At 41.6% G+C, this 69,870-nt stretch overlaps 5 protein-coding genes across 8 annotated transcripts; 1 reads left to right on the top strand and 4 right to left on the bottom strand.

The window, feature by feature from the left end:
* Nucleotides 1-3,588: 3,588 nt before the first annotated feature.
* LOC121199657 (solute carrier family 23 member 1-like) lies at nucleotides 3,589-8,842 on the bottom strand. The gene is made up of 12 exons (XM_041064529.1): nucleotides 8,795-8,842; nucleotides 8,013-8,159; nucleotides 7,547-7,704; nucleotides 6,299-6,458; nucleotides 5,941-6,122; nucleotides 5,492-5,612; nucleotides 5,186-5,342; nucleotides 4,850-5,103; nucleotides 4,516-4,680; nucleotides 4,330-4,438; nucleotides 4,046-4,141; nucleotides 3,589-3,827 (listed from the first exon to the last, which is right to left on the bottom strand). Exons 1-12 carry the CDS (start codon nucleotides 8,840-8,842, stop codon nucleotides 3,589-3,591), a joined length of 1,836 nt encoding a protein of 611 aa, XP_040920463.1.
* Nucleotides 8,843-19,837: 10,995 nt separating this feature from the next.
* On the top strand, nucleotides 19,838-24,269 carry chgb (chromogranin B). 3 transcript variants are annotated; one of them, XM_041064480.1, is made up of 8 exons: nucleotides 19,838-19,987; nucleotides 20,150-20,196; nucleotides 20,299-20,389; nucleotides 20,842-21,931; nucleotides 22,064-22,339; nucleotides 22,561-22,660; nucleotides 22,776-22,886; nucleotides 23,846-24,269. In XM_041064480.1, exons 1-8 carry the CDS (start codon nucleotides 19,942-19,944, stop codon nucleotides 23,924-23,926), a joined length of 1,842 nt encoding a protein of 613 aa, XP_040920414.1. In that variant the 5' UTR covers nucleotides 19,838-19,941; the 3' UTR covers nucleotides 23,927-24,269. The 3 variants fall into 3 exon arrangements, with proteins under 3 accessions (XP_040920414.1, XP_040920413.1, XP_040920412.1); XM_041064478.1 differs by having other exon boundaries at nucleotides 19,839-19,987; nucleotides 20,842-22,339; XM_041064479.1 differs by lacking the exon at nucleotides 22,776-22,886 and having other exon boundaries at nucleotides 20,842-22,339.
* Nucleotides 24,270-24,317: 48 nt separating this feature from the next.
* trmt6 (tRNA methyltransferase 6) lies at nucleotides 24,318-30,284 on the bottom strand. The gene is made up of 12 exons (XM_041064481.1): nucleotides 29,992-30,284; nucleotides 29,633-29,763; nucleotides 29,325-29,434; nucleotides 28,603-28,694; nucleotides 28,422-28,505; nucleotides 28,201-28,325; nucleotides 27,886-28,056; nucleotides 27,442-27,599; nucleotides 27,206-27,291; nucleotides 26,418-26,520; nucleotides 25,965-26,051; nucleotides 24,318-25,006 (listed from the first exon to the last, which is right to left on the bottom strand). The coding sequence occupies exons 1-12, from the start codon at nucleotides 30,096-30,098 to the stop codon at nucleotides 24,845-24,847; spliced, it is 1,416 nt and encodes a 471-aa protein (XP_040920415.1). The 5' UTR covers nucleotides 30,099-30,284; the 3' UTR covers nucleotides 24,318-24,844.
* Nucleotides 30,285-31,222: 938 nt separating this feature from the next.
* On the bottom strand, nucleotides 31,223-40,974 carry fermt1 (FERM domain containing kindlin 1). Of its 2 annotated transcripts, none has more exons than XM_041065007.1 (16): nucleotides 40,811-40,974; nucleotides 38,969-39,128; nucleotides 38,037-38,134; nucleotides 37,315-37,450; nucleotides 37,033-37,170; nucleotides 35,362-35,545; nucleotides 35,145-35,247; nucleotides 34,868-34,975; nucleotides 33,994-34,125; nucleotides 33,748-33,797; nucleotides 33,320-33,444; nucleotides 32,787-32,893; nucleotides 32,404-32,628; nucleotides 32,167-32,291; nucleotides 31,929-32,070; nucleotides 31,223-31,798 (listed from the first exon to the last, which is right to left on the bottom strand). In XM_041065007.1, the coding sequence occupies exons 2-16, from the start codon at nucleotides 39,117-39,119 to the stop codon at nucleotides 31,625-31,627; spliced, it is 1,998 nt and encodes a 665-aa protein (XP_040920941.1). In that variant the 5' UTR covers nucleotides 39,120-39,128; nucleotides 40,811-40,974; the 3' UTR covers nucleotides 31,223-31,624. The 2 variants fall into 2 exon arrangements, with proteins under 2 accessions (XP_040920941.1, XP_040920943.1); XM_041065009.1 differs by lacking the exon at nucleotides 40,811-40,974 and adding an exon at nucleotides 39,240-39,569.
* A 21,630-nt stretch (nucleotides 40,975-62,604) lies between these two features.
* bmp2b (bone morphogenetic protein 2b) lies at nucleotides 62,605-68,890 on the bottom strand. Its single transcript, XM_041065113.1, has 3 exons — nucleotides 68,459-68,890; nucleotides 67,043-67,410; nucleotides 62,605-63,879 (listed from the first exon to the last, which is right to left on the bottom strand). Exons 2-3 carry the CDS (start codon nucleotides 67,395-67,397, stop codon nucleotides 62,966-62,968), a joined length of 1,269 nt encoding a protein of 422 aa, XP_040921047.1. The 5' UTR covers nucleotides 67,398-67,410; nucleotides 68,459-68,890; the 3' UTR covers nucleotides 62,605-62,965.
* Nucleotides 68,891-69,870: the final 980 nt, after the last annotated feature.

Genomic DNA, 69,870 nt, shown 5'->3' with positions numbered 1-69,870 from the left:
AAAAATGCAGAAACAGCTGAGTCTCACAGGAAGCATTTTTTGCTTTGTTTCTGTTGTTTATTCTTAGTTTCATTATCAGTTCCTCTTTAAACTTGCTCTATAAACAGAGGTCTGTAAACAAAGTAAAAACAAATGTTCAAAATGTAGGTTTTATAAGGTGACTTCTCACCATGTTTGTGAATGATGCCATGAGAGAATGAACTACTCTTTGAATCCTATCATTACATGTTCCAGATCCAAGACCTGGGTTTAGCCTGTAGCCCCATCCAGTGTTGAAATGAAAGTAATACACTATGCCACAGGGAGACAAGGAGGGAAAAACATTGCAGTAAAAATATGAGCACTTTCCCAGAAAATAAACCATCAGGACAAAAGCTTCCTTGTAAATGCAAAGTCTCATTGCTGAGATGCAGTCAACCTACAATCAGGGATTACAGAATCCCTCTTGTTTTGGATGAAGGCAGACAGTGGAGAAAACTAATGAGTAAAACAAGAATGATGAGAGTTTTCATTTTGGGAAGAGCTCTTCTTTAGAGTAGACGTGCCTTCATTTCTTGTCTGGCTTTGTTAATGAACACCAATGGGACCTCACTGTGATGAGGCAGGGGCAGGTCTCTGGATGGGGGAGATTTATCTATCAGGCCTGGGAAAATAAAAATCTCTGCACTGGATGTGTTAGGAATGGAAAAAAAAGTTTGGAAAGCTAAAGTTTGGAGAGATACCTTGCTGCCAGAGCGAGTGTATAGGCCCTGATTTCTCTGGTGTCTGAAACAATAGATCAGTGCTGAAAAGTGGGATGAGACAGTGAGATGGAGAGGCAGAGAGAGAGAGAGTGAGAGAGAGAGAGAGAGAGAGAGAGAGAGAGAGAGAGAGAGAGGTACAGTATGTGTGGACTTGATGTCGGAGTACAGGAAACAGAGAGAAATCGAGATGAATGAAGAGAGAGAGAGACTGCAGCATTATTAATATTTCAGGCTATTTCTCAGTGCCCAGTGGAACGCTTATTACAGACTACTTTTATCAGTTACAGACTGCTAAGCTCATTCAATTATGTGTGTGTTGCTCTGTATAAATGTTTCTGTAATTGTAGTAGATTAATTATGGAGAAAAATGTCTTGGAGCCAAATTACCAGAATTACAGTTGACTCTACAGCGGGTGGCCAAACAAAACAAAAGATTACGCCACTGGAATAAATCATGGTTGCACTAAATTATTCTCAGTGTTACTGATGTAATGATTATTATCATCACTGAGCTTTTTTTTTTTTTTTGCTTTTGCATATTTTATAAATCACACAGATCTGACTCATTCAACTGCCAATGGAGTAGTTCTGTAACAAGATGTACTCTAGCTAACTGGAAATCTGTTGCGCTTTCTCATCATCATTTTCTCATGTTACTCAGCAACACCCAAACAATTAATCATACTTTACATTATAGTTGAATAGTTGATGTATTTCAAAGGTGCTTTTAAATTAGGATCAACATGGATTTACAGTATTACTATAATGAAAACCGAGGATAATGAAACACTGGACATGGAGACATAACAGTTCAAGGTAAAGCAGAAGACAGAATGATGAAATGAATTAAAATTCTCTTCAAACTGAATCCTGAGTGCCAGTTTCTATTTCTGAGCACTGAAGTGTCGCATGTATCTGCCACTGAGCTCAGGAAATGAACAAGCCTGGTTCTTACGGCCCACAGAAGGAGCCCCGAGACTTAACCTGACTTATACTGTAATAATCCAGTATTGTTATTGTCATAAGTTGTTGCTGTGTGAGGGCATGACACAGTTTTCAGCTATTACCAGAATCCATATATCAATATTCTCAGAACGTGCTTTTAATATTCAGCACAGAATTAAAATCTACAACACATTTTTCTCTTGTGAGGCTTAAATAAATTGCCAAGAACAGAAAAACAGCCGATAATATTAGAATTCAACCCCTCAAGGCAGGAAATTAATGTGAAGGCACTGAAGTACATGTCTATGCAGATTGCAGTTAGAAGTAAAAATCAGTCACATGAATGAATGTGGCTACAGTAAATTATATCAGTTTGAATATATTTACTTTTCTATGTGTGCATTCACTGGATATGTTTTTTCTTTAGCCTGTTTGGGTATGAATGAATGAATCAGCAGGAGTGTGTCGAGCGGATTTGCCTGCATTATGGTCCCATCTGCTGGTCATGAATACACAATACCTTTCTCTTTCTCTCTGTCATTTTTTCCATCAGTCCCTCGCCCTGTTGTCCCAACTATATATGCAACAATATTTATGTCAGAAAGACAAACTTGGCATTTGAAAGCTTTCAGGAGTTTATGATAGATCTCACAAAGTGCCTGAAAGCTGGGGGGACAGATGATATAATGTAGAGTTCAAAAAGAAAATAAAAGCAATTCCTCAAGGCGAGAGTCTCAGACAGGAAAAAGAAAAAAATGTGGTGCGGGTAAATTTGAAGAAATCCCTGATGAGCAGCAAATTGCTGAGTTATCATGATCATTTTCCATTGAAATGCAGATTGCTTGCACAGCGTTACATAAAACCCCAGCGTGAATCCCTTTCCAGAACACCCCCTCCCAAAATTTAATATTCCGTAATGTGTTCTCAGTGAGTTACAAACAAAAAAAGACATCCACAGAAGTGGTGAAATTATTATTATTTTTTTAGAGTACGACATACGCTCAGTACGCCACACTATTGTACCATCCTGAAATAACATTAGCGTGTGCAGCCAACCATTGACCAATGGTCAGAAAAGGCTGCGGGGGAAACTGATGGCTCCACAGATCAAAGCATTACACCATATCCCACCTGCCTGTCAAAGGTGGTTAGACAGAGGAAATGAATACAGAGAGAAAGAGATGGAAGGCAAGGAGAAAGAGTGAGGAGATGTGTTATCTCTGTTTGCTTTTGCAAAAGAAAACACAATAGCAGCTAGAGGGTTTGCCGCTGTGGGTTTTTAAGCAGCTGCCTGGATGCGTGTGGAGATAGGGCTGCATGATAATAAATTTACCCACAGGCTAAATTTAATTTCCTTTGAAAGAGGAGACTGACAAGCACATCATTCTAGTTTTCTGCCTCTTGTGTGTGATCGTCTGTGCGTTATTGGAAGAATTTCTGAGTAATGGTGGGACATGGTAGCTCTTCGATCGTTTAGCATTGCTCTTTTAATTGGTGTTGACAGAATGTGAGAGCTACAGTTCACACTCAGATATGTTTATTTCTCTTTCAGCATGGACAGTTTCACATGCTGAAAATGTGTTTTCCACATTAACATTTAACACATCGCTGACAGATTTCCTACATATACTGTAGGACAAAAAATATAGATCAACTTACTGTAATTTTATAAAGGGAGAGTGAAAAGAATTCAGTTTTGGTTTTAAGTTTTTGCTGTTTGTATTCATAAAAAGTGCCACTATAGAATATTCATTAATTAGAAAAAAAAACAACCAGTGATAGTTTAAAGATGAGATCCATGAAAATCTTGACAATATTTCTGTGGCCCCAGAATGATAAGAATCAGCAATGTAACCTATTAATTGTAACCTATTATTTTATTATTTATCGAGTTTAGAGCTTACAAACCAAATTCATCAATGACCCCTGTGCCGTGCTCGTTCCCCTGGCTCTCAGACTTGTACTGTGATTTGTGGCTCTTCTGTGAGCAGAAAGGCATGTAACGAATCCAAGACTGTGATGAGAGGCAAGAGGTTATGCCAAAGGGGAGGTCATACACCTCCTCAGTTCTCAAGTTGTTGCTAGAGTCTTCAAGATGCATTTTGTCCCAGGCTGTGAGACCACGCTCACGTTTAGTCCCTGAATGGTATCAGAAAGACCGTCAGAAGAAATATAATGAGACATATATAGTGTACATTCACAGACTAGAAAATCTGTGATTTACATAATGATTAAATATTGGTAGATAATCAATGCAAACAGATTGTATGCCCAGAAGCTACATGGAACTGCCATAGGTCTGCCACGTGCATTGAAATGCGATTTTATTTCAGTAACAACCTTTCACTTCAGCTTACCAGGAACTGTGTTATCCAGGAAGAAGCCAAGGAATCCTCCCACAAACATATGGGTGGTCAGCAATATGTGCAACACTTGGTCCACCTCCTTCACACCTGACTCACGCACCGAGGATGACAGAGAAAAAGAGCAGTGTGATACAGTCAAAACATCTTGAGACTGATATGCATCACTATTCTTCTCTAATCCAAATAAAGATAAATAACATAAATGCTACAAGTCAGCTAACAGTAGATGAGGTGAAAGCAATTAAAAAGTAATTAAATTTTCTTATCGATCATACCTGTCTGTAAGAAATCAGGATTCTTTATGATCCAGTTTGGAATGACGAGTGCAGAAAACATGGAAAAACCAAAAACAAAGATATTCCTGGAGGAATACATGTCTGTGGACTGTAAAATGAAATGTGTCACCAAAACACCACTATTTGCAAATCAGCATTTGGAAGCAATGAAAAAAAAAAGTTTACCTGTAGGTTAGAAATTCCAGCAGCAGTTATGACTCCAAACATGATCAGGAACATTCCTCCAATCACAGGGGTGGGGATGGTTATGAATATGGCTCCAATTTTACCCAGCATCCCCATCAGAATCATAAAAACGCCACTTAGGAGAATCACAGTTCGACTACCCACCTGTTGTCACACAATAGCCACACTACTGACTGTACATCTCATTTGAAATGTGAGTAAAAGTAAATAACTGTATGACGTAGTTAATTTAAAAATGTTTTTTAGTATATTTGCCCGTTCTGAATGGTAAGTTGTACAGTGTTTGCAGTCAATATTTTTTTATGTACCTTACCTTGGTAATACCGAGGGCTGCCACATTCTCACTAAATGAGGTGGTGCCATTTCCTGTGCCAAAAGCGCCTGCCAGCAAAGAGCCGAGCCCTTCAACACCAATGCCCCGGTTGATGGCGTGCCTGGGTGGAGGAGGTGCCCCTGACAGCCTGGCACAAGCATGGTAGTCGCCCACAGACTCTGCCATGGAGCATATTATTCCAGCCATAATGCCAAACACACCTGCCATGCTCACAGTTGGCATCCCCCACTGACCTGAAAGGGGTGTCAAATTGGTGATTATTGAACAGTCTATAAAAACATCTTTCAGCAGTGCTGTGTTTTCTTGGGAACTTACCAGGATAAGGAAATGTGAACCAGGAAGCGTCATTCACCACATTTCCCTTCACGTCAGTGCGGGCCAGGTGGCCATACTGAGCTGGATCAGATGGCAGGACGTCATAGATTGTGAGGAGGTAGCAGACCAACCATGAGACCAAAATCCCCAGGAGAATCTAATAAATATCTAATATTAGTATCAGTGTCAGTATTTCCTGGTAACCATAAGAAAGAACAAAAATGCTTTAAAAATGGTTTACATAATTCATGTATATTGCCATCAATAACTTAAATTATTGTAATGATGATTTTCCAAAGGACTTACAGGCATTATCTGGAAGATAAAGAACTTTGAGGTGTGCAGTTTCTTGGTTTTACTGTATGCAGGAACAGGGATTGGTATGAGACGGAGGTACTGGGAAAACAGGATGATCAGCACAGCGGTCCTGCATGTATGAGAAGAACTGTCATTAGCATGATGATGATGATATGCAAATTAGAGGCTGATTTCATACTTGAAACAAGCCAGTGATGATACAGTCTACACTGCAGTAAAATCTGGCCTGTCACACTTAAATTTCAAAAGAGCTTCAGCTACAGGCTGCAGCATAACCAGGCAGAATTTAGTTTGTAATGTAATTTTAGGCTGTGGCCTCCTAAGAAGGAATGTCAGTGCTAAGTCTGCAGCCCAGTGCTGCTGGTTCACACAGTAAAAACATTTCTTTTCCAACTGAGGAAAGAGGCATTCACTGTGACGAGCAAGTGGTTACATACATGGCAGAGATGCCCCAGTGGCTGCCTATCTTGGCCCCAGCAGAGTCGTACAGTGACAGTCCTATGAGAGACACAGTGGGGGCAATGGTTAACGGGCCAATGAAGCGCATGAGGAAGCCAATGAGGCCAGAGAAACCGACCAGGATCTGGAGGAGGGAGGCCACCATGATAGAGCCCTGCAGCTGTGGACAGGAACATGATAATGGAGATCATTAGCATTAACATTAACAGTCTTTCTTTAGCTGAATGATGGACAACAAACATGATTGGCTGCTTCCCTGAGTGGAAACCACAAGTCCACCACATCATTATGGGCTCTACAGAAGTCTTTGCTGGTGCAGTGTTTGTGTAAGCTCACTGTTCTCATGCGTGTCTGCCACACTTCTATGAAGACAGGTGAAGAGGTGTTGACCAGACTGGCATTCTGAGTCCAAGCTGGGCACTTCCATTCTGGCATGGACAACATGGCCATGGCAGGCGTCACCAAAGCAAATGTACCTCCCTGTAGGATGGGCAGCCTACAGAGTGTGACATAAACAGAATTCAATTAATGGGAAATAAGGACAAATGTGAGCTAACCAGTCACATACTGTGGAACATTTGATTTAAGTTTTTTTGTTTTTGTCTTCTATCTATTTTTGTAATTAGCCAAAATTGGACATTCAACTATGTGTATCCAGCAATAATGGGTGCATGTCAAAGAAAATTGTGTTAACGAGGCAACTTATATAAGGTAACAAGACTAAGAGTATACGTCCACACTAACCTCTATTAGAAGTGCTAACCTGCTCATAATGACAATGCTAACATGCTGATATTTAGTGGATGTAATGAATACATATTCACTGTTTTAGTTTAGCATTCTAACATTTAAATTTCCCCTTTACCCAAAGTACAGCTGGTTTTACAAGTATTTTATAAAATAATAACAGTAGAATTATTTAAACAGTATCAAAAGAAATATTAGTTTCACTTATTCTACTAATCATACTGTAAAAGGATTTCTCAGTTCACCAACCTGTATTACTTAATTCTAAGGTCAGAGGAATTCAAAAACAAGCTAACAGACACTCAGTCCCAGCATATCACCTTATGGAGTGGCTAAAATGTTAGCCAACGCATGTTTAATTTTATATGCAGCAAGGTCAATATTAATTTGGATTAATTTGTTTTTGTCTGTCAGGTGAATGTAAGCTCATGCATTCACTCTCCTTTCAGGTCTGTTTTGGTCTTTGCCAACTCCTGAGAAAAAACATATGGGTCTTCAGCTGCTAATTTGAATTTCTTCAACAGCTAGACACTATGTCGTCTGGCTGTCATTTGGTGCCAAGAGGGTTTTTTGCCAAAAACGGCTGCATGCTGCTGCTTCTGCTGGAAAACAGGCTGATAAGACTGGTGAGGCTGAACCAAAGACTTAAACCAGAGTTGGATGATAATTTTCTGCAGGTCTTTCACCATGAGCAAACCTGTTCTCATTCAGTTAGGTAAGACGGTGTCCTAACTTGGGTCAAAATTTATATATGTAAATAGAACTCATCTCAATAATCTTGCCAATATTTCCTTGCAGGTGGTGAATGGCGACACGAACAAGTCACATCATTCTGACCTGATACCGAAGGTGACCTGAAGCAGGGTGCACAGGCCACAGACGAAGAAAATGGTGTTAATGAGGCGACTCTGGGTCAGGCTGTCATGCTGTAGACACAGCCCCTCCGACAGAATGAGAGGGATGGAGATGATCGCACCAAATGCTGTCAGGTAATGCTGCAGAGGACAGGATCAGTAATGTAAACTGATGGTATTGCTGACACCACTACAATTACCACACACATTAAGAACACAACGCAAAGAGGGACTGCATTTAGAATCACTGGCAGCTGCTGTGTTACACTAATTGTGTTTACATGCTGAAAGGAACAGATGTTTTAACATGTCATTTTATTTTGTTCCAATTTCAGTGTGGATTAAACAGTGACAACAACCAGGAAATCAACAAGACATTCAAAGAGATCATGCCACATGTTGAAAATAAATCAGAATGTTAAAATCAACACTGGTAGGGTTACACCCACCTGAATGGCCAGGAAAATACAAAGGTACCAGGGAGGAACATCAGTCACACAATAGGTTGGTTTATTTCTGTCGTCCTCTGCTACACAGCCGCTCCCACATGTCTTACCCGCCTTTTCTGTAGGTTGATCATTGACTTGTTCACCCATCTGCCATGCCATAAAAAAACAAATGTAGATCCAAAAACGGATATAAACATATAGATAACAAAAGCACACCCAGAGGCACACTGACATAATAACTTGTTGTTTTTATGACTAGTACACATGAACAGTTCATAAATATTTTATACTGAATTATTAAAAACATTTTGCATTGTGAAACAGATGGAAATTTCAGGTGGATAAACACCACAGACGACAGATGGACATCTCTGTCAATGTGTTTGTCTAATGGTTGTAAATGTGGAACACTCTAAAGCAAAAAAACAAAGAATAAAATATAGAGCTTTACAAATCTATTCAAAACATATGATAGCATATTTTGTGATGTGTGTGCTCTGTGTGTGGGTTGTGTGAGCTTGGATAGATTTTCTGCACAATCCTAAGAAACTTTAAATTACTCCCACTTGTTCAAAGCTTTGTCCACTGTGAACCAGGATTAATCAGAATTTAGTGTAGTACAATCCTTAGTAGTTAACACAATATGAAAGTATAAGTTTTTTTTTTGTTTTTTTCTGAAAACTTACAGGTGGCTGGGGATGCTGACAGAATTTAGAAAGAATACTTAAAGATGCATTTGGTATATTTTCCATGAATGAGTCATTTTACTTCAATTTACTTACATCAAATGCGAGATTGTCGAGTCCATCGCTCTCCTTCCCTGTAGCCATTGAAACTACAGTGCAAAATAAAAGCTCGGTGCAGGTTTCTCAAGGCTGACCTCTTCTAACGAGAAGTGAATTGAAAACTAAAGACAGCCACGGGCAGAAAAATCAGGCAGACTAAATGCTGAGGAGTCAAAGGAGAAAGGAGTCATCTTCGGTTCAATGGGAAATTTCTCAGTTGTTACCATCTGAGTTGTAAAGATGTTTTACTGGAAAGTGATGACATGTTTACTTGATATTTCAGTCTTTGTTATCACATTTACAACTGGGACTATATGTTTGTTTTAGGACAAAGTTTAGCTCAGTAATCAGTTAAACAACTTTGTTAATGATTAGTTAGAATAGTTACCAATGTGGAATTCCTCCGGAGGAAGTCACATTTTACCTGAGGCACAATCTCGTTATATTTAGTTGTATTACTTAATGACCACTGATCAGTTGTCATAGGGAAGTGATTGATTTAACACACCTTAAGTGCAGTAAAGATTTTAGATTTCAATGGAACATAGTCAAGTGAAGTTACAAGGATGGATGAATGAATGAATGGACTGATAAGTAAGTGAATGGCTGGATGGATATTTTTTTAATGGGTCTATAATTTTAATGTAATGTGCAAGAAAAAGCTTAGGAAACTTAGGAAAAAAAAGAAAACCTAACAAAGTGCTTGGAAAGAACAGCTGACAGTTTCAGCTCGATGGCTTGTTTCATCATGGCGTGTATTTAGCGCTCACCTCAAATTGTCACAATCAGCTGACAGGACAAAATTGGGAAGATTGTTAGATAAAGAGATTTAGGCCTTCAAAGAGAAGATGCTTCCTTCGTTCAGAGGGGGAGGAGAATCTGAAGGGTTGATATGATCTCTCCGTGCAATGCTGATAAATGTGTCAAAGCAGGTGCTGCAGAGCATTTTGGGAAATTAGCATGTAAAAAAAAAAAAAAACACTTCAGTTTCATAAACCAAATCCTAACAACGATGGGACAGCAGCGCGGGACGTTCTTGTGCTTCCCCCCATCACTTATCTTTGGGTTACTGAGTGGAGTTTGATGTCAGGTCATGGTAACCCAGAGTCACTTGCTCCCCAAAGTTCATGTCTGTAAAATCCATCAAGAGGATGTGAACGATATCTCCTCAGTCTTTTTTTTTTGTTTGTTTGTTTTTAAAATAATGTTCATATGTACCAGTTTACTTGCAAAATGCAGTTGAGCCCCGCATTTAGGGAGTAATTTATTTTCTTTGGCTGAGATCTAGCATATCATTGACTGCCTGTGACATTTTAATAGATGATAGCTCTTTATCATTTTGTGACTTATTACCAAACAGGTTAATTATTCATGTTTGGAGTTTAGAGAAGCGATTCAGCCAATTTGTGGGAAGATAGTGTAAAAAGTGATATTCTGATTAGAGTTTTTACTCAGATCTCAGCTCATTAAAACACAGAAGTGTACTCCTTAATTAGTTATTCTGTGTGTGTATTTAGGGCGAGTATCATCCATTGGGTAATTGGACCTGCTCATGCAAACTGTACATGAAAAAAAAAATACTGCCACAAGTGACACAGTGCTTTCAAAACATACTGTGTTCCCGTTTCTTCTCAATGATTCTCCCCCAGGAAATGTCACACATCAACAGCAGCGCTGCACCAACTATCAACCTGCACTGTGTGATATTTCATTATTTAAAATATGGCAGCTGTGGTGATGCAGCCACTTAAATTTGCACTTCATTTAACGGTAGTATGACTAAGATAAGATTTGTGTTGCAACTATGCAAGTGAATTTCACACAATGGCGCAGACCGATTCTGACACATCCTGACAGGAAATGGTAGGATGCAGAGATGTAATCACAGGGGTTTAAAAGCAGTAAAGAACATTCAGTCAGCAGATGTCACAGCACATAAAGTATTTGTTCACGCGGCAAAAAGTCATTGTCTCTCGTGTCTCTCGTCACTAGTGCCTGAGGGAACAAGTAGTAAAACACTCCAAATCTTCGTGGAAGCTCTTTGTGGCAACACATGGCACGATGGCAGCACTATGTACTGTAGCCTCTGTATCTTTCCATCCCTGTGTGAAATATTTAGTACGCCATGTTTCATAACTTGCTGAAAGCAGATTAGGATAATATGAACTACTTCCAGTAAAGATTTAGCTCAAGTATTAAAATGCACATCAGCAAACTTTTTAAAATGCTGGCCTTGCATGGGTGACATAGCTCTCAAATGCAGGTTTTTAAAAGGGCGTAGCCAGGTTTGGCTACTGTTATTTTACCAGAGACATCATGTTATTTTTATGCCATGCTATCACTTCTCATGTGTCTCTGTAGGAGTGATATTCATGTCCTTCCTTCAGTCAGACCAGTTGAGATTGACTCCGCCTGAGGAGGATCTGCAGGTTTCACATCAACTATGCATGTGTTTCTTGCCCCAACCCCTCCAGCTGAGTAAAATCACATTAAAGGCTGAGTGACCAAACTTTGTGTTCAACAGAGAGCCCAGACCTTTTCAAAGCAAACAAGTGCCACTGCCAATCCACTCAAACGTGAGTCAGGGTGAGGGGAAAAAAAAAAAACCACGGACAACTTAGTTCCCAAACTGCCATTGGTCTTGACAGCAGTGTGAGTATCCTTGCAGAGGCAGGCCCATTGCTATTGATTTAAACAAGAAGCTTCCTCTTTAGATTGTCATTACAAAAAGCAACATGCTCCTCGAACTGAAAATTAGAATCTAAAATGTTTTTCAGTCTATTTTTTATGCTAATACTTGTCCTGATTTTAGCTACTCATTTAAATGTTATTGATTTCCTTTCTCGTATGTTTTTGTATCTCTCCTTTTGTGTCCAAGTAAAGTGCTACATAAATTAAATTTTAATCCACTTTATAAAAACTTAAAAAAATGTGATAATTAGCATGTCTGAAACAACAACCTCTGATTTCTTTCTTTCTTTTTTTTTTAACAGTTTGGTGTCTGTTTTGCAAGGGAACACAAATGGAAATTCAGCAACAGCTGAACAGGATCACAAACTGAGACAGCAGCACTCATGTGCCTTGAATATTGAGCAATCAATTTACACCACAGACACAACATGCGTGTTTCCTCCCTTGTTAATAAAGCACAACAAGCGTGACACATGTCCACTTGGATACGATCCAGTTTTAGTGGTGAGACTCAGCAAATAACATCCACAAAAAGTGATGTTAGTAATTTCTTGTATGATTGTATGGTTTGCTATTTAAATCCAGGACAAAAGTTCTTTTTCAAACCAAAACGCTTCATTCAGTGTCACCAGAAAGTGATCTTTAAAGCTTGATCTGAGGTCAGTATATTAAAAAAAAAAAAAACACTTAGTGACAACCTTTAAACCTTTGACCCTGAGGGTGAATTTAGACAAAATAATCAAATTGTCTCCTGCTGCTGTCTCAGTCCTGACTCTACACTACTTGATGTTATCACCCCTGTGAAGAATACTTAACATCAGTGTCAATTTAACCAAAGAGTGGAAGGTCACGACAGGCAGCTTCAATCATCCTTAAAATCACATCAGTATGACAGACTTAGATTATTAATATTTTACATCCCTCTATGTGTTGTATCTGAGGGAGCAGTGACAAAGCTATAAACCATTCTTCCTTTGCAACAAAAGTATTTTACATTTTGCATTTCTTATTCAAAAACAAACAAACACACTTTCCTGAATTGAAAGAAAGGCATTGTTTGTAGTGTTTGTAGAACAGTAAAATGTTTTACAGTCTCACTCATCAGTCTAAGTAGGCAAAGTTGTTCCTGCAGGTATTTTGTAAGTGGTTTTCAAGCACTGATCCACAATTGCAGTCCTAATTATGCAACACACGATATTCCCCAGTGTGGAAATGGAGGGCCAAACAAATCAAGACCACTGAGATGATTACCTGTAAATTGCAGTTCTCCAACAGGCTGTGTCTCGGGTGCTTTCCCTCAACCGCAGTTAGTGAGGGGGGAAGAAAATCAATGACACGGAAAGCCTGCGGTGATTTGCAATTTAAGGGAGCTCTTTAAAAAGAATGTCTCAAATTAAAATAGACACTGGAAATGTGCATTTTGATTTATCGGAAAGTTAACTGGGTTTTCAATAAAGTTAGATTAAAAAAAAAAAAAGTAATTTCTGCTTTTGTTTACTGTGAGTGACAAAAGAAATCTAAGAAACTGAAGAAGTCTTTTCTCTGGTGAGTTCTTTTATGTGACATATTGAAGTCAGATTATCATTGCACTGCTAAGACAGGTGGAGTAAGTCAGCAACAAAAGGCTAACTGAAACAGCAAAGAAAGCAAGAGCAGGATGACAGACAGACTTGACTGATCCTTTAAATGTTCCTTCAAAGTGTTCTGTCAGATGAACCTTAGCTTTGTGGGTTGTGAAGATTTATCTAGGTGCAAATAAGTCTACATGAAACCTGCAATCAATATGCAAAACAACAAGATGACACAGATCATACAGCACAGTTCGACAGAAAATTATTTAGGTTTCAGAGTTCACTTCTCAGCTTGGCCTCACACATTAATAAACTGTTTGATGGCCCCTGTGGATAGTTTGTATTGATTTTTTTTTTTCACAATTGTGCATCTGCCCAGCTGACTGAGTTGTGTTATAGGGCTCAGTTTGCATTAACACATCAAAATCAATACCCATGATGAAAACCCAGGAGAGGAAAGAATATGCAGCAGCACTGGCCCATTAAATTTTCATTTACTGCAGAGGTTCAGCACAAAAGGTTTGTAAACATCCTCAGATGTGTGGCGCCCATTGTTTTGTTATGTTTAGGGCAATGAAATATGAATGACGAGCAGCAACGATAGCAATGTTTTGAGTTAAGAGAAGCTTTGTGTCCAAAATATTTATCCAGAAAATGAGATTAATATTACACCATATTATATACTATATATATAATGTGCTTAAGCTAATAACACACAAACAGTCCTAATCTTTTGTGTCTTCGAAGTGTTGGTGGGAAAAGGAAGTGAACCCTTGGATTAAATAAGTGGTTAAACCCTCTTTGGCAGCAATAACCTCAAACAAGTGTTTCCGGTAGCTGCTGGTCAGACCTGCACAATGTTCGGGGGAATTTTGGACCATACTTCCTGACAGAACTGTTTCAGATCAGCCATATACTTAGGATGTCTGGCCTGAGCAGCTTGCTTGAGCTCATTCCAACCCATCTCTGTTGAATTAAGGTCTGGGCTCTGACTTGTCACTCACTTTCTTTTTTTTTTTTTTTTTGTAAGTAATTCTGTTGTAGATTTACTTTGGTGCTCTGTCACCCAACTTCAACTGACCATCAGCTGGCAGACAGCCACCCTCAGAACCCTTTTTGCACCATATGTAGTGCTGCATGTTCCTCCTACACAACTCAACCTTAGTAACCTTAGTAACCTCAGTACACAACATTCACATTTTCCTGGTGGCGTTGTGGAGTGTCAGGCTGCTCTCTGGCAAACAGACACCACACACACATACACGATTTGTGTATTGCAGACTTTCAATCATGTGGTAGATGCACACATCCCATATAACATAAAGCAGGCGCTGGACCAATGAGACAATGTGAAAAAGGAAAATGCACACAGTCTGCACACTGTAGCTCCCTCAGATGCAGTTTAATGAGACATCCACTCCACAAGTCTAATTAAAGGATGTCTCATTAAACTGCATCTGAGGAAGCTACAGTGTGCAGACCCTCGTTTTCCTTTTTTCACACTGTATGGTAGACTTTACCAAATTGAACGTTCTGCGTTGTGCCTTTGGATCATCTTAACTGGATGCCCAGAGCACCAAATCATCTCCATTCAGAGACAGTTTGTCTAACTGTGGACTAATGAATATCTAAGCTCTCTGAGATGACTTTGTAACCTTCTATATTGTCAAGTAACATTAAGACACTGAATTGGTTTAGCAGTGGTTTGAGACAACGGTAATCCTAAACTGATGTCAGCTGTAAACAGATGATAGGAGTGGGATGAGACAGGAGATAATCCACACAAAACCTCACATTCTTACTTACACAAAGTACCTTTAAGGTTTAATTTATTCATCAGTAGGACCTTAAAATGGCAAAAGATCAAACAAATCAAAACATAGAGCTACAACTACACTGCACAGAGGTGAAAAAGGGTGATAAATTCCACCTGAATATTTACATTTCCTTCAGTATGTGCTATAATTAACTAATCTACCCTCTGTAATAAACTCTTCCTTAGGCTGCTTGAGATATATTTGTTCACTGTGCTGAACAGTGTTGACATTGCATTATCCATAACCCGGTGACTTTCATTAGCACATTTCAGTAAACAGCTAACCGCATTAAAAATCAGCTGGTCCTGCAGTTCTGGAAGTGCTGCTGGTGTTACAAGCCTTCAGCAGACAAGCCCCGGGCCTTCTGGCTGGATGTATTGGTTTTGACATCCTCCATGACTCAGACACGGGCTGTCAAAATATCAGCCAGCGTGATGATATCATCTGGAATTGATTTTATTCAGGATGTGAAACCCTCACAGGAGCAGGGGAAATTGAGTGTGTAGATATGATCTTGTAATCACTGTCATGATCCTTGACTGTTTAAATAAAACAAATTAGTTTGCTCAATTCACACCAAAACAAGCATGTTCTCGTTTTATCCTCTGTACTTTTACTGTAAACATGTAACACACGCAGTTCCCTCAGCAGCTACTGTAACTGGATTAATGGGCATTATTCTTCTGAGAACAATGTGCTGCCACAGTATTCATAAAGACTGGCCTGCTCTGCCCCATTCATAATTTATTCACATTTATCCCTTCCCAGTTGCACTCATCATCCTTTTCTCTCTAAAGACCTCATTAGGAACTTCACCTTTCCTCATGTTACTGAATGAAGCAATTTTACTAAAACACATTTGAATTAACCCTCCCCCAACAAAAAAGAAAAAAAGACTCATGAGTGATGTGCACTTCCTAAAATGTGCAATTCAACACTTTTTGAAAGATTCAAGTGGACTCAGTTTTATTTTTCATTTCCTGTGGTTCTGTTCAGGATATCCAATTGTGGTGTTGAATCCTATTTGAATTCAAAACAGGAAGAAGTGATAGGAGCTAAAGGATTTGGAGGGGAACTCTAATAATTAAGCATTACATATTATAATTAACCTTCACCTGTGTGTCTGGTAATTAGGATAATTCGAATCCTGTATTACACAATAAATCAAAGCTGAATCCTCTTTATGGGCTATTTCAATCTTGCTCAGGCCTTTTGGGTCCTATTGAGTGTTGCATTGAGGAAGCACCCTGCTGCTACAATGGTGATGCTAATAGCACTACAGTTCAGGATACAGACTCTGGGAACACAGAGACATTGTGTAAAAAATACAAATACAAGCCCTCTATCACCTTGTTTGATGAATGCATAAACAACCAAGCAGCATTGTAATGACACCTGCATAATACATCTGGAGCCACACTTCATATTTTTTGCAGCCTATCATCCTTTAATTTCCAGCACTACTACTTCACCTGATAACCTGCTGGGTTACTCATAAGTCTCCTTCAGTGTTTACTGAGTATCCAGCAGCTATGAATGGGAAGAACTGGATAACCAGTCAGGCAAAGAGGGTAAAACTGCACCAGGGCCCAAGAACTCCATGCTTGTAATGTGTCAACTGCATTTTGCTAATTTAATAGAAAATTTCTTTGGGAATATGCTGCACTAAAGCATGGAATCAACCGACATGACAGTGGAGAAATAGGAAAAGTCAGGGGATCACCAAAGACAGAGGGATTCATCCTCTGGGAACCACGAACATCTGTATGAAATTTCAAGGCAATGGCTGTTGAAATATTTCAGTCTGGACCAAAGTGGTGGACCAATCAGTGGACTGACACTGCCATCCCTAGAGCCAGGCCACTAGTGCTGCTATAAAGACTGTTATCCTGGCACCCCCCACCAGGTCAATCCAGCTATGTTGATGGAGTTATAATTGATATATCTTTATTAATAGCTCTCAATGCAAAAATTTTAATGTTTATAGTAGTTTTTAGTTTAGTTTTTATTACACAGAAGAAAAAAACAAACACATGGGGCTCTAATATGCTACTTGTGGACTGGACAAAGCTGCATAGTACACATTTTTCCTGAATGTTTACCTTTAAATTTCTTTTTAAATTTCTTCATTTTAGTTTTAAAGTCATTAAAGTCTGAGTTAATGATTTTTGGTAAATGTGCTGTCAGTATTCTTAGATAGCTATTTCAGCAATTACCAAGATAACATCATATTTCAAGTTAGAGATGAATAGATGTTTGCTAATTAGTGGCAACTTTGATTTAGATCTTGCATCAGTTTGTGTTGAAAGACCGATGATGATAATAATAAGTGGCTCTTCCAAAGAAAAACTTAACAAAATGTCAGTAATGAAACATTAACCAGACATTTACAAAAGTAAGTGTGTTTGACCACTGCTGACCATGGAAACACTCCCCATTGTTCTTGGAATATCATCAAAGTCTCTCAGTAGTTTTGAGTCAAACATAAAGCTTGTCCCCACCAAAGATCAAAGCCCAGCGAAGGCTTTCATGCTGCGCATCGCATTGTGCTCATCGTGAGCCACTCGCCTTTTGTTCGTGCATGTAAATGGTCGTGATGAAAGGGGTGGCGTTGTTGCAGACAGGGACTGATCTGAGTCGTGCTCTCAGAGTCTGTCTGAACACATTGAGCTTTCCCCTCTCAAACCCCCCCCAACCACCTCCTTTTTCTGCTTGTAAGCTCCTATATCTTCATGCCTCACTAAAATATTAATCAGGCCCGGAGCAATAACAGTAAAGGCCACAAAAACACACACATAGCCTCACGTGTGAGTGCACACACATTCAAGGACACACACACACATTGGCCAGAGCAAGGGGACTTGTATAATTCTGTGATTTAGTTGCTTTGATATCCAGTGGCTGGATCGCTCATAGTGGGGTACTGAGTCTCAGTCACAGAAATGATTTCCTCCCCTGGGAATGTAGAGGAAAGTGCAGAGGAAGAGCACCGTTACCCTGCTACTGCTACTGCTGCTGGTGCTGCTGCTGCTGCTCACTTTACACAATGCATGTGAGATCGAAGGATGTCTTGCCATCATTCACACAAAAGACTAGCGAGTATTGCTTGAATTCATTGTCTGACATTATTGTTTTATGCTCTGACCAATAATTATTTCAGTTACCACAATGGAGGCTGTCTGCAGTAAGAAAGATAGATGTCAGCGACCGGTCATGCGGGCACAGGAAGCACAGAAGAGAGAGCACATTTACGAGGCGGGGTATTCGCATTTTGCTTGCAGCTGTTGCAGTTTCTGGGTTTATAGTTTCCAAGACATGATTGAATTTGAATACACTTTGCCATATATTGAGGTCAGTGTTTGTTGTTGTGTAAACACGCCATGTAAAATGCATTTGTTTTGCATCTACAGAGGCACATACATATAGATAAGATTTATTTCACATTTATGACATCCCCATCTCATAAATCTCAAACAGGTCACCTTTTGACTTTTTTTTTTCTTGTGTCTGAATGAAAGAGTGTATGCACTGCAGAAGAACAAATTGCTGGACAAGAAAGCAGGAAAAGAAAAAAAAATCATGCAAAGTGCCAAAAAGAAGATGCCAGTAGTTGTCAGTTTGAATGTTCTGAGCCATGCTGAGCTGAGCCTACTACGCTGGAGCTCTGTCGCTGCACGTCAGCTCATCCCAGCCCAGAGTTTGTTATGAAGACAGCAGCAGCCACTGTTTAAGATACTGTTCATGCAATACCCGGTTGCACGGAAAGCTGGGAATTAAAAGAAGAAATCTGAGGTGAAGATCAGATTACTGTCCTTCCACATAAGACAAACAGGTGCATTTTCTCTGCAGCTGCTGCAGCACATAATACTCCTGATCAGAGCAACACTGTATCTGCAACTAATAATATAAATATCACAGGTACGATGACTGAAATTGGACAATAACAGCAAAAAGATACCCTTACAATATGTCTGTGTCACTTCTGTGTTAACCACAATAGCTATTGATCCAAGCCTCCGTTTGCTGGAGCTCACCAGTTCCCATGGGGAAATGGAGGCGATGTGCTGAAGGCTGAATGAATTATTGCAGAGTCAGTTGGGTTAAATTGTGACTCAGGGTTAATCAGACTCATTGGCGGCACATGTCTGCTTTTTCTTTGTTTAATATATGGCACATTAGCCCACATTTAACCATTTCATCCAACATAAAATGTAGGGCATGGTTGCAGTTGAAAACAAGTATTACATAACTTCAACAGGAGACTGTGGTAAGCCTGTTCTGAAACACAAACTAAAACAAAACAAAAAAAGACATCTTGTTTTGAGTGAATTAACCACAGGGCACAGTATCATGAATATATTTGCAATCTAATGCAATCCAACCGCAACACAGCAGACCTGCAATGAAGAGGGCTGAGCAGATTTCACATGAATAACTTAACAAATAAAAATGCATTTTGAGTGAGAAGGATAAGAACTGCAGCAGCAACACGAACACAGGCTGAGCTGAATCAGCTTCTCTCTGACATAAAAAATAAATAATAATAATCAGTCATCATAAAGTAGTGTTGCAGGGCTATAGAATCTGATTTACATAAGAGTGTAAGAATCGTCGTGATGCTGTGTCCACCCCTGTGTCTGTCTATCTGTCCTCGGGCATCTAGTAGCATTAAACACACACACACACACACACACACACACACACCACATGAACTCTAAATCCAAACCTGTTTACACTATCACCTGGATGAAGTGTGGCACTAACTGGATTATTGGGGATTCGCCTTTTCAGCGAGGGGAGGAAAATGCCGATATTGTGCGCGTCAACATCAAGTTTCACTCAAGTCACTCGATCGGGGTTTTGCAGGTCTAATGAGTCATGACATTAACGGAGCCTAAAGCGTTCCTCCCACGCTCCACCAGCCCACTCCTCTCTTTATTTGAGGCGCTCCTCTGCTCCAGCCTTCAGAGCAGCAGAGCAGCAGGCGCCCAGTCAGCGCAGCTCTCTCCTGCCTCCACGGAGGGATCTCGTTGGATTTTTTTTTTACCCTCATCTCGGCCCCAAGATGAGATTGGCTTGTGTTGTCGCTGCGGTTGCGGCTCTGCTCACAGGTAGGTGAAAGTAGGGAGTGCTGAGGTTTTTCTTCTTCTTCTTCTTGCAGAGTGATGCAAGTTAGTGAAATCTGATCAGGACCACGGACAGAGGCGCCTCTACTTTAAACCGCATCTGTTTGCAATTTCACATCTAAGAAATACTTTTTTTTTCTAATGCAGGAAATCTAGCGCTTCCAGTGGGAAAAGAAGGGCAGAGAGAAGATGTGGTATGCTTTTTTTTCTAACACAATTTGATAATTTCATTGTATCTAAGAATTAAGTTTGAATAAGAGCCAGTGGAGCTAAGCATTTAGTTTGAATTTTTGCAGGTAACGCGATGCTTGGTTGAAGTCCTGTCCAAAGCTCTCTCCAAACCGGACTCTCAGCTGGATCAGGAATGCAAAGATATTCTCCAAGCAGGTCTGTAGAACACGGGTTAGCCTGCTGTTGTTTTTCCTGTTTCATTCAGCTGTAATCATTCAATCATTGTAGTGTGCAGACTGGAAACATGGTATAGTTAAGGAGATTGCTGTTTGTTTGATGTGGCACTCTGAAGCTGTGAGGCTGCTGAGACACTGAGGAGCTGACAGATTCAGGCAGATAAAAATACAGCTAAGCTGAATATCTAACATAAATAGAGTAATTAAGATTAGCATGTTTGCAGTTTTCATGCCATTTATACATTCAAGAAAATATACTCAGGATTCTCCTTCTCATCCGTGGCTTTTAATTTAACACGAATACACAACAAGCAATTCACCAAATCATAATCAATTTGATCTAGGCTTAGTTCAAATGACAAATCCATCTTAATTTGACTCTAAGAGCTGTTCTAGATGGATCTTTACACCTCTCCTTTTGCTCTGTCATAGGGGTTAAACATGCTCCACTGGACAAGAAGAGGAGTGAGGGGACAGTAACTCAAGAAGAGGTGGTCAAAGGTCATCCTGATAATACTGAGGCAAAAGCAACAGACGTCAAAGACATTGAGGCACTTCTGAAATCCGTGGAGGAGAAGAGAGACAACCCAGAGGACGAGCGCAGCCAAGAATCCTGGAGTCTGGGTGACGAGAAGGAGAAGAGACACGAGAACGAAGAGGAAGAAGAGCGGGAGAAGAGGAGCAGCTGGAGGCCTGGAAGATACCACCAGAGAAAACACAAACGGGGTGAAGAGGACAACGAGCGCAGTCAGGAGAGTTGGGGGGTCGACGAAAAGCGATCAGAGGAGGAGGAAGAAGAATTTGAAGGTAGAGAGAAGAGGAACTGGAGGCCTGGAAGATACCACCAAAGAAAACACAAACGAGATGAGGAACCTTTGGGAGAGAAGAGGGAAGAGCCAGAGGAAGAACGCAGCCAAGAGTCCTGGGATGTAGACAAAAGGCACGGAAATGCTGATGAGGAGGAGAGATACAAGCGCATCTGGAAGCCCACACATCGCTACCACCACAAGAAAAAGCTCCACAAACGCGGGGATGAGCCATCTGAGGAAGAGAAGGATGAGGATCGCAGCCAGGAATCTTGGGGTCTTGACAATGAGAGAGACAAGAGGGACTGGAGACCAGGAAGGTACCACCAGAGGAGACACAAGCGTGATGAAGAGCTCTCAGAAGAAGCCAGAGAAGAACCAGATGAAGAGCGTAGCCAGGAATACTGGGACTTTGACACCGGAAGAGAAAAGAGAGATTGGAGGCCCGGCAGGTACCACCAGAGGAGACACAAACGTGATGAGGAGCTCTCTGAAGAAGCCAGGGAAGAGCCAGATGAAGAACGCAGCCAGGAATACTGGGACTTTGACACCGGAAAAGAAAAGAGAGACTGGAGGCCCGGCAGGTACCACCAGAGGAGACACAAACGTGATGAGGAGCTCTCCGAAGAAGCCAGGGAAGAACCAGATGAAGAACGCAGCCAGGAATACTGGGACTTTGACACTGGAAGAGAAAAGAGAGACTGGAGGCCCGGCAGGTACCACCAGAGGAGACATAAGCGTGATGAAGAGCTCTCTGAAGAAGCCAGGGAAGAGCCAGATGAAGAACGCAGCCAGGAATACTGGGACTTTGACACTGGAAGAGAAAAGAGAGACTGGAGGCCCGGCAGGTACCACCAGAGGAAACACAAACGTGATGAGGAGCTCTCTGAGGAAAAGCAAGAAGAGGCGGATGGAGAGCGCAGTCAGGAGGACTGGGGGTTTGACAAAAGGCATGGAAAAGAAGAAGGAGAAATCGAGAAGCGCATATGGAAACCAACACACCGATACCACCACAAGAAGAAATTTCACAAGCGTGGCGGAGGCTCGTCAGAAGAAGAGGAAGAACAGAGGGATGTTTCAGAGGACTATGAGGAGGCCGCAAAGGACAGGGACGAAGCTCTGAGGTACCTCTGTCTCTCTTCATATTTACCAACCTCTACTTTTAAATTTTGCATGTTCGGATTTTGCATTGTAGAGCACAAAACACAGCAGAGTTCGGTAATAACTGTAAAATCAGTGCGGATCAAAACAAAATTTTGCGCAACAAAATGAACAAATCCCTTAAGCAGGGACCATGTGACGCCGTTCAAAAGTACTGGTAGAGCTAATGGCGGCTGTTTTTCAGGTATCTGGCAGAGAAGCGCAATCCCTGGATTTTCAGAGGCTACTACCATCCTGCCTGGTTTAAGAGGGATTCAGATGAACCAGCTGCAACCTCAAACAAGGTGGGCATGATAAAATAAATTCATTTTTCACCATGTATATATATATGAAACAAAAATTATACAGGTGCCAATGCTTTTGCATCCTGACAATGTACATACTTAATAATATGTTCAGATGGATGAACTGGCCAAGCTGCTGAGCTATAAGATAAACCAGCTGACCAACCAGTCTAATCAGGAGGAAGCAAAGAGAAGCACGCACCAGAGAGCACTCACCCCGCAGGAGGTAAAAAAATAAATAAATAAATACATGGAAACCTTAAAAACTACAGTTAAAGTCAGTTTTACCCTGAGAGATAATTGAGAATAAATAGATTTGTATGTTTCATATTTTATATGAAACTGTGATCCATAATGTAAAAGACATTTACTCAGCAGCCGCTTCCATAAACAATTCCCACCGTGTATTCAGCCTTGACCTGGTGAAGCCATGAAGCACACGTCTCCTGCACACTGTTTCACCGAGGGGAGAAAGAAGCCCGTGCTCATTATGGAAATCTCTAGTCTACACGGAGATGTCAAGGATTTAGCCTTTAGAACCGCAGAGCATCAGTGAATATGCATCTGTGCAAATGCACATCGAGAACTGTCCCTCGTGAGCATGTCCCAAATACATGAAGGCAAAATCTTAACTAGTGTATTCATGGGCAGTGACTCATTCTTCATCACTGGCATGTTTAGACTCTACTACTGCATTGCTCAGATCTGCTTTTCTTCACAGGATGCATTCTCCCAGCTTGTTTGTCCCCCCCTTTTGCTTTTCGCACTTACGAGCATTCATGCTAATCACACTAAGAGTCTCATGATTATAGCCTCCCACAGCAATCAAAGTCATAATACGCCCATTAAAAAGAGAGCTCTGGCCTATGGATACCTCCCTATCTTGTGACATAAAGTACTACAGAAGCAGAAAAACGAATCAGGGAAGAGGAGGAGGCATAGTGATTTATTAGCTCAACAGCACGGCAGCTCAAGGGATAAGGAAATGTTTAACCTAAATGACCAATTCAGCACATTATTGCAAGTTATGCAAATTTTGTATTAGGCCTGGGAAAACAAGGGCAATTTATGATCGTTCAATCCAGATTTTAATTTCCAAGCCTGGTCAAAAACAAACTGTTCAGGTGTCACAGCGAAACTCGATGGTGTTTAGTTGCTGATGTATAACTGCTGCATGTTTTTCAGGAGAAAGAGCTGGAGAACCTAGCAGCGATGGACATGGAGTTGCAGAAAATCGCTGCCAAGTTGCATGACAACAGCGCATAAACCACGACGGACAACGTTTCAAGAGACTATCAGCTAGGAGTGGATTAAAGCTGCTGTCTTATTAGCGTATGTCTGCCAATTTAGTGTGCTTACAGTGTTAGAAAAAGACAAAAAATAAGACATAAAAAAACCAAAACTGGAGCCTTGCCAAAAACATTAATATCAACTTGTTTATCATTGTATTTGTGATATTTTGATGTTCTCAAACTTAATCAGCATGGGAATGGTTTTGATGTTTATACATATAAAGTGAAAATAATATATCTATCTGAGACAGATTATTAAACTAACTGTGTTCTGAAGAGTTTGTTCAGTCTGCACTCAATAAAGAGTTATTCTGGGACCAAACAAATATCTTTCAAATGATTTCTTACTGGCAAAAAAAAAAAGCATTCACACATCAGGCTGTTTAGTACTGCTTTTTTTTAATTCTGTGAAGATACAGATGTAGCCCACAGTGTAGCTTCATAAGCAACTGGATCATATAACAAATGGCACTTTCTGCAGGGATAACAAATTTTTTTAAAAAACAAAAACACAGTTATAGCCTAGAAGCTGGAGAGCATTAACTGGAAAAAAGTGTTTTTACACCTGGTCTTGAGGCATGAAACGCACACTTGTCACTTTACTCTCCACACACAAAAGATTATTTCAGCAGTTCCTTACATAACACATACACTGATCTCAGAGAGCCTGAACTGGCGTACAGTTCACTCCTCAGCATTACGCCTTCATCTGCACTGATTTGAATACACAACATGGGAGGAAAGTGGTCTGATGAATGTAAACCAGACACTCTGCCTCCTTTATTCCAGATGTGTCAAATCAGTTCAGCAGAAAGGGAAGTCAGTGCTGGAGGAAAATCCCTATAGGACTTTAGAAATGTGCCCTTAAAAGATCTGATGCCTCTGTCTCTGTTTATCCCTCGGTGTCTGTCAGCTTCAGTCTCTTTGGTGCTGGTTCCTCAGCTCGCTGGGAGCCCGCAGGTTTGGAGCGCTCCGTGGCAACAGTTGTCCCTGAGAGGAGGTAGCCTCCGCCCCCACTCATCAGTAGCAGAGGATGAGTCCTGTTAGGCAACACCTAAGGACACGACACACGAATACGGTCAGGAGACATTAATTCTACAGGAAGGGCCGGGGGAAATAACACTGTGGTCCTGAGGGGAAAAGCAAACACACTGTTTTCATCCAGTTGCTACTTACTATATAATCTGAAAGGAGGACCAAAAAAAATAAATAAAGAGCTGGAGAGTCTCTGTAATAACAGATTAGGGGCAGTGACAAGTACCTTACTGTAAAGAATCGATGCTGCCAAATGCAGAATATCTGCCTTCATTTCACTGACTGAAACGTGGCAGGAGGTGTAACTGCTGAATCGATAGAGAAATGACTGCAACAATGATTTTCTTTTTCTAGTAGTAGATGATAAAATCACCTGACAGTTCTGGTAGTCCACAATAAATAAAGCAAAAAAAAAAGTGATATAAATATTAGGTAGTTTAACCTAATCAAATGTGACAACTGGCTGCTTTTGCATATTTTATGTCATGGCAAAGTGAATACTGGTTGGATGCAACAACCAATTTGATAACGTCACCAAAGGCTGCAGGAAATCATCACAGACATTTCATCGATCAACTACTAAATCAAAAACTGACACATTAATTGCTAATGTAAATCAATGTTATTTATAACTCTAGACTTAATTTGCAAAATACACTGAACAAGTACAGGATTAATGCTAATCACTACTTAGCATCAGAGCTACATTCATTGATGTTTTGTCCACAGCACAACACCTTATAAACACAACATGGTTGGCAAACATTTGCTTATTTACACATCAAGCTGACACAGAGCAACATTAACATCTATTCAGAGCCCTGGTAGTGTCCTTCTGACTGATATGATTCATTGTTAATATAAAAAATACTGAATAGAACAAATTTGACAAAATTAACAAAAATAATAAATAAATAAAAACAAAGACAAAAAACAAAACAAGACCAAACCCCGCGCCCCCCCAACTATAAGCTTACCTGATAATGCCTGAGCCAGGTGTCTGTGAGCCTGAGGTTGACTGTACCGCCATGTTCCTTGAGCTTTGTGTAGCACTCGATAAGAGGCTGCAGAGATGGAGGGGGAAGAGATGAAAATCATGAGGAGGACTGCAGAGCCAAGGAGTCCACACACACACACACAACACACACACACACACAGTGAGCGTTTTAGCAACATAAGCACAACAGAGGTAATAAGTGCAGGAACATGATAGGTATTGTAACTCCTTGGCAGTGACAGGGATGTCCGCTGCAGTAATGAAATAAGGATAGTTCCCACTGGATCTCTAAGCAATAAAAAAAACAAAACAAAACAAAACAGTGCAGAGTCAGCTAATGAGAGATTCTTCTAAGATAGTGAATTATCACAGCAATGGGACATCAGTGGTGTTGTGTGGTTCCAGTAGGTGCCACTAGTCATCATGATCTTACCTCTTTGTATTGGGAATAGACTACAAAAGGCCTGGAGGGGGAGAGGAATTTGAGCAGGCCCATTAGGACAGGACACGGGTGAAACCGACTGGCTATAACCAACCTGCAATTAGAAACAAACAGATGATCAAGCAAACCTCTCGGATAGGAAACACACTTTGTTATTGGAAATGTGCAGGTAGGCAATATTGTAATTTAGCAATCAGTGATGTGAGACTTAGTACTGGAAAACGAAGGATTTAGAACCTTCCTATTATAGACGTTCACTTCATATTATATACAGCTGGATGAGAGTCAGTAAAATAGGCTGATTTAGGAGAGTCTGGAAAATAGTGCTCTGTTGTGGTATTTATGATATAGCTGCTATGATGTAGAGGAGCGGTGAGTCAATAGGCTAACCGGATCAATACTTGTTCCTCTGGCTCGGATGTCGGCCTCACAACACTTCATCCATCAATCACAAACAGGCTATAAAGCAAATTCTTCATTTCATATAACAGGAAACTGCAACGTAATCACTTTGTTCACCTCGCAAGGGCACCGTGTGTTCACTGTGCATGAGCTCAGAGGATGGCAAATTTTTTATAATGGCTTTTATGGACATGCTTAACAGTACTTTAATTATTATTGATCCATTTTTCATCCCCGTCGATCTATTTTAATTACTGCTGTTGACAACGTGGTGCAATCAAGAACTGGTAAAACAGAGGTGGAAGAGAAAGAGAAAGAGGAAACTGATGCTGAGAAGTGCAGGGGAACAGGCAAAAAAAAATAAATCTGACACCAACCCGTCGGCATTTCTGCCTTCCAGCAGGGAGGCAGCAGCTGCCAGTTTCTTTCGTTTCTCCTCCAGCTTCACTTTTTTTTCCTGAGCCTTAAAAAAAAAGAAAGAAAAAGAAATATAAAGTCAGGGCACTGACTCTTCCTCCTGCAGAAACAGTTTTGACATTTCATTATTTTTGTACTGTCTGCAGTAGTAGTAGTATATAACAGTGCCTTTGTAATGTCCAAATACTGGACATACTTTGGCTTCTTTGCGTTTTTCTTTCTCTTTTTTCTCCTGGTCCTGGTCAGTGTCATTGCCAGTGTTGGTCTCCATGCTCTGCTCCTCTGGACTGCCCTGCTGTTCAGCCTCAGGCTGGTTTTGCTCCTCCTCTGCAGTCATGTTTGACTGCTTTTCATCTGAAGTTTCGGAAGAGGTTAAAGGATCACAGAATAAATACATATCACGATGAACGTCTCATTTTCATTTTTCTGAATATCCCTTACTGTTTTATTTCGTGAATTAGCTGCTTAATCTTAGCCTATGTTGTGGTTTATAAGTGTCAAAGCATCTGTTCAGTTGTAAGCAGGAAATGTTTGATCTTCTTTGGCATTTCAGCAATAGCGTGTAGCTCTTCTAGTTAATATAAAAATAACAAGGCTATAAACATCTTGGAGAGATTTTTAAAAAAAAGGCAGGTCCTACCAGCACTTGGGTCTTTGGCAGTGGTGTCCAGAGTGCCTGCCAGCAGAGCGTTGACATGGCAGATGGGAAACTCATGCAGCATATCGTGAAAATGTGCAGCGAAGCCAAAGCTCTCCACACCCGCTCGAACAGGCCCACCTCCTGGGTACATTTGGATCACTGAGCCGTATCCTGAATGAGGAGGAAAGAGAGGGTAATTATGCAGAGGGCAAAGAAAAGAGTTTGTTTGGAAGTACAGAACAAAATATATTATTTTGTACAGAAAAATTATTTTAGTCAACTAGACGAAAGCAGGAGAGAACAGGACTAACTTACCCCCCATTCTTTCCATGACGGCTCCCAGCACGAGGCCAGCGCAGGTCTCAAACACCAAAACTTTGCTACCAGCGTGGATGTTTGCCAGAGTCAACATCTGGGCAAGCGTGTCATACCGCAGGTGGCTGCGTTACACAAAAACGTACACATCATACAATCAGATCCGTCCACTCATTAAAAGACAAGGCTCACACATTTTATTATTGCATGTGCTGACTCACCAGATCTTCCCCGGTTCCCGGCCGTGGTACATCATCGCCAGGATGCGACAAGACGGCTTCAGAATCGTCACAGTATTTCCATACCTGGAAAAGCACAAGATGGGAACGACTGATAACACTAATTACAGCACTTATCTACAGTTGGTAACAGATTGTGGTTGTATATTTGGACGTGACTCACTTCTTCTTTTTCTTCTTGATGTACTTATCCTGGGCATATTTAGTCTTATCTCTGAATGTGGAGCTGTTCTCTATAAGCTGCTGAATGATTTCCTGTGGAGCACATACACATGCTGTCACCTCCTCTGTCACACTTTATCATTTTGTCAAATAATTTAAAAGATAAAAGTCCCATGACAAGACAAAAAACAAAAATGTATCGTCGATACTTTGCCACTTTGCTGCCCTGCCTGTGGCATTACTGTGAGATGTAAACGCAATAGTTCACAAATATCTAACTTCATGTTGAAAAAGTATTTACCTGAAACAGCAAAATTTTAGGTTTTAGGAAAAATTACTCAAACAGAACTAAACTATGTATTTGCTGGGGAATATTTTCAGCTGCAGATTAAGACACATTTGATAAAGGAGAGTATTATTAGCACCAGTACTGTGTATGTGGATTGACTAAAATTAACTCAAAACTACAGTGTCCCTGGTCACTGTAACAAAGGAACATGACACCGAGTGTAACAGTCTGGTTCGTTTTGGTATTTTTAGAGGTTTTTTTTTTAATATCTGTGTGGGATCTATTCATTATTGGTTTTGGTCCTTTTGTGGAATTTTACAATAATAAAAGAACAGGGAATATTACCGGCTTTATTCTTTATTAAACAGACCCAACACCTGCCAGAACTGTGATGCGCTCCATTTATGTATGTAATTTTGAGGTTACTGATGTACCTGATCCTTCAGACCTTTCTCTTTCAGTGTCTCAATGTCATCCCTGGTCAGTTTCTGTGATTTTCCATCATCTACTATGTTTCTGTTGTCTGTGCCTGCCTCCTTTGCATCTGGGAAAAACAAGATATTAGTCAGAGATAATGAAAGAGTAACAGTTTGTTGATGGTGTTTTAAAGCATTCATTATTATAAGCTGGAAACAACAGGTTTATCAAAAATAAAAATGCCACTGGAGGCATACAATAAGCCGAATGTATAACTCAAAGACAAAGGTGACTGCTGTGTGGTATTAAACAGCAGGTTACACACCATTGGAGCTCTCTGGGTCCTTGAGCGTCTGTGGCTGCAGGGTCCCTCCGGACACAATCTCAAATGTGGTGCTGTACAGATGACCCACTGCATTATCCAAGTGGAACCACTGTTTCTCAAAAATCACCTTCCTGTGAGTGAAGCAGACAAAAAAAAATTTGTGCAATGTCTCAGTCCAGCATCCCTTGAAATTAACAATTAAATTCTAGATACAGGTAATAATCTATTTCTACTGATATGTCAGTTATGGTTTAGCTATGGCTCAGTCTGTGCTTCTAAAGAAATTTTAATAAATGACAACAAATTGGCGCTTATGTTTGGTTATATATAAAGCGTATATTCAACAGTTTCTGACTTACTTCCTCGGCTGAATTTGCATAGCTTTGAAGATATCTCCTCGTTTCAACACAACGTAGTCACCCTCTTTAATTCTGTACTGAGAATCATCGTCTACGTTGTCCGCCATGCTAAGACAGGTAAACCAGCTCACTAGTAAGCTGCGGGGTAAACGTCGCCTTCAGCTAATAATACAGGGTCTCCGTTGACAAGGCACGGTTCAAGAGAGCACTACAATGACCTGAAGAGAAAGCAAAACACGATAAAGTACTATTTCCACGTGTTAGCTTTCATTTCCGTAGCTTCTCAGTGCGGCTAAACGATTGCAGACCCTAGATGTGGGGGGCGTGCTTCAACGTAGTCGTCTGTGATTCGCTAGATTTGCGTCGCTGAGTTTATTGGCCAATAGAAGCGAAGTACGATGACTTAGGCCAAATATGTACATTTCAGACTCATCGATAAACATAGACTTTGTTCAGATCTACCTGCGAGAGGGAGGGGGCGCTAAAAATACTTATACTACTAATTTTTTTTTTAGCCATGGTTCACCTTGTTATATGATGCACATATCAACATGTCACTGTAGCTTGCATACAAATTGAAGGAGGTATATGGCTGATGCTTTATTTAGTATTTAGTTTGTAAAGTGACCAGCAACACACAGCACCTGTATTGGCCCAGTCCTAGGGAGGAGATGTAGAGTGTTCTACTTAATTAATGATGGACAGTTTTTCAAGTGGAGAATATTTATTTTCTGACTGTCTGATAAATTCCTGAACACTATATTGAATTCAAGCTGGACTTTAAATAGAAGAAAACACTCAATACCCTATCTATCAACATAGGCACTGACACTGTTGGATTTTTGTGCACCCAAAAACTGTTAAGTGACCAGCAGATGTGTGACCACGTCATCACCCAGCCTGGGTGGGTGTGTTTCGTTTCCCACCATGGGGCCACAATTTGGTGTTTTATAACTGCTTTTAAACGGTGTGCCAACTCCACCTGCCCACCACTAGTGTACAGCAGTGTAGCTGTGAGGCAGCTGAAAGAGCAAAAGAAAGCATCCTACACAGCACAAGAAATAACAGGATTTGGTCAAACTGAAATAACTGATGTAAGCTAGGAGACATATAAAGTCACAAGAAAGTCACATTAATGTGAACCTGAACATGTACTGTTATCTGTTAACCTTCAATGTAAAAACTAGGTTCAGTTTGTGTTTCAGCAAATGAACAAATGCAAAACAAGCAGTGACATATAAAAACACCCTTTAATAATTTTATACAAACATTGTATCTGTTTGAAATGAGGACGTCTCTTCACCTTAAAAAAAAGCTTAATTCTTAAAAAAAGAAGTTCATCCAAACGGTGAGAGAAAGACAAATCTTCACTACATATTTACATCAACACCATTATTTTTCTAGTGCAGGGTACATTGTTATAACTGTTTACAGAAGGATATATCATGACAAAAAATGAGGTTCTGTGAGTGAAAATCTATCATTTCTCTTACTGTGATACAGTATTAGATTTCCTCTGGCAGTGATTTGCTCAGTGGTTGGGGTTTCCACTGCAACATTGAACTTTCACATTGTAACATGTATGTAAATAAACAAAAGATGCACTTGAAGAAGCTCAGTCCTGTATCTTATCTCATTCCTGGCCTCCAGTAAGTTTATGGAATAGTTCTTCATCCAGCGTCTCATTCTGGTCTTTAGCTCGTGTGGACAGGAAGATGTAACCGCCAATGAACTCATGGACCACCTTGCAGTCACAGCTCAAACAGCAGAAGGCTATTATCACGTTCTGGTCAAACTCTATGGTTACCTGGAATTACATACAGATTAAAGATTCAAGTCTCCGAAGCTTTGCTGTCTGCATGCAATGCCCCCAAAAATGGATTCCTTAAATGTAGAGACAGATGAAATCATTATATATGGCACAATAATCCCCCCACCTGTCTTATCTCCCAGTTGACATTCCACTGCTTCATGTTGGCAAACCTCCATGTGGTGACGGGAAGGCCAGAGGACATGTCAATACGAATCAGACGATTGTACGAGATCCCCAGGATCTCATCCTTCTTACCACCTTTGAATCTGACACAGGATAACCTCTCAAATTATCATTCATAAATAAAATGTAAATGTACCAGATGTGTATTTACATCATACATAAATATGTATGCACTGTACCTGACAATGTAGTAGTTGATACCAAACTCTGGAAGTGACTGCCAGGCCTGGATAAAGCGCATCTTGGCCTCCATAAGGGACAGCCGTGCTATGTTCTGATGGGCCTCCAGGATACGTGCTGTCAGCTTGAAACAATCACAAGAGGCAGATTTAGCAAATATATTTAATTATAGCAGTGATGCAACGCTGATGGCTGTTGGCAAAGTCATGTATCTTGCACGTAGCCCTCAAACAAACCTGTTTGGTCTTGTGTTTCTTGGCGTAGCGTGGGGAAACAAAACATTCAGCATTCATCTCCATGGTGTCAAGGTCGGGAGCTGCCTGACCAGGAGGGGGCGCCAGGCTCTTCATTTGCAAAAAGGACTGGATCTTCTTCACTTCTGACTTGTAGGAGCTGTAGGCCATTGTCTTGCCCTTTGAGGCGAGGATGCATGCAGCTTTCCACTTGGCGTACTGCGATTCCTGCAGCAGACAGTGCAGCAGTTGCAAAATGAGCTTCATATTTGTTTATGCATACACACTCTGGAGGGATTTTAAAAAGAGGCAGTAATGCTGGTTATCACAGCAAAAAAAAAAAAAAAAATTGCTCATGAGTATGTGGATGATGAGCTGGACCTTACACTGTCACATCGGATGTACACCTCGTTCATCCCATCAGCGACTGGGAGCAGGAGCTTGATGCCAAACTTCTTGTCTGTGACATTGACGTCAGGAACTACCTCACAGCCTGTAAAATGAAAGTTGCAAGGACTTTAGCTACTGAAGCAGAGCAGCAAAATACAGAAGATTTGCTAACGCAATAGTAACAATAATAACAATAATAATAACAACAGTAATATTAATAAAACTGCAGCTACTGTGGTGATTCAAAGGGGAAAAAAATACAGAATTTTACTGGTTTTGACTACAGTAATTAACATTTAGTGCTATATTCTATAACCAACACCAGGATAAAATAATTAATCTAAAATAATCAACATTTATGATGTTACATCTACTTATATGCAGCTCTTAACTGAAACAGGACTTTCATATAACTATATCTGATATAAGGAAATGAGAACATTTGAATGCACTAAGACATAACTATAAACAATGGGAACATTTAAATTGAGGGTTATTATTAGTCTCCATATCAGCCCTTTTCACTGACCTCGGAGGTGAAACTGCTCTATGGGTTCTCCACTGGCAGCCTCCTTGTTCTTGTAGTAGGAAATGGTGGTGTCCTTGAATACAAAAAAGTACTCTTTGTATGGCCGCAGCGTCAGCCTTTTGGGCCTGGTTTAAGACAGAAACAGAGATCAGATGGCCTGAATGGCATCATATGATAAAAACAAAAATCAGAAACACGAATACACCTTATACATTTCTATAGAGAATATTTAACTCCATCCAATTAACTGTCTCATGACTCCTTCTTAACTTTTAAGCCACTAAATTAGGCTGATTTAAGGTTATAAGCCAGGAGAAGATTCAAAGAACAGAGAAAAGTATCAGAGAAAGATATTTGAGATTTTACTTCCATTTTACCGCCTTCATATAATACATACTGTATCTGTATGTGTATAAAGGTGGGTTTACCTAAAAAGCCGGAGGGGCTCTGCCAGCTCTGGAATGTCTGTAATGTCTTCCTGGGGGGCAGGACAAACAACAGTCAATTATCCTGGTGTCTTCTCGTTACATCACCATGTTAAGACATGCAATCATCAGAGGCCTACCTATGCACTTCAGCTTAAAAACAGGTGTTCTACTGTAACAGACCAGAAAACCTGAAAATTACAGTTAATATTCACTCCAGTGTGGTACCGTCTAAAAAAAAATGTTTACCAGAATTCTGTCTGTGTGTCCGCCTTCAAGTGTCACCTCCAGGTTGGACAGGGCGGCCTCGACTTCATCTATTTCTGGCTCATTGGAGTGGTCCAGCGGTTCACTTGACATGGTCAGTTTACAAATGTGATACTGAAAAGAAAGAAAGCTTTTACTCCTGATTAGAGAAGCCTCGGCTTCATTTCCTAATTGCACTGATTAAACATTTAGTTTTTGGGGAACAAGCATAAGTCATTATGAAGTTCCCCGACATGACTTAAGAGGTTATGCAAGGCTGACATGAGTCAGAGGGAGGTTTGAGCACAGCCCTCTGAGCCAGCCACTGCATCAGTGAGTAGGTGAGTGCAACGCTGATCTCCTTTTGAATCACCGTGATTTCTGAATCACTGTCCCAACAGTTGCAAAATAACAGCTGAGCTGTTATTCTGGGCTGAGATTTAGACTCAGAGAATGTCACAGCTAAAACTTTAAAGTTATCATGGCAGTCATTAGTTCTTAAGAGCAAATTTGTCTGATGTGGAGACCTAATTCTTGCCATACTGCTTTTCTCTGCTACTCAGTCTCTCTTCCTAAACCTCTCTCTTTGCCTCTTCCTCTCATCTTCCCTCTCAAGTGGGAGTTTCCTCATATCCTGATAATTCCCCGCTCAGATTTAGACGCCAGACCTTCTCTCCCAGACAGATAATATTCTGAGCAACAGGATACAAACTGTATATACTTAAAGATAATTTAGTACACATTAATGTGCCTCTGGAAAATTGTGGCTCATGATTACAAGCCACCATATCACATATCTAACCTGCTGTCTCAGTTTTACTGTACATACATACAGCACCTTATATCACTTTCACAGCTGTGATGGGATAATGTTCACCTGTAGTGAAGCGAACATCAGCATTTCCTCCTCAGTGCAGTCTATCTCCTCCAGCAGGATGGACCAGCGAGCCTGTTCATACAGCTGGGTTATCCTGACAGCATCATACTAAAACAAAAAAAACAAAAAAAACAAAAAAAAAAACAAGGGCACACACACACACACACACACACACACACACACACACTCTAGTTTAGCTCAAGAACTTCAAACCAAGTCTGCCCTGCTGTTATTTCAGGGCGGTTTCTTTCCAAAGGATAAAGTCTGGGTCTCTTACTTTGGGATTGAGGTCAAAGAAGACGTTGTACTTAAAGCGAAGCAACAGCTTGTCTTCTTCTTGAATATCTTGCTCCATCAGGGAACGAGACGAGTCCAGCCACCTGTCAATTACAGCAACAAAACACAAGCATGAGCAGTGGAAAGAAATATCATCCAAACTGTGTAACACCACCAGTGCTGAATAAACGGTATCCCTGAAAGGTTATGCTTTCTACCCTGCATTGTTGGTCGCTTTGTCCACTAGTGAGAGCGGCTGGTACATCTTGGCCAGCTCAGCCGCAGGCAGGTTTGGCTGAGAGTCAGCAAGAGGGTTTTCTCCAAACCAAAGGCTGGTAGCAGACACTGGCATCCCGTTCTCTGGGTCATAGGTTGCTGTCATGGTCTTACTGTACATGCCGCCTTTGGGGAAAGTAAAAGATTAACAATTACTGCAGGGTTTACCATAAAGTTGAAAGGAATTTTTAGTGGATTTTAAGGAATTGCTGGGAATTTGCATTTTAAGTCCTGATCAAATACCTGTCATATTGCATAGGAAGTGATTCAAAAGAACTTCTGAAACTAAAGGAAACTTTTCAAAGAAGAAGCAACAGTTGGAATAAAAGTTGGACAGAAGGGTTGGGAAAAACAAAATAAAAGCATGATGAAACTTGAAAGCTAATAACTGGGTCAACATTAAAGGCGGCAGAGATTTATGGTCTTAATTAGAGAGACTTTTAGGTTGGTGTAGAGTCTGAACTGGATATTCAGTGTAAGAGCGAGAGAGAGTGGGTGTTCCTGAAGCAGAAAAACTGAAGAACATGGCAGCCAACTGAAAAATTCTTTCAGATCTCAGTGATGAAAACTGTGGCCTGGCAGATCTCAGCTAACTCATAGAATTAAAGATGCTATCCCCTCTATGCCTGGATAATAATCTGAATTTATCATATTTCAGACATTATGAATCTCTGGCTGACTAAATTGAGTCAGTCTAACTGTCCAATTCCCATGTAATTAAACTGAGACTAACTATAACAACCAATGATGTTTAGCTAGATGTTCAACCAGTAAGTTATCCCATAGCCCAGCCCAGCAGACCACAGTCTTTAACTGGTCTTGGTGTGACAATCAAATCAAAAATGAGCCAACACTTGGAAGGAAACATTAAGCACTAATGTACTGAAACACATCATTATTACAATTTGTCATTTACAAATTTATCATCATCTAAATTTATCATCATCATCTAAAGTTATGTTGTTAAGCCAAAAAATTGTTTTCTGTCATGCCCCACTTTGGAAACTGAACAAAAGAAATAAAATGTGTAAACCTGAATCTTGACAGCCATGCTAGCATCAGAAACCATTCTTATCTCCTTAATCTTTCCAAAATGAATCAGATTCAGAGAGCTCTTTTTTTTCACAGCAGACTTTTGATCTGAAAAGCACAGGTGGAATTAATCGTATTAACGACTGCTCTGTTCCAGCAGCTGATTATGTTACTAGTTACACCTGTGTTTTACAGGTCACAATGTTTCCTTTAACAACATCTATTCATCTTCAGTTTCACTACAAATGTCCCCTTCTTGTCATGTGTGACCCCCTCGCACTAGCTCTGCACTCCTCCCAAGGGGCCCAAACCAGCCCAATGTATGATCATGATTATAATCAACCGTGAAGCCCTACAATATGACACAATGACATAAAACATGCTAAATAACTTAAAAATGGAAACTGTTCATTTCCATTTATTTTTTATGACATCAATATATAATCAGGATGTGCTCCATCTGTATTAGTCTGAATCTTTTCAGAGATGCTGTAGATTGCTTTTGAAACAAGATGAGGATGTTCTGTGCTGTGAAACTTTTTTTTAGCCTTGTGAAGAAACAGCTCTGGGTTTGACAGTACCTGTGCCTCCTGGTCCCCCACCAACTAAATCGACGTCCCACAAGTCATCTTGTGGCGCGTTCTTGTCTTTCTTCTTCTTCTTCTTGGATGGATCATCTGGAGGCTTCAGCAGGGACAGTTCCTCTGATCTCCTGATGTCTGAAATGGTGTGAAAAGGAGAAGGTGTGAGGGGATTAGTAAGGATATGACAGGAAGGTGAATCTTAATTTTAGATCAAACAAGGCCGTTTCACACTAAACCACAAAAAAAAAAAAAAAAACTCAGAAAGACAGAGAAACTCACTGAGTATTCGACAGATCTCTGCCACTGCCTTGAAGACCATGCTGGAGAAGCTGACAGTCATTTTGATGGTTTTCATATTCGGAAGCTGCAGCAACAGGGATTTGTGCTGGGGTGTGTAGCGCAGGAAAGCATCGGCCTGTGTAGCAAAATCATTTTAAATTATGTGCTGATCTGGGGATCTTGTAAACTTGGCTGGGCTGGTTGAAACTTCCCCTGTCCCTTTATGTTTGCTTTTTACATATTTGGTATCAATCTGGAATTCCTTTAATATCTAAAACCATGTTTGCACATGCAGTGTAGGCAATGGACACCTAAAATAGGCTGTAAGCTTATTTTTGAAGGGGACCTCAAATATAAATAAAATATGCATTGCATTCACATTTGTAAACATTTGTAAATCTTCACTACAGTTCTATGCTTCTTTGGGCTAGACCTATACTCGGCTGTACTTGGTTTGAGTTATAGACCCCAAAATGGTTCAAGGCTGCGCTGAGGAGGTTAATAAAATTTGTTGGTAGTTTGTTAGGATAAAGCTCTGATTTTATTTCAGAATATAAACATGGTGATGATGATGGCTCTCCTTGCCTTAAGGAGCTTGAACTGAATGGAATATTTTACTGTGCCATAGGCATTCATATAGAAATGCATTTCTAGGGAAATTTTGAATTGTTTTTTTTTAAGTAAAGTAGTGAAATTATATAACTTTATCATATAGATATTACCTGAACTCCATACTTGTCCAATGTCCAGTGAGTCTTCAGCAGCCAGCATTTCCTCTGTTCCCACCACAAGGCATGGTCTGACCAGTCCTGAGGAGCCTCTGCACACATATTCAATAAAACATATTGGTGCCATTATCACTTCCATTTAACTGTCATATTTCAAGTTTAAAGGGCAGTTCACACCAAAAGTTATTGCATACATTTATATGTCACGTTTAAAGGCTCTTGAAGAGGAGCTCTGGTTTGTGTAGCTAAAATATTTCAACAACCACTACTGCTGCTACCAAGACAAACACTTCCTGTGCCTGCTGTTGTGTAGGTGGCTGAGCATGACAAAAGTGTGGTTTTATGAGTCTACCTGACCTCATGTTATGGTGCTTGTCCGTTGATGACAAGCTACTCAGTCATCTATTATGTCTCATGCTCTTTAAACCACCTTATCAGAGCTGCCTTCAGATTATATTAGCTCCTCCGTGTTTCTGGAGAACTACATAAGAGATATCTGATCAGATCCTGGCTGAACTTTGGCCCCTGCAGCTACACAAACCAGTGCGCTGTGGCAAAACAATGGCACTGCAGTGTGCAAAAATGCAGGGCAAACAAGGGTGTGGCCTGACTAACAGATCTGTAGTGGCACCGGGGGGACTCGAAGCCATGTGCTTCATACTAAGTAAGTTGGAGCTAAGATTTCTACCAGGTAATCAAACCAGTGCTGTCTTTCTTAAAGAGAATTTAATTCCTCATTTACAGAAGCAACTGAAATATGCCTACTCTCATGTCTCTCTGTTGTGTTGTTACACATTCATACAGTATAGTCAGCCACAAAGTCGGTGCCTTTTTCAAGGGTATTTAAATTAGATGCATACATTAGACGATTAGATGAACACATTGCAGAATGTGCTACGTGTTTTCCACCCATAAAAGACACTTACTGATCTTCTCCACCAACTTAAGCATGAGGCCTCCAATGTGCAAGTCTCCCTTCACCCTCATCTTAAATTTCATGGACTCATCTCCTTCTTTTTGATCCACCTGCACCGACAGCTCCCAAGATGTATCTCCATACTCTGCTGCTGTGATCATCGCCCTGTTCTGAAAAGACAGAGGAGAGACAGTGCATAGATTGCAGACAGGATGCTCCTAAGTTTAGTTTAGATATCACCATTGCAGGGGGACACTACAAAGAATATTGGAAGGACAAACCTGCCGCTATCTCTAGTGGGGGAATTCCACTAAAATATGCTCATTCTTTTCTCACTCTCTTTTGTTCGGAAGATTAGGAAACATCTGGGCTGAAAACATGAGTCAGTGGATTAAGTGTTTCTCAACATCCTGTGGGAACGTCCAAATTAACTTTGCCAGCAGTTAACAAACACAGATCTCCCAGTTTATCTGGTGTAAACGGACACCAATGGAACAGATTTTCACCGGCTACTTCTGCAGTACCTCTGCAACGATACTGCAGCCCCTGAAGTACTCCTCTCAGTTGGTACATTTTTGAATAAGATATCAGTGAACACAGTGACTTGAAGATGTATGAGACTGCAGAACACACAGTACACACAGCAGACACAACAGAGATGTGCAGCTCCGCACATAAAGGCTCAGATTTGGTGGTGACGATTGTTGGATTTTGATCATTAGAAAGAGTGAACGGATGAAAGACATCAGGCAGGTAAGAAAGGGGAGAAGAGTGGAGGGGGAGGAGGAGGAGGAGGAGCAGGGAGGGTACAGCCCTGGAATGTGTGACGAGCAGGGACATGAATCTGGTGCAGGAGAGACCATGATAAACAACAATCTGCACACACTGCACCAATCCTTCATTTCACACCCGGACTCTGAAAATCTGGTGAACAAAGACACGTAAACTCACACACATGCACTTGTCTAGACTGGGGCTATCCACAGAAATACCTGTTTCCCTTGTCCTGGGTAGGCTACTGTATGTGTGTACTGTGCAAAACCGTGTTGCTGGGAGGCTAAGTTTAATGAACACAGTCTGCTCTCTTTGTGCTGCTCCCTCCCTAAGCAGCTGTAGGGTACAGATAGAATTTTTAGCTTGCACATCTGCTGAAGGAATACGTGTTGAGATGTGTTGGAGCATGATGAACTGACTGCAGAGATATTACACTATATTGCAAAACAGACAGAAAAGGTGATGGAGGGAACAATGGTGTCATTTGAGGCTCATCAAAAGACAAACGGCAGAAAGTCAGATACATTTTTCATACAAAATGTTCAATATTTTTAAGAGCGCCCATATTCAAACTGATGAAAAGATAGCCAATCTGAACTGGGATAAGAAGGTTTTATTCTGAATTTAAATCTATCATCACTATCTATCAAGTGTTCAAAAGCACCATGTTTCTTATTGTTAAAAATAAATCATACTTTTAGCATACTTCTATAATAAAGAACAAATATTATTACAATGAACCCAACAGCAATCGCTCTCAAGTTTCAGGCCCTTCTTCTGAGCCATAAACAATAGCACTGTTAAGTTTTAGTATTCACAGAACACAGTGTCAGCAAAGTCGCAGTATAACAATAATACTACAGTGAAGCTGAATAAATTAAACATTAACCTCAGTCTATGTCGGTCTACCACAGACACATAACACGGTCCCCAACTGGACCATTCCCAGTCATATGACGTGCCCCCCCTTGATTAATCACATTAATCAAACCCAGCTGGGTAACGGCCCCATTCAACTAACGGTAAATTAGTTTAACGGTAAGTTTAACAGGAGTTAAGAATCTGAAACCGCTCTTACCTCGGCTGAAAGTTTTCTGCAGGTGAGCTTTTGTGTGTGAAGTGAAGTGACCCAGGAACGAGCCTTCCTCTGGGGATAAAAGACACGCCCCGCTCGGACAGGTAGACAGAGAGAGGAGGAAACGTAGGAGGAAGTGGGCAGGAAGGTGAATATGTTAACAGCACGGTGGGTAAATAATATCTAACGTTTGTCTAATATTGTAATTTATTTTTCTGTCGGACTGCGAAGCTGCTGCTACTTAAATTATTTAATATTAACAATGAGAAGCTAGCTGTGTGACATTCAGAGCTTGTCTGTTGCTAGTAACTATAATTAGCATACTTTAATGCTCATTAGCGTTATGTTGTAGCAACAACGCACTAAGCTAATATATGTTGCAAAACATTTGTGTTTCAGGCTGCCCTCAGTGTAGTAAACATGAAGTAACCAAAATCAGAAACAGAGACAAAAAACAAAACAACAAACAAACAAAAACTTTATAATGAGGTATCATTGCGGTTTTTCTTAGCACCTACCTACATCTTTAGTTCACTGACTGGATGGGACTGGCTAAACACTGGGAAATAAACTGAGAGCAGGCTGGACTTAACTTGTGAATGCATATTCAAACTGTTTAAGTTACAGGCATTAAAGGGGCAGTCCACCAATTTGGCACGCTATGGGCAGTTTGGCAGTTATTGGGGGTACTCCTCAGTCTGTGGAAACAGCTGTATACAGGTTTACCTTATATCCAAATAAATTATCCTTGTGATGTCATTAATATTTATTATTATCCTATTTATTATTAGTTTGACCCATACTAAGAAATACATCTAATTATACATACAGCAGATAACTGCAGTAACTGTTTGCTGCGACGGAGTTTGGATACTTTCAATCTATGCATAGTTAATGTGAAAATAGCATATCGGGGTGTTGCTTCAGTTTAAGTTGAACATGATGAATAATGGTTTACCGCAGATGAATCAGCCCACCTTCCTTAATGCCCACATGCCGCCCAGTGAGTTAATTAAGATGAATCACTGGAGTGTGTCTTTTCCACATAATAGTATTGCCAGTTTATGAAACTACAATAACACATCAGTAAAACTGATGGCAAGCATTTTTTTTTCTATTTGGACAGATGGTGTTCTACTGATAACCAGCCAGCCATAGTGAGTTAATGCCAGTTATGTATATTTTAAAATGTAGGTGTGTTTCTTTAGCAGTTCGTGCGTGATGTGGACTTCTCCTATTGTCAGCAACTTGGTCCTGAGGTGAGCCCGTGTGTGAAGCCTGCCACCCCCTGGTTTCTATCGGTAAGGTCAAACAGTATCTTTTTGCCTTGGCTAGTACAAAATGCTTTCTTCCATTTGATAGGAACATCTCCCTCCTGTATGAAATAAAAAAAAGGAGATTACATCCCCAGGGGGTATTTGAGCAGCTTGAGCACAGCTTGAAGTTGAAGACTTAGTTACAACAAATGTCTGTATTTTGAACTTAGTTGCAAAAGAAACTAATCAATTCCTGCACAGTCAGTGCTAAGTATTGAAAATGCAGTGAAGTCTCTTCCCATGCCTAACTTTTTTTTATTTTTTATTCCTTTATACCTAACACTTGTATGTTGCTCAGTTTAACATACAAATGACTTAAAACAGAGACTAAAAAAGACTATTTGTACTGCGTTAAAGTCACATGACATTTGGGCTGCCACTTCTTAGTCAAACCGCAGAAAAATCTGTTATTTATGTCTTAGTGGAGAAAGACATTTTTTGTTGATTAATCATTTTTATGGGCACAAGGTCTTAGTTTTTAGTCACTGGAAAATTATCATCATATCTCTAACATCAGAGAAATATTAACACAGCCTTCATGTAGTTAAATCAAATTAAAGTTTAGTAGAAGAGGTCTTATGGCTGTTTATGGACTGAGATTTTCTTTCATCCAGGACAGCCATATACAGCCTATTAACAGAGTTCAGTTGCTGCCACACAGTGGCGCCATTGAGCCATGCCAGAGTTGGAGGAGAGCACAGACTAAGAGTTTGTGAACCAGTTTTAAGAGACAAATTCCAGTCTGTACTAACATTAAGGACATCTATCATCCCCTTCATCTCGTAATATTTTTATCACAGGAAGACAGCTGGTTATTCTAGGATCCGAGTACCACCAGTTGTTTTTCACATCACAATATTAAATGTCCATTTCATATTGTGCAACTCTTTTCATAGTAGAAAATAGCCCCTGAAATGAACATAAATGGAATATTTTTGAGAAACTCTCAGTTAGTGTAGGAACAGTAGCTGACCTGGCTGTCTTACTTGTGATTTCTGCCAAGGACATCATGAGTGGTGTCTCCTTTCTTGATAGAATGATGTTATACGTTATTGATTAAGTGATTATTGGCCCATTCAGGGAGGACAGATGTCAGAGACAGCTGCAGAAAAACACCCCTAAAATTGGTTAGTATTCAAGGACAGTTCAGCGTGGTGGGTGTTTGCCAGCAGAAGGGCTTAAACCCGAATGCTCCAGTTGAAGGACAGTTCCTTTGACCACTTGTCCAATTTGACCACACCCAACCAGATTAAGTGTTGCAAACATGCCCGTGAGCCTGTCTGTGCTCTCTGTTCCAACTGAGTGTTTAGTGCTGGCTCATGAGGTCGTCTCGAGTCGTTGTGTAAGAGAGGAAATGTAAATTCCATGACAAAAACAAACAAATAAACCCTGAGCCTCATAAACCGTGTCACTGGTGGACAGACAGATGGAAAATAACATAATTTGGACCTGTCAGGGCTGGATGGAGTACACACAGAGTTACACCATGTCCATGTCATCGTGACACCTGTGGTTCTAATGGCAACACAGAGCACACAGTCCAAGCTAAAGTAAAGGACAAATATCAGCTTTACTGCAGTGCCTGGGAGAATGATAAAATGCAGTCTTTAGAGTGATGAGGAGAGAGCGAAGGAAAAATTTTGGACTGTGGTTTTAGACACAATAAATTACATCTACTGCCTGAAGCTGGTTTGAACCTACTTGGAAGCGGGTGGGAAACAACATCTGTAGAAGCCTTTGCCGGCTTTCTGTATTTATGGAAAGAGAAACCTCCCGGTGACCTGGGAACACGCTTACCCAATTAGCAGCCTCGCCGACGGATCAAATGGAAGTGAAAACATTCACTGCCGTGACGGAGACGCATCACAATGCCCCATTCATGCTGCCGAGCCCCATGCTTTTGGGGTGAGGAGGGGGTTGTTCTTCTAGGGATGTAGTGGGGAGGTAGGATAGACGAGAGGGAGTAATGAATGCAACAAGAAACTAACTTACCTCACCACCTTCTTTGACGTGTCGATGGAGACCTCATACATGGTTCAGGGGTAAACACAGTTCAAAGATGTTGTTTTCATAAGGTTACCAACCACTGCTCACCTTGGCGTTCCGCATCCCCTTCACCTCAGCCCCTATAACCCCTTGAACGCTCCCACCTCTACAAGCCAACACAACCACGGCTCTTATCCTGTGGGACTACGGCTGAGGGGGTCAGGAGGTCTGAGAAACAGCACGGGAAGAGAGTCTCTTGACAGCACAGGGCTCTGGGGAATAAAGCCTACGCTGCCTCACGGCCTGCAAAGTGTTACAGCCCTGATTCATTTTCTCTCTTCAAGGCTGTCAAAATCATGTATTTGTTTTGTTTCGTACTTACTTTTTTAATGTGAATTGGTTTATTCTTAAGCCACTGACCTCCGTAGCTGACATGAAATTCCATACCAGTACCCATTTAAATTAAAAAAATAAAACTCAAGAAAGGACAGCCTGCACCTGGCAGCTTATTTGTTTTACAAATGTCAGTATAATGTAAAATTCTGTCTTGATGAGAGTCAAGCAGACCCAGGTGTGATGGTCCAGAGAGGATCCTTGTCTTAGAGCAGAGTGATTGACCAAATATAGAGTCCTTGTTGATAAAAGTGTCCGTATTCGTCTAAATATTACTGACCTCTCCTCAGATAGACTGTGTAATCCTTGCACTGCAGTGAAAGCTCAGTATAATGGATCTTTTATGTCTAAAATTAATTGTTTATTTACATGGGTGGAGCCATAGGTGTTTCAGTAAATGCCGTCTTACGTCGCTGCTTGTGGATATTTCCATTGAAGCTTATAAAAATGTTACCAAGCCGCTGCTGATGCTATAAAAATTCTAAATACAAAAAAAAAGTTTTTTAAAAAGTAAAAACATGTAGAAAGTTCATGCATTTTCAATTACATGTGAACTTTCCATACCACACTGCCAAGACTGATATCCCTTTTTTTCTGTTCTCCTCTCCTTGCATGGAAACATCTGATAGAAATAAAACTTTTCATGGTGTCAGGTCAGATAGCCATAAATACAGGTTGTCAGCGCAGTGTGACCCTCACATCTAGAGGAGAGGCTGCTCTGAGCTGTGGTTTGGAACAGAATATCACATGTTTGAATATTGCACTTCTTTCTGAAAAGTGGCTACTGTAAAACAACTTCCATTACAGAGTATCGCTTTACCTGTCACCGGCAGTATTTCATCCCTTTGCTGCCCAGAGGCATAAAAGATATAGAGGAACACAGCCATATGGACAGTTTGTGATCATTCTCCTCTGGAAGACAGTCTGTTAGTCCTGAATTGAAAGAAAGAAAGACAGATAGATGGCCTTTTTCAGACATTAAGTCTGATGATTTGACTTGTCCTTTTTGTTGGAAGCCTTTATGATGAAATGCTATTGCTCACATCCAACTAGTCTCTAACCTTCTTTGTCAGTTTCAGCAGGTGCGCATGAAAGTTTGAAGCAGCTGACATTTTTGTGCCTGTGTGAATATCAAACGCGTTGAATAAAGCCATATGTAATGCTGTGACTTTTATTAGGTTTGTCAGATCTCACGGACTCACAGTGGGAACACTGCCCATATTCTGTTAAAGATAAAATAACACCTTTTCTTGCAGGTCCTGTACACAGAGGATGTTGGGTGATTTGGCCACATGTGCACGGAAGCGTTTAGATTCCATCCAGCCACGTCCTGTGCTACAGAGCGACATGGAAGAAACAACCCTTGACACCGGCCTTGAAGTTGCCGTGACTGATCTCACAGGTACAGTGTAAGAGGAAGCAGGGCGTTGTGTTCCTTTCCTCCCCACATCAATTTGCCAACTGGTTGTGAATGGGTGCCATTTTAAAACATGCAAATGTGGGTAGCCTCTGCCTGTATCAGCTGATGCAGGTCAGTGTTGTTTTTGGCTGGGCCTTAAAGGCCTGAGGGGAGAAAGACGTACTGAGAGTTAGAAAAGGTCGCATAAACTCTAGCGGGATTACTTTACCAACACTTTCCATGGCTGAGATCCTGTGAATGGATCCATTGTGGGGTGGGTCTCCGCTCGCGGAAAGCAAACCCTGTCAGGATCCAGTTCATTAGCACCTAGTTTACTGTTTGAAGTCAGTTATTTATCCGGTGTCTAAAGGGGAACCCCTTTTCACACACATGTAAGTGTGTGTGTGTGCATACGTGTGTCTCTGTGTATCCATGCGCAGGCATGTAATGTGTACATGTTCAAATGTACAGTGCTCAAAGGATCTACAGGGGGTTTCCAGAGCAAATTGCTCAAGAGCAAATAAAACTTACTATGGTGCAATAAAATGTATGGAGGAGGAACAGGGGGGACATTGGTGCAGCTCTGAAGGTGGGAAACAACCTTGAGAATTTGTTGAGAAAATATATACAGAAGGGTTGGATATATATATGTTCTGACAGCCACTGACCTTGACTCCGTAAATAAAAAACAGTGACACAGGGAAAGGAAGTTAGAAATGTTAAACAAAGTACATTTATATTAATTTGTTACATTTTTCAGGACGCACTCTTCCTGGAAAATGAACGATAAGGTTATATTACTTAATTTTTATCCATTCGATGTGAAATGGAATTGGTGTTAGTAAACAGTGCTTGAAACGCTGTTTACTTGTGGAATAACACCGAAGCAGCAGTAGTCCGTCCTCCTCTGAGTTATTCTACTGTATTTCAAACTATCATGTGAGTGTGCCTGTGTGTTTTCTCTTCTCTTTTCTTTTGTGATCTGTTTGTTCTTTGGAAGGCATCCTTGTGCCTCTGGTCAGACAAAAGTGCCGCGTTGAGCAAAACCTCCACTCCACTTTTATGGTCTGTGTGGGCCGTCCTATTTGTACATGCTTAGAGCAAATTAGACCAGCAGCTGCGCATGGCCGTCCCATTCCATGTTGGCTTTTCATGATAAAAATATGCTTCGGTAAACCTCGCAGCTTGGATCCAGAAATACGCGGTTCGTTTCTTCTGGCACTGACACCTCTCCATATTTACAATCAGCGCTTCCCTTTTCCGGCATAAAAAGAGAAAGACATAAGGAGACAGAGAGACAGAATAAAGGGGTGGGAATAAATGAGGAGGGTGGAGAGAGGAGAGGGGTGGGGGGCAAAAGGGACCACCTATGCAGATGTTTTCCACATGTAGAAGGAAAACAAGCTGTAGTAAGATGAGCGTGAGGAGAGAGAAGAGAGGAGGCTGCACCTGTTGTGGGGTGATGATCTGGCCACGGGTGACATCAGTCCTCGTAACGTGTCGTGCTGCTTGAGTCATTAACCAACTACAAGCCAGTGAAGGTTCTTTGTTTGCATTGCAGAGCATGCTCTCAGTTCACTTTGATGTGATTTAAGTGTTCCAAGAGGATTGTTTAAAACAAAATAGTATATGCTGCAAAATCACGAACTTGATATGAATGACTTGATTCAAGCACATTTTTTTAATATGATAAAGACTTTCTAAACATTTCTAAATGGATTTATGGAAAAAGAAGCATTTAAAGAAAAATAGTAAAACCTAAATACAAAAGCACAGGTTTAGTTTTGTGACAGTATTTATTGAGACATGCACTTGAAAAAGAAATAGCTGAACTAGTGTAGAGGCTTTTTTCCCTACATCTTGAGCTAAACTGAAAACTATCATGAGATCATCTGTTTGTACCTGGATATGACACTTTCTGAAATGAGGTGTACTTTACTCTTTAATACTTAAATCAATATCACACACCTGCCTAATTTCCATTGATCGGTCAAGTCTCCCTTTATGACTTAGGACAGTTGGGAAAGGTGGTAGGTAAATATAATTTCTGACAGTGTGACAGGAATAAGGAATAGTCCCCGTTCGGAATTGAGTTCTTAGGCTAATCATCCATGATTACAGCCTTGGAAGCCAAAACACACTCCATGTGAAAGAGGTTGTTTTCATCTGCATGCTGCAGCAGCACGACTGGCTGACAGAGTTACCTATTCTCCTGAGGGTTCTCACTCTCCTTCTGCCTCTGTTGGACTGGCCTGCAGCAGGTCTCGTAGCCCCCAGGGACTGTCCTGGGAGACCTGGACAACATTGGCAGCAGGCGGCTTAGCGGTGTCATTTCGCCATGGTAAGCTGTGGACAAAAGCATCTCTTGTTGTCGCAAGCTGTTTGTGGTGCTGCTTTCCCAGCCCTGTTGAAAGGAAAGGACAGCCAATGACCAATGCCAAACAAACCTGCTCCAGCTCACCTGTGCAGTGAATGTGGAACTGAGTGACCCAGATCTGGATGGAAACCATTGCAAATATTTCCCAGCAAGGTCTGTGGAAGAAGCATTTAGCAGGGCCTCTCAGCAGGGAATTCAACTAACTGTAAATGACTCTTACTCCCTTCAGTTTGTGTCATCTGTTCCTAAGAAGTAGTAAACAGTCGGTTTACCATCAAACCCTGCAGCACGTAGCCCAGCGCGGTGCAAGGTGTGGATTGAAGTGCAGTAAGATTTAAATGCCAAGGGTGATTGTGTGTTTATCTCCTCACTCGCTGAAGAATTTATTGCACAGCGGAGCAAGTAATGAGAATGACAGTGTGATTAGAAGCAGAATTGTTGTTGATGAGCAGCGAATCTGTTTATGGCCTTGTCTGTGCAGTGCTGCTGGCAAGGCAGACCTCTTTTGCCCAAACTACAGCTCAGTTTAGAAGCGTAAGCCATGCTGCAAATATTTGGCTTGGCCACAGAAATTGAATTATATTGGCACAGAAAGCCTAGAAATAAAAAACAGCAACCTTGGGAACAATTATGCAAAGTGAAACGCGGTTAAACCAAGTGCTACTGGTTTTCCTTTCCATCCAGAAGGAAAAAAAAGGAAAAACGTGCTTTAGTAAAGTTTATCTCCCTTAATAAATATGTTGACGCATTTATCCCTGCCATGGCAGTTGTAGCTATAGCTCATTTTTGTAGCGTTGTATAGCTTCTTTGAGTTGCACATGGCCTTAAAAGTGAACACAACTTCTGGGGAGTTCATTCATGTGAACCCAAAACTGTGGTGACTTGATGGTCCATTTCAACCGCAGATAAAACCCCATAACAAATAGCATTTAATAAAATGTTTCTTCTGTTTCCTGAGAACATTTTATACTCTGACAACACAATAAATATCATTTGAGACAAACAGCAATCATGTCTGCGCCTACAGTGAAATAAATAGAGGATGATTTATGCATCTGTTAAAGTATTTATTTCTTTTCTCCTCTCAGAGCTATTATTTCTCCTCTAGAGCAATAAACAGAGGCCATCTGTATGATGGTGTATTTGGAATTGGCTGATAAAAGCGATCGTAGTGCTATATATTAACAGGTAATGGAATCACTGGTTACTGCTGTACATTACCACAGTGTTGGGTGTGGCAGCTCTGACGTGGCTGTATAATGTTGTACTCAGACAGTCTTTTGTGGACAGTGTTCAAGTTTGATTAATGTATCACAACAGCTATCTCTGCACAGAGTTGGCAAACTAAACTGCAATAAAAGCCAGGAGGATACACTACCATACAAAGTAATTAGTGACCATAATGTTATACTGATACCATATTAGAAAAATTGAATTATGTGAATTTAAAACAGATACATTTGGTTAATGTCACTGAGTATAAATATCATGGCTTATTACAGAAACATGTTAAAACATTATAGTGATGTAAGAAATTAAATGAAATAACTAAAATATGGTCACGGTAAAACCACTAAACCTAAAGAAGGTAAATTCTACCAATAAGTCCTTCTAGGGATATTTGAGGATTTTTGTACTGTGCATGTCACTGCACTTGTCAGTGTATTACTGCTGTTTGAGCCTGCCAACATCAGTGAAAATTCCGTCAAATTGAAGACCAGAATCTCAATTTAATCTAATCTGTGGATTACACAAAATTGAAACAGTGTCTAGAGTTTGAATATTTTTGGAAGGCCTATAGCCCACTTACCTGTTGGCGCTGAACATTTCAACTTATAATAATAATAATCTCAATTGAGTGTTTAATTTGGATCACGTTATGAATCCTTGAGCTCCACTCCCCACCAACTACAAAAAATGGGGTTAATGTTTTTTTTTAACGATGGCCTCATCACTGAGGCATTGACTGGGTCTTCTCTCATTAGCCATTGAAGCCCCACCTGCAGAACACAGGAAACACAAACTCCATTGCTCCATTGACACAAACACTAACGTGGCTAGCCAGCTAGCTAGCTAACCATCATGCAAACCTTTAAGCCAGCTTTGTTTGCTCACAGCTGAGGCTCAAAAGAAAGACAGGACCAGTGCAGAAAAGGGCCAGCTTTGACAATTTTCACACAAAGGGAGCACTGTTGGCTAACAGTGAGCGGCCTGTTGCACTGTTCCTGGGGCCCATTTCATGGAACAGTTAGCAAGGCCAAAGGCAACCCATGGACTGGAGTGATAGTTCAGGCCTTCGGGGCCAAACCTGGGTCTGGCCCTGTAGTTCTCCCCTCTGTCTCCCACCAGTTAGGAGGCTTATACAAAGTCAACTGGGGACGCTGGGTGCTGCAGGTGTCCGCTCATAAAGACCCACATCACATGGGCTGGTGGACTGCCTGACTGAGCTGGTATGTTTGGGGTTTTTTTTCCTGCTCCTGTGTTGGAAAAATCAAGACAATTATGATGTGTCATATAGTCAATATTAGAGTAGATTAATTGTAATAATGATTTTTGTATTTTCATATGTTCAATATATGTAAATAAGCAGTCAGTACTTTAAACTGTGCAGATTTCAGAAGAATGTGGTTGGCTTCAGTGGTCTTGACTGCCAAGGAAGGTGTGGTTGACTCATTCAGGTTAAAGCAAAACAGTCCAGGCAATTATTAATGGAGAGATTAACATTAAAAAATAACCCAGACCTCAACTTGAGCTGCTGGTACAATCCATCACTCTGGACTGGGCTAAGGCTAGATCATTAATTTCTTTCTACCTAACATCCATGTCAGTGTTTGAGAGGTTGCTTCCTCCAGCTGCAACTGCAGTTGCGACGGCTATCAAATGGAACAGTCTCTGCCTTCATTTGATTTAGCCTTAATGGGACGGAGAGCCCAGAAATACGGCTTGCGTGGTGAGAAGGGGAAAGAGGAAGAAAGCATGCGAGTAAAGACGAGAGAGAGATTAATATCCAGGCTTCTCTCCTCCTGACCACAGAGTGAGCATAAAGAGCCCGGCGCCTCATTGATGTCAACCCGAGCTGTGCCTGTCCTGTAGTTTTCAGTTTGGTTTGGACAGAACAGGCGGCCTGGCCTACAGGGGTTGGGAGGACAGGGCCCAGGGTTTCCCACATCACTCAAGGGCCTCTGATAGGCGGTCACACAGGCCGGTAATGACAGGGGGAGAGATTTAGTATTAAAGTCTCCTCTGCAGCCTCCTCTGCTCCTGTCTGACGTCAGGCTGTTAAATACGGGGATGAGAGCATGGCATGGCCTATGGGGAAGGGAGTTAGACCTGTCTTAAGTATACAGCTTTGTGTGAGAGAAACCTGGCAGGGTTCCCTTGGAGTGTTGCTAAGGACACAAGCCATACAGCAAGGGGGGAATTTGGGATTACAGTCAATCATTAAAGGGATTTACATCTGCCATAAATATGAATTCAGTCAAGGTAAATGGTGATAAGATTGAAAGAGGAGGGACTTCCATATACTAACATAATGACTCATTCTAAGTGGTTTGTAATTCACTGGGTGGACTCTGGGTTAGCAATACAAAAACGCGAGCCAAGACTACCAGTTAAATTATTCTTCATAGTCTTTAGTTATTCGGAAGTTCTGGCTAGCCATCTTTTCAGTTTTTAACCACTGTCCCACATACAATACTGAGGGTTTTTCCCTGGTTATTTGTAGAGTGTTATAACATTTGAGTTCATGACTAATGAACTTGGAAGGCCAATGCCGATGGCTGGAGACTGGTTTGAAAATGCCATATACTCAGAAGACATCCCTGTCTTTGCCCATTTGCAGCTCAACCATAGAACCAGTACCCAAAGCTGTAAACCAACATCAAAGCAGCCGACTGCTGCACCTGCATCCACAGATCATCACACCATTGTGGCATTTAAAGAAAAGGCCTCAGTCAAACACGTCCCCTGACCTTGTCCAGCTAACATAAACTAATTAGGCTGGCTCTGAAAGGAATGGCCCGCCATTGGATTAATCAGCCTCCACAGATCTGGACCATGCATTTCTGCTCCAGCCAGCTCTCCCCACTAGAACCTCATTATCTCACGTTTTCAAAGGAGCGCCATGGCAAATAGCAGAAGGGGCTGAAGGGACGGAGAAATGGAGGAGGTGGTGGTGCAGGAAGGGGCTTCCCCAATACCTCTCTTCTCACATTGGACTCAGAAAAGAAATGTCAAGCGTGAAGCTCTGAGAGTGGTCAGTACCGCTCAGTCCAGCAGGCAGCACAGAGGGGGCCTTTGTCCGCCATCACTTAGCGCCAATTACAGCCCGTCAAAATAGTTTTTCTGCTGTGGGGCGACGTGTTAATGGGCCCGACGTTGGGTGTGAGGAGCGACCTTGTCCACACACACCAACCAGGGGTCAGGGGTTAATAGGGCTCCTCTGATGTGGCGGATGAGATTTCGGCAACCTTTAGCTGGCAAGGGAATGCCAGGACAAAGCCTGCAGAATGTGATACAATTAGGTGGACAGCTAGCCATCCTGAAAGGAGTTGCTCCGTAGAAGTGGGATGACTGCATTAGCTAGGAGCAGATGGGCAGCCGGACGCTAGCCAAACAGGTGCCACGGAAGGTCAAAACCCCTCACAAAAGCGAAAGAGGACCCAGGTGAGGACACAAACACCAGCCAAACCCAGGGCTTTATTTGGAGTGAGCAGCAATTAAAAATCCTGTTGAACAAATGACTGCTGTTCTGGACACAAAGAAGGTCCCTTTGTACTTGTGAAAAGGTCAGAGACCATCCAGTGTTCAGTAGCATTTCTCATCCCAATCCTGAACCCTTGGAGCTGAAGCCTGGCTCAAACAGTGGACTGGGCCAGCAAGCTTGTAGACCGCCCTCAACCAAACTTGGAAGCTGTCTGCACTCCCATATGAGAAAGTAAACTTGGCATGATTGGCGCCTGACCTATACTTTGTTTCCTGAGTAATCAGCGATTATCTGATGCAAGATGAAAAAGATCCTGGCAAAATTAAATGTTCATAACACTGAATTGTGCTACGTGTGCCTGGTCTGGGCATGTGAGCACAAAGCCAGGCCTCCGCTTACACCATAAGTGTGGGAACAGAACCAATGCCAAACTACCCATGGGCCCTTAGAAGACCCACAACACTCTGCCAGGGAGAGCTGGAGATTTTAGAAAAAAAATACCCTACACCACACTGAGCAAATCCAACCACATGCAAGCCTGTGGGAACTAGCGGATGACATCTATCCGCATATAAATACTCTCAAAATACTTTCTGGACTTATTGGTCTACAGATCGTTCCCCCCACCCAATCCTCTTGGAAATGGTAGTGGTGATCTGGCCCCCAGCTTCATCTACTTAATGTTGAAATAAAGGAGGTGATTGAACTCAGCCTCCAAATTGGATTTGTTTAATCTGCATCAAGTTTGAACATCCTGTGTAAACACAAGCGTGTGCAGATGCCGGAAACACCACGGCTGGAAACGTAAATGCCCATGGTTGACTTTGGCAGAGAATCAGAAGAGCAGAAGGGGGAATGAGGCCTGAACATAGGCTGGAGAACTTCCATTGTTACTAGAGGGTCAAAGGCTACTTATCCATTGCACAAATGAGTACATTAAATTGGTGTGGTTGATTGTGGGTGACACAGTGACAAGAATTAAAAGAATTTCTGTAATTTGATAATTTGCAGATAAGCATCACCCCAAAGGTACAGATCCTTTTGAATTAGATTATTATTGTCAATACATAAAATGCATCTAGAATGCTTGTGTAAATCTTACAAGACTCACAACGTCTGGGAACAGAATCTGCAACTGTTGCTCATAACCTTTACACCAATTTCTACTTTGGCAAATGATGTGGAAGCAAAATTAAATAAACACAAACATCATTAAAAGTTCATGTGTTCCAGTTAAACAACCCTTTTGTTAGACTCTCATTTCCTTAATGGCTTTGCAGCTGCATTTCACCCCTGTGTTAAGTCACAAATCATTGGCAACCAACATGATAGCTTTTGCCTTGTTTTCCTCGGAGATAAGTGAGAATATGACTTTGCCCTGATAGGATTTATTTGCTTTACAGCAAAGGCTGCACCCCTTCAAGCCCAACTCATTAGGGAGTGTGTTTTGGGGAAGGGGGGAGGAGAAGTGAAGGTCACTATAGGTTAATTCCAATCGCAGTGCCTCCTTGAAACAGCGTGACAGCATGTCTCCTCTGCTCACAGATTGGATGAGTTCTTGGCTATCAGACTGGCCTGATGACAGCATGTGGAAGATTAAGTCTCTTGCTCACACAGACACATTTTCCTCCTCCTCCTCCTGCATATAATATGTATTGTGTTCATTATTTAGGGGATTTGCACTCTGAGTGCACATTTATTTATTGGCTAAGTTAAGTTTATTCCAAATAACTGCTGGAACTGCTAAAGGATTTGTGGTTTTATGTCTGTCGCAAGAAAGGCAATTCCAATAAACCGAGTTCTAAACCTAATTTAGATGTTTTGACAGTTTCACAGTTTTATGTGATTTGTTATGTCCGATGTCTGGCGGGGTTGATATGTGATTGCGCTGCCCTTGTTCTTGCGGTGGTCTTTTATTGTTTTCATCAGCATAAGCTGCCGCTTTATGACTTATCAGAGCACTACACCTTGATCTTGAAGCAAAGAGAGCAAAGGGGATGAATGAAAGAAAAGCAGAAGAGATGAGGGAGACAAATGAGTGACCACAGAGCGGTGAAGACATAACAGCAAAGAAAGAAAGATAGTACGAGAAAGAGAGCAAAAGAATGTGAGACAGAATGAAAAATAAGAATGAAAGGAAGAAAAAAGAAAACAAAGACAGGTGAGAAAGAGTGAGATGTGGGCCATTCATAAGCAGACTTCTCCAAGGAATCTCGGGCCAGCACACCTGCTACTATTCACTTCAGAGGAAATAGACACTCTGTGGAAGAGAGGCTCTTGGCCTCAGGACAAAACCGCTGCAGCGCCAAATTAGAAACAGGAAGGACTGTGGGTAAGGCTCAGATTAAAAACGCACTCCCCACATGGACTCAATATACTGCAGCCCTGATCCCACTCTGGAAACCCAAAACCCAACAGCACTATTTTATGTCCCAGTCAACAGAACGCCCGCTGTTTGCACAGTGACAGTACAGAGATTCAGTCCAATGTCAACCCCTGAATGTTGGTAAACTGTGGCTCTCTAAATGCTGCCCATTCTAATGAGGAAAAGACATTTCTAAGTATACTTTATCAATTTCCGCAGTCACACAGGACATCACAACTGCATTTTCACCAAGACTGCTCTGTCCTAATGGGGATAGTTTATATGAATCTAGTCACAAGGAACTTTTGTGGATGTTAAAGAAAACCAGATTGGGCCTGAGTCGTCCTTTACTCTGGCACTGGCCTCTTCCTGGTCTGTACCATCTATCAGCATCACAGCCAGATGGATGTGACGCACACACGAAAAAGGAGGACGCAGCGCTGAGTTTCTCACAGATGACCATTACAGCAGCTAATGTTGTCAACAGCCAGCTAGCAAGAACTAATGATCCATAACACACTCTATAAAGGAGTGAAACTAGCAAGAGGTCTGTAAATGTACCAGAAAAGGAAATGAATATTGATATATGGCTGCTGCCTTCCTCTTGCGACCCTTGACCTCTAACGGGTTTCTCCTCTGCTGACTGGACCTGTAAGGCATTTCCTGCCCATTCACATCCATGCTCATTCAATTTCAATCTGAGGGAGAAAAGGGAAAAAAATGGGTTGGTTTGGTTGAAAAAAAAAAAAAAAACATCACTTCTTACGGCCCAGGATAAGGGAAAAAACTATGCACTCATTCTCATACAATATTTCCATTTACTCATGGGCCTGTCCAAGTAGTGTGTTCCCCTCAATCTATCATTTTCACTGCGGTCACCGATGGTAGAAAGGCCGACTGTAATTATTCCTACAGATATTGAGGACATCTAGAGGTTGTTTCTCCTCACTGGAAAACAGAACTACTCCTTTCTCATAAAGGTCAAGTTTTCATTACGTGAAGCTCAGTACGGATTCACAGAAGGATTCTTACAAGTAATTGAATGCACAGACACAAGGAGGCAACAAAAGGACACATTTGTATCTTGAAGAAGAAGGAAGCAAAGAAGGGGAAAAAAAATCACGATAATCCAGCTTTGGGAATGAACCCATGTTCCATCCACTACTGTCCTCTTCCTCCCCTGTCTGTTTGATGAGCCTTTCTGCTCCGCAAAGCCGTTTGCCTCACGAAAGAGGTCATCACTAAAGCTATGAAGGGCCACATTCACTGCCGGACCACTGACTGATGTCTGAGCGGGCATGTCAATGGATGTACGCACATAAACACACACACGCATGCATACGCGCATTGTGCCAGATGGGGAGTGTGCTCAGTAGTGAGACTCCAAAAGGAAAACCTGCCATGACATCACCCAGGGGAGAGCAGGTGCAGGGCCAGGACAGGAAGTGAGTCAGAGGAAGCTTTGGTGAGGCAGACTTTGCCATGCCACTGACAGGCTGTGGGAGAGCGGGGTGAGGGAGTGTGACTTAAACCTCGTAGCAGAGCTGGCTGGGGCCCTCAGGTTGTGGACCTGGTCTTTACATAAACACGCTTCTCTCATCTCCCTATAATCAGCCTCCTTTGAAAATAAGCGCTGCGTGTGGAAAATTATTTTTCCTGTGTACTGCTATACAAGTAGTGTTACAAATACAGTACATAATATTTTGCTTTTTAGCTCCTTTGTAGAAATTGCATGATTTTTCTGCAGTTCTTTTCTTTTTGGTTTATAGAGCTGCATTTATGCATGCTGCGACTGATCAGAAGGTTCTTGTTGAGCACAGGGAATATTATAATTATATTATTTTGCTTTCAAATACTGTACAATTTGTACACAGCACATTATACTCTGATGAGCACATGCTCATTGGCTAGACGTCGTATGTATACAGGTTGGACAATGTTCAGAAAGTGTTTGCAAGCATCCCATCTGCACATTTTCCAACCTGCACTGCTCCAGCAGAGAGATGTGTGACAGATGTACTGTATAGATGGATGGATGGAGGAGATGGTGCGTGTGTCCTTGACAATGGCAGACCACTGGTTTATACAAAGCTTATTACACTAATGAGAAAAGTGTGGGGAATGGATTTGTCCCATACCACCCAGGGAAGGAGAGCCTGTTTCCCCCGGTGCACTGCATCTGGAAGCAGCCTCCTGGTAATCTGCTCTAAGCACAAAAGGTTCAGCACCAGCTTGTTCTCATAGACCACCAAGTGAGGCCCCCAATTCCATAACAGGTCTCCTTTCATATCTGGGGATCAACTGATGCTTGGTGGACTAGATTCCGGGCCTGGAGCACCTCAAGGTGCTGCATCGACACTTTGCAACTTGTGGCAACGATATTAGTGTTAGAATCTCGTAATCCTACACTGTGGAGACATGTACTGTGATCATAGAGTCAAATTTACATTACCTTTCTTATCTCCATTGCTGCCGGGCAAACAGAGGGGGGTAGAGGAGGCTTTGTGGTGTCACCCAGACAGCGTGGGTGATCAGTTTTAAGTCACATGTGCAGGATGTTTTCTATCACGGGTGATAAAGAAGAGTGATCAAGATCTAGGCCATGCAGTACATGTATTGTAGATATATATTGAGATATAGAAACAGTAGAGATATTGTTATGTGTGTATGTGAGCAAGAGAGAAAGAATGAGAGAGAGACTGTGTGTGTTCTGTTTTATATTGTAGCTATTCGACATTATTCACTGTGTAGTACGAGCTTTTGTCTACTATCTGTCATCAAACAAAACAGATGAGTTTAGAGCTTCTTTATCATTGCCAGCTCACGAATGAGAACATTGCTGATTCGAAGTTGTATGCGTGGTAATGCATGAGATTTACTGTGTCAGAGATTGACATTTATTTAACAGGCATGCTGGGGGATGTCATGTAGCTCCCTTTGATTGATCTCTTCACTTCCTGCTACAAAGATGGAGGCCGCTCCCGTAACCACACAGCCCCTTTCAAGCTCAGGGTGTAGGAGACGCCCTTCGGCAAGGTTCCAGGATCAGTCTGGTTCAACCCCCCCCCCCCACTCGAACCTAACTGTAACCATCAGAGGAGTAAACATGACACTGACCTTAGATCAGTGTCTAGAGGCAAATCCATCCTCCAGCCTGTTTTAGAAGCCCATATGTGGTCCACATGGAACTCCTTCCTGTATCCTCTGTGGAAATGTTTTAGTCCGCAAAGTGCGAAGGTACACATCCTGAAGTCCATTCCTATTTAATCACTGAATAACAGTTAAAAACAAAGGGAAAATTATCTTAGTGAAAGTTTAACCAAAAAATCCAGTATTTTCTCTCACTTCATTTCATGTTATTTACATAATCAAAACAAAGAGAGAGCAAACAGGAGAGGGAGAGAACTGCACGCTGTGTCCAGGTATCATGAGGAACGTGTGAGTTCTTGGATGCGCCACGAGCAGCTCTGATGTTACCAGGTCGTTTTCCCCTGCTGCTGCCCCCGATCGGCCATCGATAAAACTGTGTTTGGCTTAAGCTCTTGTCCATCCTCTAAGGTTTCATTGCCTTGTTCTCGAGGGTATATTAATGGCAGACAGCCTTTTAACTCTGTTCTATAGCTTAACAGCAAGACTTTTCTGCTGTGAATATAAGGCTATATAATGGTCTCTTCCATTGAGCCCCAGCCAGAGGTAATGATTCCAGCATGTCACTCCAGGCCAGACTCCACTGTGATTGCATGGATGATTAGTTCTTACAGTAATGGCAGTAGCAGAACATATTTCAGAAGCAAGTTACTTGCTACTTAGCTTTTAGTAATATTGCTTCCACTTCCTTTGCTTTTTGTAAAATGCATGTACCAAAATTCAAGAAGTCAGAACTAGTGCATTTGTGGCATATGTGCTCACAGGTATGCTTTAATTCATACATGCTTGTACTTGCAAACATATGCACATGGAGGAGTGAAAGGCTGTGACTGTGTGTATATATATATATATGCATGTAAAAGTACTATCGTCTTCGTAGTCATTCTGAAAAAGTTATTTCCATATTTGCTCTGCTCCTGAATCTGTAGACGCCCGTCTGTTTGATGTGTTCAGAGCTGCAGCACAGATGCCACAGTCTTAGCTATGCTGGACGTCATCTCACTGGCTGTTCTCGGAATACAGAAAAAACACCATGTGCACCACCTCTAAAATTAGCGTGTGCAGCACATGAAGGAGAAAAGATCCGAAGTTAGAAAAGACTCTAAAGTGGCCGCTGTCTCTCTCTTCACTTCTCTACATTTTCGTGTCCCACCTTGGCACGGAGCCAGCTGAGATCTCCCATAGCGACTGAGTCCTCTGTTTCATCAAAGATACACGGCATGCCACATACTTTCCAATTCTGGGCCAGCCAGAAATCTGGAAATCTGATTTTATAACCCTTATGATTTGGGTTGTTTGGAGCTGCAGATTCAGGGTTTTGGTGTGGTCTGCTACGCACCAAACAAAACGAATGCGCCCTGCCACGCTAGTAGGTCCCAGCTTCCAGTGTTATGCTCATCAGTTGTGCGGCTGCTCTGTTGTGTGTTTGTGCGTAAACAAAGACAGCGTAGGACACCTTTAACTGATTTACCAGATGTTCACCGAGAAGGAAGGGGGAAATCTGTTTTCGGAGAGCGACTTTGCAGAGGTCTGTGTAGCAGGTGAAGAGACTCTTGCCAGGAACACATATCTCTCAGTTTTTTCTTTTGTAACTAAATCATGGAATACACATTCACACGCAGACAAAATTTTTAGCTCATCATCAGTTCCTTCACGCCATTAAAATAAGTTGTTTTGCAATCCGTGTTGTTCACAAGTCGGATAAACAGAATGGATTTTGAAATGCAAACATGTTCTCAGTCCCAACCAGTGGCTGACCACACTTGAAGCCGCTAGTCTGAGATGACGTGATGAGCCTGGAAGTCAGTCAGTAATGGTGGAGATAATAGGTCCTTATTACTTTGACCCCTGACCCCCTGTTCTTAGTGAGAAGTTTAGGAGTGGTCCCTGAGGAGCTGTCTGATAATAATGTGGCTCTAAAATAAGAAGCCCCAGACGTCTGGAGGAACAGTGGCCAACTCACAGTATAAAAGGAACCCAGTTCAGCTGAGATGGGGTGCAGGAGGGGAGTTTTAGGAGCACTACCCATGTGTCACCCTCCTTGGGAGCAGTATTTCCACCCAACCCAATGAAAGGTTTATGGACTGGAACTATAAAGGCAAACCACTAAGTCTCACACTTTTTTAAATGCAAAAAAATTCCCCCATCCCACCCTTGAAATTACTCCTGAAACTCTTGCCAGAAATTTTTTGGGGTTAAGTTTTTTTTTTTTTTTAATTGTTGAATTTTATCAAATGTTCATTATGTGCCAGCGAAGTGACTTCCTCCTGAAGTCCATTAAAATGGTGCTGCTACTGACAGAGGTATGTGCAGCCCATGTGCTGTGGTATGGTGGGATCCACAGAGCAGAAATGGACACCAGATGGGACCAAGGGGGGTGGAGATGCAAGGTAGAATAAAATAACACATGCAGATTGAAACTGAACTGTACTAGGAGAGGAGGAGGAGGAGGAGGAGGTGTGTGTGTGTGTGTGTATGAGTGTGTGTTTGCGTGTGTGTTTGTGTGTGCATGTTGGGAGGGTATAAAATAATTGGATAGTTGCATCATCTGGAGTAAACGGGTGTTATACACCCTTGCAGGATAAGAATGGGTAAACAGACGTGATCTGAGGCCCGTGAAAAAAATGTGACATTTCAGTGTTTTTACTGCCCGTGAATAAAGTCTCATGGCTCCTTCTAAATGTTTTGATTTACATTTCCTATATAAGTAACAAGCGTATCTTTGTTCAATGCACATTTGTTTTTGAAGAGAAAAAGCCCACCAGGAAACCCTTGAATAGATGATTGAAAAAACAACCACGTTGGTTTTCCATGCAAGCGTATGCATGCGTCTGAGATTGAAAACCAACATTCCATGGTCCCAATGTGCGCTCACATAAAAAACATTCTATTTAGAGCATTTTGAGCTGCCTTGTGATCCCTCCAAGCCCTTTCTAATGCAAACACAGCAGAAAATGCAGTCAGTCAAACTCCGCAGAACTCTCCCTCTCTGTTTCTCTTCTCCCTCTCATTATCTGATCTGCTATTGTGGCTACACTATAAATTTTCATCCGTGTCCTTCTGGAGCAGTTTTAGTCAATTCAGTTTGGTCTACGTATTACATTGTTTCCACCAAAAACATTGGAGAATAGAGATATTGACTCAGGTGTTCTTACTTCAAGCTGTCTTACTGCAACATATGATATGTTTTGTTTTTGCCAGTCAGCCATCCCCACTGTCTTAGTGAATAAAACATGACTCTTAAGCTGTTTTTGGTGTCAGTGTATGGTATTGTTTCTGTGGCAATTCATTATCCGCTGCTGCTGCTGAGTCGTTTTATGAAACATTCCTGGATTTTTTTTTTCTTTAGTGCTGAAATACATCAGATACTTATGACTCAGAGACGACAAAGGAAGGCATCCAAACTCTTAAGTGGGGCAGAATCTGTCTGAGCATGTGCAATATGTAGACAGGTGCAGGTGTGTGTTTGTCTTTAATAATTAAAGTGCCAGTAGGCTCTTTTCTCGCTGAGGGCCTGTTGTCTGTCTGCCATCGTTTGCAATCTCTCAGTTTCAAATCTCACAATAAACAAACTTTACACCCTGCCAGACCTTTCATAGAAGTGCTGCAGAATCCCTTTTTTTTTTTTTTTCATCTGTAATATTGGATGGGAACAGAAAAAAAACAAGCTAGCTCCCTCTCATGGATCTTTGCAGTGACATGTAATGCATGAAAACATGCTCTGGTGTTTTTCTAATCCTCCCATGGGAGTCTATCACATTTGTGGGCTTGTAACTTGTCACTCCCGTCCCGTGACCTTACACCCCGCTACAGTTCATTACAGCAGGGGCACCCTGACCTGGCCCCTGTCACTTTCGTCTCCACACTTCTATTGTTGTTGGTCTCCAGTTACATTTACCAGAAGAGTTCAATGCTTGGTTTGCAATCAGTGTAGTGTGAGCTTCTTGTTCTGTGTTATATTTTCGCAGCTAATTTCTGTCAGAATTTGAAACTTTGTTATTCATGTCAGCCACGCACGTTGGCCCCTGACACAGAAACATCAACACTGGCTGGTTCACTGTAGCTGATCTTGGAAAACTGGAGCGACCATGTTGTTGTTTTTTTCACGATAAATACACATTATTTATTTACAAATAAAGTGGTTATAATAGAAATAAATACAAAATAAAAATCTGAGCATTATACTTCATGTGGTATTGCACCCATTTCGAAATGTACATCAGAAATACATTTTCAAAACCAGTAAAGGAATATTCCTCTGATTATAATATTTATTTTTCCCAACTTTACGTAGACATAAATATATTCATATATAGTTTTTTTTTCTTCTTCCACAATAGCTCTGTTTGTCTTTCTTTTATATAAATAAATGTCTTCATTGGGAAACCGGGTGTCCATAATAACCTCTGATGTCTCTTTCAGTCTTTCTTGCCCACTCTCTCTCTTTCTGTCCACCTCACTGTCACTTGCTCACCGGCAGCCACATCCCTCCACTACCATGTCCTGGTAGTTTTTCAGGATGACCTTCTCATATTCATCCAGGTAGAGCAGGGAGATGGGGCTGAGGTCAGTGGGCACACAACAGGCTCTGGGGATGTTTGAGTTGACTGAGTTGACCAGCGTCTGCACAATGGCATGATTGGTAGAATTGAGGTGGTCTGCAAGGGGGAACGGACATTCCCCATGGCAATAAAAGGCGTGGTAACCCGGGGGTGCCACTATCCACTCGTTCCACCCCACATCACTGAAGTCCACGTACAGGGCATGCCTCTTGCAGCTCGCCTTGTGCTGCTGCTTTCTGCGTTGTTTGCGGAGTGCCGCCTGACGTTTTTCTCGTGTGTGGAGTACGGAGTCCCCACGGCCGTCATGGCCATATGTCACCAGCAAGGGCCGAGCCTGAGGCCAAGAGTCCTGGTCCTGGTGCAGGGACCGGCTCACCCTGACATGATTACTACGTCTCTGGGCATGCTCCCCATCCATCTCCCCATCCCCTGGGTGAAGTATCTCCACCATGAAGCCATGGTTGTGGCCTTTGCTGGAGGTCCACTGAGATACAGCGGGGCTGACATCAAAGCTTTCCCAGCGGCTTAAAGAGTCCTGCACTAGCCGAGTGTCCAGCAGACGTACCAGAGGTTCCCCACCGTGAGTGGCAGGAACTCCGAATATCTCATAAATGTTGATACGATGGAAGCCACCGGCAAGGCCACTATCACTAGTGCTGTTGTTTCTGGAGCTGTTGTTAGGGGTTGCAGCTCCCATGACCTGATCCCTGTAGATGCGTAGCTCTGCAGAGGTGATGAGCTCCTCATCAGGGATAGAAGTGAGGTTGAAGTGAAACTGCTGGGTTGTTTTGCCTTTCAGGCTGGCCAGGGCCTCCATAGACTCTACAAAAGACAGAAGAGAGACAAATTCAGTGTAAGATGATAGGGGTGTGAAAATGCATGCCAAGGATAAAACAAAGAATTTGTGCATGGTACAAGAATGAAAAGCAACCTCTATGATTAAAACCTAGTTGGCTTCATGGATCCACTGTGAGCAGGGAAAGATTGGAAAGTATGAAAGGATGGTTTCCCACATGGTTTCTTTTGCTCCCTCTCACTCACTCAGACACACGTACACCCACACACAACTTGCAGCCTTCTTTCTGTGCAGCCAGCCAAGCTGCCACGTGGTTATAGTGAGTGGGTGTGGGCCATTGTCACGCAGGCATAACACATACATCAACACTTTGCATGTGTGACTCAGTGTAATAGCAGGCAAATTCTCATGGCGCTGTAATGGCGTCATTAGAGTCAATGCTCATAAATTTACCTGGTTAAATGTCAGAAGATGAAAGTAGCGCGCTTCCATCTATTGATAAGATCAAACGTGTTCGTAAGCCTGACTTCAAATGGCACATTTGCCCGACATGAACTGGCTGCTGCATGCAATACCCGCTATCAGTGGACATGAAGAAAAAAAAGTTGTACCCATACATTAAAGTATCATCAAAGATCAGTATGGACTAAAGAGTAAAATGGAAATCAGTTTAAAATTGATTAGATAAGCACGAACGTAAATGCCAACTTTTGCATTAACCTTTTACAGAACTGGCCAGCTCTGAGACATCACCGATAAATGTCACAGTGTTAAAAAGTCTGTCTTTTGTTACTAAAAGAAATCCATAGACCACAAAGGAAAAGGTGAATATACAATGTTTGATGTATAGGTACAGATATATACATATATACATATATATATAAAGGGTATTCCCCTTTACTGTGTGCAGTAAATGACAGAAATCTGAGTAAAAAGCTGCAATTTTCTTTAATGCAGCCCCGCTTTGAACTCTTGCTTTATGGAGATCACAGACGATGTATAGACACACTTTTTAATCTATTTGGTGTGGTAAAATAAACACAAACTTTGAACTCTGTGCTTTTTCAAAGGAGGCATTTAGGAAATTCCACCATCTCATCCTAAACCTCCCTCCAGAAGCACAAAGACCTCAATTAGGCTTTTCACTCCTCATTTGGTGTGGGAAAGCCCCCTGTCTCTCGTTCCCTCTCGTCTGTCCCCAATCCCCCTCTTTCTTCCCTTCCTCAGCTCCCAAATCCCCTTCTCCCTCTGTTCTCTTAGCCCCAAATCCTCTTTTCAATGTCTCTCTCTCTCTGTCACTCTTTCTCTTTCTTTCTGCAGCAGCGCTCTCACTCTCTCCCTGTCTGTCTCTCTCCTTAGAAGAACGGCTGCGTGAACTAGTTGAGGCTTGTCAAAAACGTGTGAACCACAGATATGAGTGTATCAACATTCCTAATTTCTTTTTGCGCTGCATGCCAAAACAAAAGATAACGGCTAATGTCGGGTCATTCATCACGGTCCTGTCTCTGACAGCCACTTCCTGTGTAATGGTGGAAATGTTCTATTTGGCATGGAAAATGGTCATTTTTGAAAACCGATAGCAGTAAAACAAATTATCTGAGTGAAATTAATATCAGCAGGCAGATGTGATGAATGATTAGAGCCGTTTGCTTTGATATGCTGCACTTACATCTGTAGATACATGCTTATTATAAGGAGTAACCATCTGTTGCACGTCTCTTGACGTGGGAAGACTAAAAACCCTGCAGCTCTGTTAGCATAGGATGAAAGGGCCAGGGCAGTGCATGTAAACACAGTCTGAACACATTTGTAATGGCCAGTGGTGTCAAGGTGTGTGCTGGCTGGGTGCAGAGGTTTCCAGTAGTGGGCAGGGAGCAGTCACTCAGCCTGACTGCCCGGGCCAGGCTTGTTTTTAGTGTGTCAGTGTAGCCACTGGGTGTCATTGCACTGGGCCTCTGGAGAGCACCCAAGCAACCACTCAGCCACCCCTCTGACTCACTCCTGATGGAAACTTCACCACTCAAACACTTAGGACTCTGTATAAGAACTTTGTGTAGAGACCCTATGGACTCAGTAACTTGTATGTTGTAAAAACTGGAACATGGCCATAGGAAATTGAATGGTTGATGCAGTTGGGATATGTTTGACAGTGAAAAGTTAATCTTTTTTTTTATTATTATACATAAATAATGTTAATATCATGGATAGTTATACCTCTCAGCTGCTTAACAGGTGGACTTTATATATAAATAAAGCATTAGTCATGTTTAAATTTCACCTGTTAAACTATTTAAGACGGTTTAGAATAAGCTGCTTCATCAATAATATTGTATAAACACATGGTGTATGACTAGTGAACTAATACACTTTACCCAGGCCCCTATAAACTGTCGGTGCGTGACCATTATTCATCTGAGCAGCATATGCTGCCTTGGAAGTAAAATGCAGTTAAACTGAAACCCTGAATTCAACAATCAGTGGGTCTCCAGCATATAAACTAAGTGAGCAATTATTGTGTTCTTAGAACGTGCGTAATGGCGCACAGCGCGCAGAGAGGAGTGATTTGGAAAGAATAAGGCGCGCAACCCTCCCCTCATCCCCCTCCTCCACCGAAGGGACTAATTTCAGTCCTGTTAAAAATGACTCAGAATTCAGTCTGACACGATGACTTTGTCATAATGCGTGTTAGTATAATGTCATGTCGTGTGTTATTGAAGTAACGGGGTGATGACTATCACCTGCGCAAAGGCGCACCGCCTTTTATCCTGCTCCTGTGGTGCGTGTCTGGAAAAACTGTTTTCAGAGCCCACGCAAACACCATCAATTATTAAGAAACAAATTACCCCAGGGATACCACCGCACCTTGATGTTTCTGAAGCCTGTGACAGCTCCGGCAGGGGAATGTTTGGTTAAAGGTTGCATCACTACTTATATGAGAGTTCATTTAATTGTGCATGGGATGCTTGTTTGTAAATCGTGTCAGCGAGTTTGAAGCTACTCCAAACTTATTTAAGAGTTACAAATAAGTTAGACGCGTGTCACCTGTAAATGACTAACCCTCCATAAAACAGTGAAGACTCTGAAGTTCAGTCTTGAGGCACTGACTCATGTTTAAATATAGGTTTGGGTTGTCTGAGAGAGCCGATGAGCTCTCCGGCTGACAGGTAAAGGTATGTCACTAATACATACCTTCATGGTGAAAGCTTCTAATCGTGTTGGCCTTGCTGGCGGCTCTATCTGCGTGTTTCCCCATGCTCTTGGGTCGTTTAGTGCTGTGGTCTCCGTTTGCTGAGTGCATGCGGTAAAGGTCCACCATGTACTGCGGCACCACGGCTTGCTTGCTTGGGGTCGGCCTGCGCCTCAGTCCAAACATATTGAGAAGGCGAAGCTCAAACTCGTTGAGGAAGCTCTCCGACTGCTCCGGGGTCTGCTTCCCGGATTCGCTGTATTTCCTCCGGCCGACCTCGGGGATAAGTCCCGTAGCACCTTCCAGCAACACCTGAGCTAGCAGCAGTACCATGAGAGAGCGGACCACGGCGACCATGATCAGTCAGTCCCTGTGGAGAAAGTTGGTTTCTGTCAATACACTGGCGCTGAGGTATTGACATGAGGTAGACACAGCAGGGGCTTCACTGCAGCATTTCCCAGACTGTGCGTGATCCCTCCATACAGTAGGAGTGATTGAAGGAGAGCAGGTTAAAAAGGGAAGACACCTCTTCACTTTGAAGTGGAGCAAAAAAAAAAAAAAAAAAAAAAAGAGGGGGGGTGGGTGGCAAGCCCTTCGGCAATATAGCGCGTTTAACTGTAACAGAACATTGATCTTAACATGAACAGAAACATGAAAATATCAAGGTGAGGAAGTTATGAAAGAGGCGAGCAAAGGAAAAAAGAGGGGGGGAATGACACGAGAAAGACAAATCAAAAGAAAGTTGTTGCGGGAGGTGGGGGAGAGAGAGAGAGAGAGAGAGAGAGACTGCAGACAAAAAGTCTCCAGTTAGAAAAGATAAGAAATCATGTTTAGTGAAATGATATGAAAGGAAAGAAAATTCAAGTCTGTTCCGAAAGATCAGAAGAAGCATGAAAGAATGTAGTGAGGAAAAAGAGAATACACAGCAGCAGGAGAGGCAGGCAGACGGTGCTACAAGCCTCTATTTGCAGAGTCTTTGACGGTCATGTATAATCATAAGGGATAGAGTTACTTCAAGAGGCTCGCAGGTGTTAGATCTGACGTGCGTACCAGGGGCCAGATGTAGCCCGGGACGAGAACATCAAAAACATCAAAAAAAAAAGTATCTATTGAGAAGCACAACCTCCAACGAAACAACTTTTTTCTTTCTTTTTTTTTTTTTTTACTGTATTCTTCTTTTCTCTGTTTTCCTCGAGGTTCAAAATGGGAACGCTTTAACTTTTACGCACACACCCTACAAGCCTGTATAGTGGGAGAACTGACGCTTTGCAGCTGTAAAGTAAACGTTTCCTCATGACGCAAGTTATTTTATACCTGCTGACATTATTTAGATTTCGCTTCTAGGGAATATTTCAACAGTTTAACAAAACAAATAAAAACAAAACAAAACAAAAAAAAAACAACCGGCCTTCTTTTACCTGACGAGGAAGCGCTGTGTCCGGTCGTCGTTCCACCTTTGGGCTCCGATAAATTCCACATTAATTCGTGTTTAATCCACGCTGCTTCTCCTTGGGGGACCAAAGACAGCCCATGCCCTTCGCCGATCGCCTCTCGCACATATTCTCACCAGCTGCAGATCGGGTTAGGTCTTGGTCAGTACGGAAAGGGGGGGAAAAAAATAGGTTAAGTCTATGAGGAAGCGGGCTCGCGAAGGCAGGACCGATCTAAGTATAAAGCATCTTGGTTGAACATCTTCAAACGAGAACAATTCGCAGAGACGAAAAGTTGAGCGGAGCTGTCTCTCTCGTCTTTTTTCTCTCTCTCTCTCTGCAGAGATAAGCGCACTCAAAGTGTCGCTCCTTTGGACCTTGTTGCTGAGAGCCGGGGAGCGCGTCGCCTCTCCTCTTTGCGCCACAGTGTAGTGGTTCAATTGATTGGTGCCTTCTCTTCCCCCAGCGACTCTTTTTGTCTTACAGTGATGTCACCGAGGGGCTGTCAATCATTTGTCCACTATAAAGCACCTCCTGCGGACCAATAACCCGGAGGCTCCAGACTTTTTCAGGTCTTACCATGTCAAATAGGCACACCGTAGATCCACGGAACCCCATTTTTGATAAGATTTGGTCACAGGAACAGTTTGTTTTGTAATCGTTTGGGTCAGTAGAGTGAAAACTGTTGGAACACTCACTTTTGTACAGACTGCAGTAAGAATAAATGCTTGCCATTTCATTTTACAGTGAAATTAAATTATTCCATGAAATGCTGGGGGCACCTTTGGCTCCCTTCTCAATAACCCCTGTGTCTTCCTAAACCTTTAAGAACATCAGCATGCAAATATATATATTTTTAAAAAAAATCTCCATCCTTATTACAAGCGACTCTTTTTCTCTTGCATCTTTACATATCCTGGAAATTCACACCATAAAAATAGTTGTAAAGTCAACACTTAAAACCATACTGTTGCTTTTAGGTGTGTGTTCGTGGGTGATTTTCCATACATAGGAATAGCAAACGCCTGTTGTTTGCTTAATGCTTTTAAATAACATCAAAATGACTTGTTACAGTTCCTGGGAGGTGTCATATTCCCGTGAGCTCGACCACACAGAGCAAAGAACATGTCAACCCATGCATTTTCTTTTTTCTAGATAATTGATCGAGAGGTGTTAATAGCAGGATCAAACATGTTTAGCTTTAGGAATAAGGCTAATAGATAATGGCATCACAGTGTGTTGCTTTTGTGGTTTTAAAGGATTAGACCCTGCGGAGGGACTATCACATCCTCCTGCTGAACTGCACTGTGTGTGTGTGGGTGCGTGTTCATGTGTGTCTGACATCAGAGCTGATTTATTCATGCTTCCTCCTGGCTGGATTAATCTTTTCATTTCATTCC

Source organism: Toxotes jaculatrix, chromosome 19 (assembly GCF_017976425.1).
Source record: "Toxotes jaculatrix isolate fToxJac2 chromosome 19, fToxJac2.pri, whole genome shotgun sequence".
NCBI classification, from domain to species: Eukaryota; Metazoa; Chordata; class Actinopteri; family Toxotidae; genus Toxotes; species Toxotes jaculatrix.
This window is presented reverse-complemented; position numbering and strand designations above follow the sequence as displayed.

Coding starts and splice junctions, on each gene's coding strand:
- LOC121199657 (XM_041064529.1), bottom strand. CDS start 8,842: ATGGCTACAGGGAAGGAGAGCGATGGACTCGACAATCTCGCATTTGAT. Junction 5,613..5,940: donor CACTGGGGCATCTCTGCCAT/GTATGTAACCAC, acceptor TCATACATGCAG/GACCGCTGTGCTGATCATCC. Junction 4,681..4,849: donor CAGCCCTCGGTATTACCAAG/GTAAGGTACATA, acceptor GTGTGACAACAG/GTGGGTAGTCGAACTGTGAT.
- chgb (XM_041064478.1), top strand. CDS start 19,942: ATGAGATTGGCTTGTGTTGTCGCTGCGGTTGCGGCTCTGCTCACAG. Junction 20,197..20,298: donor AAGGGCAGAGAGAAGATGTG/GTATGCTTTTTT, acceptor GAATTTTTGCAG/GTAACGCGATGCTTGGTTGA. Junction 22,661..22,775: donor CAGCTGCAACCTCAAACAAG/GTGGGCATGATA, acceptor TAATATGTTCAG/ATGGATGAACTGGCCAAGCT.
- trmt6 (XM_041064481.1), bottom strand. CDS start 30,098: ATGGCGGACAACGTAGACGATGATTCTCAGTACAGAATTAAAGAGGGT. Junction 29,435..29,632: donor GGACCCAGAGAGCTCCAATG/GTGTGTAACCTG, acceptor TGTTTTTCCCAG/ATGCAAAGGAGGCAGGCACA. Junction 26,521..27,205: donor GAAGGCAGAAATGCCGACGG/GTTGGTGTCAGA, acceptor TTCTAATTGCAG/GTTGGTTATAGCCAGTCGGT.
- fermt1 (XM_041065007.1), bottom strand. CDS start 39,119: ATGATCACAGCAGCAGAGTATGGAGATACATCTTGGGAGCTGTCGGTG. Junction 37,451..38,036: donor TGGACAAGTATGGAGTTCAG/GTAATATCTATA, acceptor TTTGCTACACAG/GCCGATGCTTTCCTGCGCTA. Junction 33,798..33,993: donor GACACACAGACAGAATTCTG/GTAAACATTTTT, acceptor CCTGCCCCCCAG/GAAGACATTACAGACATTCC.
- bmp2b (XM_041065113.1), bottom strand. CDS start 67,397: ATGGTCGCCGTGGTCCGCTCTCTCATGGTACTGCTGCTAGCTCAGGTG. Junction 63,880..67,042: donor TAGAAGCTTTCACCATGAAG/GTATGTATTAGT, acceptor TGTCTTTTGTAG/AGTCTATGGAGGCCCTGGCC.